Source organism: Hipposideros armiger, unplaced genomic scaffold (genome assembly GCF_001890085.2).
Source record: "Hipposideros armiger isolate ML-2016 unplaced genomic scaffold, ASM189008v1 scaffold_5, whole genome shotgun sequence".
NCBI classification, from domain to species: domain Eukaryota; kingdom Metazoa; phylum Chordata; class Mammalia; order Chiroptera; family Hipposideridae; genus Hipposideros; species Hipposideros armiger.
In genome coordinates, this window is record NW_017731355.1 from 6,719,794 (window position 1) to 6,784,284 (window position 64,491).

General features: G+C 41.1%; 2 protein-coding genes across 5 annotated transcripts in view; both read right to left on the reverse strand.

The window, feature by feature from the left end:
- The window catches only part of SAMD4A (sterile alpha motif domain containing 4A), a 217,033-nt gene extending 203,232 nt beyond the window's left edge, over positions 1 to 13,801 (reverse strand). The window contains exons 1-2 of one of the 4 annotated variants that reach the window (XM_019645265.1): positions 13,467 to 13,801; positions 11,662 to 12,285 (exon numbers count right to left, since the gene is read on the reverse strand). In XM_019645265.1, coding sequence (XP_019500810.1) covers positions 11,662 to 11,857 — 196 coding nt within the window. In that variant the 5' untranslated portion in view covers positions 11,858 to 12,285; positions 13,467 to 13,801. Of the gene's footprint in view, positions 1 to 11,661; positions 12,286 to 12,618; positions 13,160 to 13,466 lie in introns of those variants that run through there. The other 3 variants (XM_019645297.1, XM_019645273.1, XM_019645307.1) reach the window with 3 other exon arrangements.
- Positions 13,802 to 27,385: 13,584 nt separating this feature from the next.
- On the reverse strand, positions 27,386 to 57,511 carry CGRRF1 (cell growth regulator with ring finger domain 1). Its single transcript, XM_019645319.1, has 6 exons — positions 57,273 to 57,511; positions 40,180 to 40,319; positions 34,354 to 34,531; positions 34,049 to 34,196; positions 29,105 to 29,212; positions 27,386 to 28,886 (listed from the first exon to the last, which is right to left on the reverse strand). The coding sequence occupies exons 1-6, from the start codon at positions 57,374 to 57,376 to the stop codon at positions 28,566 to 28,568; spliced, it is 999 nt and encodes a 332-aa protein (XP_019500864.1). The 5' UTR covers positions 57,377 to 57,511; the 3' UTR covers positions 27,386 to 28,565.
- Between the last annotated feature and the right edge of the window lie 6,980 nt (positions 57,512 to 64,491).

A 64,491-nucleotide genomic window follows, 5' to 3' on the forward strand; every position in this document is an offset into this window, starting at 1 on the left:
ACAGGGATATAATGGGCAGCAGGGGAATATAGTCAATAATATTGTGATAACGTGGTACAGTGTTAGATGGTTGCTGGACTTATCATGGTGATCACTTTTTTTGGTATATAAATGTTGAATAACTGTGGTATGTATACACCTGAAACTAATATAATATTGTATATGTCAGCTACATTTTAATAAAAATCTTTTTTAAAAATCAAGCCAAATCTTCCTACACTATACTGCAATTTCAAAATATGAGTGGTAATCATCTTCCAATAAGACAAATCTGTGTTTTACTGTGAGTGAAGAAACAAAAAAAGAAGGGAAGGGGGTGGTCTGGAAACCACTTCAAAGAGACCACCCTGATGAACGTCCTCTGACATTCAGGTAAAGAAAGCATCGCTCAAGCCCAGCACAAATAGTCCTTCAACGTGGTGACCTTGATGACTGAGTCAACCAAGGGAAAGTTGTGAGATACCAGGTCACAGATGGTGGGAAGTGACTGAGTGCAATACCAGCCCTTACCCTACTAACTGCTACCTGACACCTCAGTCTTCTGAAATCTTCAACAGGGGGGCTGGGGTAGATACGGTCTCTTCCACCTCCTTTATTTTACGCTGGTAGAAAATGAAATGAGTAGCATTTACTCTCACACCAGTTGTAACAACATGTTTTCCTACACTAATCTTCAGAAGTTTTGCCCCATTTACAAACAATGGAAAAGCTTGTTTTAATTTACAACCCTCAGTTGGTGCTCTGCCCAATTCCAGATCCTAAGGAGATCCTAACCCAGCTCATCAATTGCGCGTGTGTCAGTGTCGAGGATGCCATGAGCTATTACATAACACATTCCTCATTCTTTCCTCTCTGCAGTTTGTACAGCCTGTTTCCTTCCCCAAGTCCTGCCCATTCGTGCAGAGGCAGGAGAAGCCTCTGTTCCTTGAGTCTCCCTCATAGGAAGGGAAATGTTTGAATCAATGGCTTCACTTACGAGTAATTAAAAAAAAAAATGCCAGTGTAAAAAAGAAGCCAAGCCGTATCAATCTCCATAGGATTAAAAGCTGATAAACAAGAGGTACATTAAAATGGAGAAGCTGAAAATAATTCTTCCAAGATCAAATGTATAAAATGTTAGAGTGAAACAGAGTAAAGCTACCATTAACTATCCTTAAGTACTTTCCTTTTAAATGCCAACATTTTTATTTACCTAAGAACTGGAAGAGATCTGCAGCATTCCTATAGTGGTGATGATTCAACACAGGCTTTTGGATCAGAAACATTTTTGGTGAGTTTAGCACATTTCCTACCACTCTCAACCTAAGTTCTGCTCATCTGTAAAATGGAGATAATATCTACTTTGTGAGATTTACATAATTTAGAAACCAGTTATTAACCATTTGCTATGCGTTAGACTGTGGATAGAAATAAGCATATTATCTAATTATTTCACTATATTGCATTTAATTTTCACAACCATTTGCTCTGCTTCTTTGTATAGTCATCTGTTCAATAACTGGAGATAGTGGTTGTGAGCATGTGTGGGTATCCACACAGTGCCTGACACTTAGAAAGTGCTAAAGGGAAAAAAGGGGAGAAAAAGGAAAAAGAAGGAAAAGGTAGCTACTACTATACAAAGAGTATCCTATGGCCACTTTTAGAACTACATGGAGAGAACAAGAAGATTCAGAGGCAGAGACTGCAATTACGAGTTACCTTTGCTAACAAATGCTTGACACTCGGGGCTTATCACTGCTGTTGGGTGACCCAAAAGAAGCAAGATACTATTCAGTTCATTACATCTTTTCTAAAACGTGGTGGCCCTAGTCATCATAGTGACCTAGCCTCACCTCACTGCCTACTTTCAAAAAAGAACAGAAAATTACTCTATAGGTGTATTTCTTAAACAAAAGCCACGAATCTGTGGCCCAAACAGGCCAAGAAGTACAGGAGGAATACACTGGAAATAATTTGAAGACTTTGAAGACCCTTATTCATTCATTCGCTCATATTTTCTCCCATTTCCTTCTCTGATCCCCACAGTTTTGTTTTCTTATCTTTATTCCTGATTCACAGAAGTCATAGAATCTTAGGGTTAGGAAGTATGTTGGAGGTCATCCAAGGGGTCACAATTTCCTTCCTAAAGAAATTCATACTGAGTTCCACCATTGAAGAGGCATGTGGTATGGTTCTGAAGTGAGATTGCTTCGTTCCTCCCTGACCAACGGAATAATGACAGCTCCTACATTATCTCCTAGGGTGGCTGGGATAAATACTAAATGAGATAATGTATGCAACGAATTTACTAAGGTGCCTGGCACAAAGCAGGCGGTTAATGAATAGGAACCAGTCTTATTTAGAAGTATTATTCTGTGCCCTGCACAATGCAAAACGCTTGTCCACTGCTGGTGAAACCCAGGCCACTGCCTCCAAAACAGTGTGTGCCATTGTCTGGAAGCTCTAATCATTATAGTTTGTCTTTACTTTGGGCTAAATGAACTGCAGCTTCCACACACTGCCCTCTACACAGATACAGAATAGAACCCCTCAACTCCAAGCCAACTTTTCAAAGAACCAATGATAGTTGTCATGTTCTCTGCTCATCTTTTTCTCCAGCCTAAATGTTCCCCTGGTTCTCAAGTGCCCCACCATGCTCTTTCTCTAGCCACAACCTGACTTGTCCATCTCCCTCAAATTATGTACCCAGACTCAAGGGACCATTTGGTCTGGCCAGACCTTATATTGTTATTGTATTCAGAGCAGGTCTTCTTGTATCATATATTGTATCATATATCTAATGTATTATTAAAGGTTTAGTGGCTTTGGGGGCAACCACATTGTGATATTATTCATACTAAGCTCTAAGTCTACCAAAAGCCAATGTTCTTTTAATGCACGCTACTGCTGAACCATGCCTCCTCTAAGTTAGGTCCAGGGTATGCAAATGCCCCTGGAACCCTCTTGACGAAGGTAAGAGGGGAGCCTGTGAATAAATGTCCCTCAATTCCTTCTGAGGCACAGTCCACATAGCTCCTCAGCGGGTCCCCATGGGACAGAGCCTCAGTTGCCCACAGCAAGGAGTAGCTTGGTAACAGGTTTTTGCTGGCTTTCCCTCCTTCCCTGTTTGTCTCCCTCCAGCCTCTTTCCTGTTCCCTGGGATCAGTGCCGAAAATAAGCTACCTGCACACGAGTCCTTGCCTCAGGTTCTACTTTCTTGGAGACCCCAGACTAAGTCACACATCAACATGAGTAATGAAACAGAACATGTGAGCCCCAAGGCACAGCACCAAAGACCTTCCTTGAGGCTGACTGCGGCCAAAGACAGGCCTGTTAGTCACTGAAGCCACTCTAATGCCACACACTAGACTGTCACCCAACTGTCCCATGTCTCCATTTTATTCATCGAGAAATAAGGGGCTTTGTCAAAGGCAATGCTAAATCTTAGATATGGGATGCCTATCAGAATTCCTGTGTCTCCCACAACACAGAAATCTCTCTGTAAATGCTATCTCCCTTCCTTTCCCACTCCCCCATCAAAGAAATGGCATTAGTGTTCCATGACCCGTTCTGAGGAAAACCAGGCTGCTTCCAATCTCCTCATCCAACACTCACAAATCATGTTTTAAATACTCTTCTGGTATTTCACACAGGATCAGTGTAAAACAGATCCCTACAAGGTCCAGAACCTACTTTCACCCTCCTTTTTTCTTTTTCAAACTAAGCCACTGTTATTTATGGAGGCTCAGATGATTCCCCTAGTCCTTTATGACCCCTCAGAATTTCCAAAGTGGTTCAGCATTGCCGTTTGAGCCACACATTCATATCACACATTTGGCACACATACACACACAGATAAAAGTATGGACAATGAAAGTCAATGTCCTATATGCATTTATGCTGCACACACAAAACGCTTGAATTCTACTGAAAGATCAGGAGAAGCCACTTCAGAAATTCCGATGATTGAGCTTTATGGGAGTGCGCTGGGGAAGTCAGAAGAGATCGCTCCCATCCGGTCTCTGGAATTAACATTCCTGCTCTTTTTCCAGCTCAACTTTACAGTCCATAGCATCAGCAAAAAATGAATCTTTCCTGGAGCCTCATTTTCCATGGGATGCTGATCATTAGAATGCCTGGCGATTACAGCCAGGGCACATCCAAAAAGCTCGGGGAAACGCTACAACAGAAGCCAGCTCTGCCTTCCCCAGACTCAATGCGGACTGTGTGAGACAGTTCAAATGTCTCCGAGCCTGGGGAAATATCCCAGTGCTTGGCCCGAGATTTTCAAACTGCTCCCTGTAGAGTTAGGGTTGACGGGGCGGTGAAGATGGAAGGGTGAGAGGTACCATCCGCTTCCCTTAAGCCTTCATGTAAATTTTCACTTGCAAACAAAAATCTTTTGATACACATCCATAAAACTTGAAAGCCAATGCAATTACCTGTAAATTACCTTCCACCTCTAACGGTCTATGATCTTTCTACTCAAAGTGTGGTCCACACCTGCGGCAGCAGCATCACCTGGGAGTTTCTTAGAAATGCAGGAGCTCAGCTGCCCCCACCCCACACACACACCCAGACCTCCTTGATAGGAGTTTTAGGTTTAACAAGATTCCCAAGCAATTTGTATATACATTAAATGTTGAGAACTAATCTATGACACTTTTTATCTTTTCCTGGAAGGGTTCTAAATGTGTCTGCTTAACAGTAATTCTAAATACAAAAGTATTCTACTGGGAGGAGCTAAAAAAACTATTACTAAGTCTCATAACTTTACGGATACTTAAGAGGGATAAAAATGTTGAGTAAACAGGTATTTTGTTTTCCTACCTTTAAATACGTTGGAAATCAGAGGAGTGTTTAAATTGTTCCTTCTTCCATTCAAGAAATCATTCCTGATGGACAAAATGCATCATGCTGCCCTCTTTCGGGCCTCATCCTTCAAAGGCCCAGGAAGCCTTACATGGCCCACGCGGAGTTGCCCTATGTGTGTGGTTTCCTTAATGAAACTCTCATTAAAGGTACTAAAAAGGCAAGATCTCGCGAGCCCTGAAGCACTTGTTTCAAATGGCACACTCAGGTTCACTTCTCCCATTCATTCCTCAACCCAGGCTCTTCTCTCCCCTTCACTCCATTGTATCTTTGTTCTTTCATCAGAACCATAGCATTTAGCAACTATGTATGGTCTAATTATAATATAGATATACACACACACACACACACACACACACACACACATACACACACACATACACAGAGGGTACCAAAAAATGTATACACATTTTAAGAAAGGAAAAAACTGTTATTAAAATTATACTGATGGTAACCACTTTGAGCACCTCTTGTAATTGCAGAAATTAAACGTGACTTGTATTCATCTTTTGTTATCGGTGTATATTGAGTATTACAATTTTAATACAGTTTTTTTTCCGCTCTTGAAATGTGTATACATTTTTTTTGGCACCCTCTGTATATATGGCATATGTTTGTTTTACCTTAAGTGCAAACTCCTCGAGAGGAATCATTACCCCTACTTCACCTTATGACACAGCACCCAGCTCTCTTCGGGGTGTACTTGGTGACTATGTACTGAGGAAATTGGTCCCACGGTTTCTTACTAGATACTGTTTCAGGTACAGTTTAATGGTATGTATTATCTATTGTGTAAAAGAAACCACCAAATCATTTAATTGATTTTTTTCTAGTAAACCAAGACAAGGAACTCTGTATTAAAATGTTGATACGTAGAGTGGAAACAAAACCCTAGAACTAGCTTATGATCCCAAGGGGTGACATGCTCTTACATAAAAGCAGACTGGCTCCCCCAAACTTCGTGCTTGCTCTTGGGGAGCAAACTTCAGGGCAAGGCCCAAGTCTTGACTAGCTAACCGAGAGAGAAAGCGTGGACCCTGTTCGGAAAGTTCTGCTTTCTTTAGGAGATTCTTGCCTCTGCAGGCTTCCTCGGAAGCAGAAAAATAGCTCAGAGGAGACATCTGACTCTGCATCTTAATCTATGTGAATTGGATGAACTCAGGCCTTGGAATGATTAGAAGGGATGGAAAGGAAGGAATAGGCTAAAAACTTAGAGTAGTAATTATATTTTAAGAAGAAAATAAAAAAGATTTATATGAGCACCACATCTTTCCGAGAAAATGAATTACACGAGACACTTCGCTCATGGATGAGAACCTCGCAATTTCTCCTCAGGTCAAGGAGGAACAATATTTTCTCTTCTCTGGTGTCAATTCTCCTTAGAATTACATTTCTGTGAAATACGCTGGGAAGTTTCAGCTATTTCTCAGCCCTTCTGACCCTCATTTCACCCTCATTTGTTTGTTTAAACAAACCAATCTGACTGCTGTTAAAGTTTGTCTGCCTTTTACTTGTTTATAACACTCAAGTTGCTGAAGCTCTTGAGCACCCAAGCTAAACAACCAAATCCAAGTTATTCACAACAAAGAGTACAGATGTGCACGACCAACCCAAAGAAAATTACAGCATCCTACATGAAAAGTGTTTCAGGTATAAAGTTCCTATATATTTCATTCAACGAAATAAGTTGTTTTCACATTCACCAGCTGAAGGACAAAAGTGTTGACAGGTTATTTGGGAAAACTGAGTCAGTGCTGCATTTTTTTAGGACCCAACGTGGTAGAGAACAAGAAAGCTAAAACATAGAAGGTGGAGCAAATTAGGCCCCTATCTTTTCAGAATTCCTAGTCATCTTCAATCTCTTCTATAATCCTTTAAATAAAAAAGATTTCCTGTCATTTAAGCAAACATTATTCATATAAATTCTATACTCATTAGAGGTAAATTTAAACCCGGTGGAGGGGGGGGGGTGCGTAGAATAGGTCCTCACTGGATTATTAACAACTAACTTCTGGACAATAACAAGGTTTTATTAGTTCCATTTTACAGATGAGAAAACTGTGGCTCAGCAATTAATTGACTAAACCATTCTGACTGATTTCAAAATCTATACTCTTAAGTATCTTCTACAATGTATGCCCTCCTGTGGATATAATAAATAAATGGCCACCTGGAAAATATTCTCTTTTCCTCTCCATCTCAGTTCTTTCTTGTCCTCCATATATCAATGCTCGTAGCTGCCCTGAGATGATGATGCCACTAAGTGGCCAAAATGGAAACCGTCTGAACCAAACTTTGCCTTACTTCTCCCATTTGTTGCCTCTCAGAGGATCATGTATATACTGAAAAGCTCTTCCCAAAAGTGTGCGCACACACACACACACACACACACACACACACACACACACCTTTCTTTTTTAACTCCTTTCCTAAAAGTCTTCTTGGGTTTTCTATCATCTCTGCAGGGTTAAGTCCAAATACCTTAGCGGATACAGTCCTGCACACCCATAGCTTCTGGTTTAACTTCTGCCTCTTAGAGCTTGACATGCTACACTCTTCCAGCCACTCTGAACTCACTATTTCCTGCACACAACTAGGCCTTTTCATAAGACAACATTTTTATAAATAGTATCCTTTCTGCTTATAAAACACCTTCATTCTTGTTCTCTACAATCCTGTTTACATATGGAACCAACTCCTATTCACCCTTCAAAACTCCACTCAAACATATCTCTTCTTCAGTGAAGCCTTCCCTGACAATTAGCTACTAGGTTCACAATGCTTCCAGATCCCCTGCCCCGTCCACATCTACACTTGGGCACTCATATATTGTGTTAGTCATTTACTCAACACAGAGTATCTGTGTACCTACCACACACTGGATTATAGTAAGTTATCTTCGCATTCCTACGGCATAACACGGCGCCAGGAAAATAGCAGGAAGTCAGAAAAAGTATGTGGAATAAATGAGTGAAAAAAAGAACTACAAACAAGATCTTATCCAGTATCATCAGGAAAACCTCTATTCTGCTTTCTTTTTATTCCATTTGTGACCTAAAAAAGCAACTCAGGGTATGGCATACCTACACAATGGAAAACAAAAACCATACAAATCATGGGGCCAACATCTTCACCCTCTAATGAAATACCCTTACTAGCCCTTTGCAATTTTCACAGTTAGTTTTGTCTCAAGCACCACTATTTCAGATAATCCTTTCTCATATTTAATTGTAAGTGAAGCAACCATCTTTTTGCCATTTATTTACTACAAACATATGCAATATTCACTGTGAGTTAATAAGTCATTGTGGATTCACTTATGAATCTCCATTTATGACACTGTTTCCATTGGAAAGTATATTTCAAGTCCAAATGACAAAAGTCACAAATAAACAATGCCACAGAAGCTATTTTTTTTTTGGAGGGGGGGGTGACTGCAGATAAAGTCAGTTGGTTTCATTTTTGCCATTTTTAGGTACTGAATGACCTATTAGCCCCAGAAACAGTCATCTACAAACAGACTCTGAGACTGGTCAGAAGTCTCAATGTTAGCCTGGGCTGGTGGCTGAAAAGTACTTATCTAAGGTTACGGGCGACTGGAAACAAGCCTCTACTTAAAGAGCTGATCATGACCAATACCCACTGACCAAATCTGGTCATACTCACACACACACACACACACACACACACATCCATGAGAGCTGACTCAACCATTGTTTTCAGATCTCAGATGACTACAGTCTCAGACTCTGAGACCAAGGAGGAACCAGCGAACCACTAGATTCTTAATAAATGCTAAATTTAAGAGAATGAAAAGTTAGTATCAAAACACATCCCACAGATCCCAGATCAACCAGGTTTAATGTGAAGGATTCTCTCTCTCTCTCAAGTCAGTCCTGGAGGAATCAGAGCCAAGTCATACTATTGTATCACAAACTTATTTGTATTATACTGAGATCAAGCCCCAGATCTGAACTTGGTTCTCATTCACCAAGTTTTAACTTCTCCCAACACCAGAGGAAATATGTGTTTGTTTGATCGATAATTACAAAATAAAGTGATACACAGTGATTTTGGTATAGGAAACTTCAGCCAGCCAATGAATGAGTCATCCTACACAGCCTCGTTTTCTGAATGGGGTAAGAGCTTTACAGACTGAAACAGCTTTGGAGGTCAATTATCTTGAGTGTCAATGTTTCCAAAGTTTATGGCCAACTTCCCTCTCTTCTCAAAGATATGTATTTAAAAATGTATCCTTTTGGGTAGTTCACTCTCCTTAATGGTAAATAGCAATTACTGATTTATGTTATTATAGAGTAATGCCTACAGGACCAATTGAGGATTCCTCCCCTAAATTCCCAGACCTTCAGGGCTTTTGTTCCCAATTCTGTGTCTCAAGTTACCATTTTTCTCTCTTTTTTTGGTTGTCAAGTTGTCCCAGGTCACTTTTCCCTTGGTTACAGCAACCATTCCCCCGTTCTAAATGTGCTACCCATAATATGCAATGGATTATTTTTCAAATAATAATAATAATAAAACAGGACTGTTGTCTAAAATAAGAGTAACTATGCTCCGAGAGAGGGTCTGAAGTATTCTCCTGGACTTTATGACATCTCTTCTGGTGGCTGAGTGGGCATTTTTGCCCCTTTCCTGGTTCTTGGCTAAGTTCCAATTCCATAAGACTCAGGTATGCTATGACACATCTTGATGCTCTTTGTGGTCCCCACGCTACAGTACAGCAAACCATCACATGACCACACTAATGAATTTCCGTCCTGGCCACACAACAAAACAAGTGCAAAGGTTTCCAAGGAAGCTGGTCCAGGTTGAAAGATTAATCCAGAAACTGGAAAATGGTCCCTATCTTACATAATGGTTCTAGATGGCGTACATCTACAGCACGTAGCAGCATGAACAGATAGGTGTCTTACACAAATAAGTAAGGAAAATAATTTTTTGAGGGAAAAAATTATGACATGATTTATAATAACTCACAGAAGTTTAATATCTTCTTGGTTTACTTAGTTACAAGATTTTTAATGAAAGCAACTTCTTTTTAATACCACACATTGAATTACTTCACTTGCTAAACTGCTACTCCATTGGAAAAAGTCTGCTTTACTCAGAGGGAAACAATGTTGTGCTAACATCTGAGTAACCTAAAGATTAATTATCATTATTTTCAACAGTCCCTACAAAGCACTGAAGTCAAGCATTCAACGTAAATGCCTGTACCTAAATCTTTTGCATTCGAAAAAAATGCAAAAGTTTATATAACCTTGTTTGTCAAATCTGAGAAAGCAAAATCAAGCAGGTGAACCAGGCTACCCTGTTATATTAAGGACGGAAATAAAGAGAGTAGGCATCAATTATCCTAGTTATGCTTCCAACTCCCTTATGAAGGAGGCTGGCCCTTCAGCAATTTTAAATGTGGAACTGAAGGAAGGGGGCCCTGCCTCTGCCACCCTTGTGAGGAACTGGGTGGGCGGTAAGGCTCCAGCCAAATCTCAGTGGTGCCTGTGGGATCTCCCTCAATATGACCCTCCATACTTGGCAGCACAGGATCCTCTGGGTGCAGTCCTGCCTGCTCAGGAAAAGGGCTGCGAGGATTTCCAGCGGTCACTTCCAGCCTATGATTCTATATATGGAAACATCCCATCCTGGCGTTTTCAGCATCATGAGCACCACAGCAGGGAGGAGGAGTGGGGAGGAAGCTAGCTCCCCTCTTGCTGCCCTGATGACATACTCACTTTAGTGTCTCCCAGGCCCTGATGTCCTGGACTGGACCGTGTCATCAAATGGCAGCCCAGACCTCTGCTGAGTCTTATAGGCTAAGCTGCTCTAACATGGAACAGCTGGAAGAGGACCCTGCATTCTTTTCTCTGCATAAACACTGGGGGCTCTGTTCACCCTCCTGCTGCAGCATGAACTAAAGAATTTCCCCTATCCAAAATTACAACCAACAGACCTTTTCCCCATCCCCCATTCTCACCCCCCTCACCCCAGGATATATCATTTCAGTCTGTCACCACCCACGCTAGCAAATAGCAAACGGCTGGACCTTCCGCCTATATTCACTTTCTATACTAGCTGAAGTGTCTATAAATACTAGCAAGGTAGTGTGAAACAATTCTGTTCAATTCGGCAAAGTTTCCTTAAAAAAAGGATCACGGACTTGGATTCATGCCTGCTGTCTGTGAGACCCTTTCGATAAGATCCATATCAATGTGAATAACGTCACGATAGGTAAGTACAAACAAATAGTATATGAACTGCAAATATTTTAATAGTCTGTAGCATCACCTACATATTATTCAGAAGACGGAACTCTAAAACTGGAATATCCGTGGGGAAAACCTAATAATAAAATTGGACTTCCATATATTCCTCATACAGCCTAACCAAAGCTTGGTTTCCGAAGGGCAGTCCTGGGCTTCTTCATGTGTTGATGAAATCCAGAGCTACGTTGCCCAAAAGAAGAAGAAGCAAAAAAGCCCAGAAAATCCAGACTCTACGTGACCTGACTTACTTATTTCCCAGGAAGCTGCATGAGAGAAAAATCAATCATTCATGCTACCGTAGCTACCACAACGAATGGACTGAAGGAGTTGACACTGGGCAAAACCCCAAAGCAGCCATGGAGGTAAGTGGGAGGCAGGGGCTGGGGTGGGAAGAGGTTGAGAGGCCAAGAACCCCGGGGGCCGGAGCGATCGGTGTCCCCCGCGGAACAGCGGCCGGAGGCGGAGCCTGGGCCCGAGGCTGGGAATGGGTGTGCGGGGGGAACAGGCGGGACGGCGGCCGTGCACTTACCGGGGGTGTTGGCTTCGCCTTCCAGGAGGTGCAGCTCCGCGCAGTCGGCCAGCGAGTGCTCCAGGCAGAGCTGGAGGAAGCGGGCCTGGGTCTGGCTCACGCGCTTGAGCAGCGACAGCAGCGCAACAGTCTGCTCGCACTCGTTCCAGCCCTTAAACCAGCCCGCCAGCACCCCGACCTGGTCGCGAAACATCATGGTTAGGGGGCGGCCCTCGGTCTACAAAGCCCCTCGGAGCCCCAGCCCGCCCCGCCCGCCCCAAAGTTTGGCGGAGCCGCAGCCCCGCGGCCGCCGGAGACGCGTTCCGGTTCCAAGGTGGCTCTGGTGCCCGGACGCTGCAGGTATTGCCTCGGCTCCTGCCTCTTCTCGTCTGGTTTCAGTTACGTTCCGGTGGTTCTGGCTGATTTCCCCAGAGATGATGACAGACAGTAGCACGGAAATGTTTCTTTTTAAAAAATAACGATTAAAAAAAAATTCCTACAAGGCACACAAACTGAATGAAGAATGCTCTCTTTCCCCACCCTTCTCACAGCTTCGGGATGGTGATTTCCGGCGTCCCGGGGTCTCTTTCTCGCTGGGCGACAGCTCGGACCCTTTACTCCCGCATTCCCGAGCGGCGATCACCACTGGAAGGAGAGAAAGGGCTGCAGTGAGACCTCGGCCAGCGAGGGAGCGCGCCCGGGAAACGAGTGCATCAAAGGGGGCGCGGGGGGGGGCGCCCTGCAGGGGGCTTGGTCCCCCAAATTCTCTCCGGTCCCTCCGCACCCGGATGCCGGAGACCAGCTATTCCTGTTATGGGAATGGCAAAAAGCCTCTACCCAGGTGCGGCAGGAGACCCCAAGGGTTCCTGTTGCTGCCGCTGCGAACTGCTGGTGCTCCCCACACACCCCACCCGGGGTGGCCTCGGGGGCTGTGCCTGCGAACACCAGCAACAGATTTTCCTCGCGCAGAAAACTTACAATGCGGCTGCGAAGGGGCGCGGGGATGGGGGTTGGGGCTAATGCAAAGCAGAGGCGGAGGCGGCAAGAGCCCGCGTTCCTTCCTCCTCCTCCTGCTCCTGCTCCTCCTCCTCCCAGAGAAGCAGCCGAGCGGCTGCAGCTCCATCTACAGCAACAGCCAGCATCTCCACCGCCAGGCGCCCCTCTGGATTTAGGCCGTGAGCAGCCGCGGCAGCAGCTCGAGACAAAAATAAACTCTCCACACCCAAAGCTCCGCGCCCAGCAGGCGGAGGTGCAGACGAGAGCCCCGGATTCCCCGCGCCGCGCCGCTCCAGCCCAGGCGGGAGGTCTCCAAGGGCCTGCGTCGCCCTGAGCGATCAGATGTGTGCGTGCGTGTGCGTGTGTGTGTGTACGCGCGTGTGTGCTTTAGGCATCCTGCCTCCGCTGCCGCCGCCTACGGACGGGTCTGTCCGGCCCAGCGCCTGGTCCGCGCGTCCCAGGCCAAAAGCGGCACGGCCCCAGGCGCACACCGAGCTCGGAGACAGCCCGAACCCGCAATACTACTTCCCCCAGCAGGTAGGGCGGCTCCGCCGGGGCTGCGTTTCCGCGCCGCCGGCACACGCCCCCCAACGACAGCCAAGAAAAAAGTTCAGCTCCGGGGTCTCCCCCAGTCCTATCTCTGTCGGGGTGGCCGCCGCCCGCAAAGCAGGGAGCCCAGCGGGTCAGCCCTCGATGGGGCGGCTCGATCCCAGCATCCCGCCCCCCTGCTCACAGAAGTTCTCCAGCGGAGAGAGAAACACCCCCCCCGGGGAGGGGACCCAGTGGCCAGCGGGGTCCCCTGCCGGGGGCGGAAGGAAAGGGGCGCTCACCTCGGCACGGCTCATACCAGCGGCTCGGGGTCCCACGCGCGGGTCCGGGCCCGCGGCGGCTCTCAGCGAGGTTGGGGGCGCCCGGAGCGCGGGCCGCGGGCCATGCCGTCGGGGCGGGCGGCGCTGGAAGAGTGCGGCGCTGCGGGTCAGGGCCGCCGCCGCCGCCGCTGCTGCTGCCTCCAGTGTCGGCTCGCGGAGGACTGAGCCGCCGGAGCCGGAGCTCCCCACATGCTACTGATTAACATACACCATTACATCATGGGCTTGGCAGGGAGCGCCCGAGCGGGGGGAGAGGAACCCGGGCGGCGGCGGCGGCACGCGGGGGCAGTTGGGGGGAGGATCCCCGGACCCGGCCGATGGCTGGGGGTGGGAGGGAGCGGATTCCTAAGTGGGGACCAGAAAAGGGGAGGGAAGCCGAGAGGGAGGAGCCAGATGGCGCAGAGGGGTCGGGTTGGAGGAACGGCTGGGCGGAGGGAAGAAGTTTAGTTAGAAGGGGAGGGGACTGAGTGAATTCCTCCACGCTGCAGCCTGCAGGTCCTGGAGGGGCCAGGGCGCTCGAGTCGCCCGAGAGCGGGCAGGAGGGGACCGGGAAGGCTCCTGAGCGGGGGCGGTGCTGCCACCGGCTGCAAGTCCTTGAAAATGTGGTTCGCCGACGCGGGTGACCCGTCGGCGTGAACGGGGTCGGACGACGGCGGAGACCTGGGGCCGCTGCCCCTGGGGGCGTGGACGGGTTCGGGGACATCGCGGACGCCAAGGGCGAAGGAGGCCGAGGGGCGGTACGCAGAGCTGGACGTGCCTGGGCGCCGGGCTCTGTGGGGCCCTAGTCCCAGCAGCGCGAGCAGTGCCTGCTCTGATCACCCTTCGCCCGGGTCGGGCCTTGGATGCCCCCTGCTCCTGTCGGCGGCCTCGCGGCCCGCCCCGAGCCCCTTTCCGGCCTTGCTCTCTCCCAGGGAAGCCGCCGACTTCTGAAGCCAGCCTGGGAACTGTGCCTGGGGCGCGGGCTGCGGGCCCGAAGCGGAGGCGAGCGTCGCCCTGGGAGGCAGGGAGGCGGGCAAGGCCACCTGTCAGGGCGTCTGAGTCGCCGGATTGGGCAGCCTTTACCTGGACCTGGATAGTGCGCGAGGCCGAGGCCGGGCTGGGGCGTCAGAGGTCCTCGCGGCGCGGAACGGGGCAGGAGAGCGCGGCGTCGGGGCCCAGCACCACAGGGTGGCCTGGGAAAGTGTCCCCGCCTCGTCTTGAAAATAGAGAATTGGTTAAAAATACCATAAAGCCTAAAAGTCGCGGTATCTTCTAGTGTAAGTTGAATATTCCCAGGTGGACTTGATGACTAAATCTGAACTATCTCATTTACAGTGAAAACACCGAACCCTCGAACATCTTCTCAAACAACTTGAGGCTTTGTTTATGAAAACAAAGTACTTCTGAGACATCAGTGAAACATATGCTTCAGACCCAGCCTTCCCTACTCTCTCTAATACAGTATTTGTGAAGATAAAGTATCTGAGATATTATTACACTAATTAACACTTTCATCTTTCAACTCCAGCACATGTCCCTGGAATTTCAATCCTTTCCTTTCCAAACCTAGTTTCTGCACCGTTTAGTTCACATGAGACATGTGAACGTACCTAACCCATCTGTTGGGTATTGAAAGGTCTTGTGGAGCTGCAAAAATTTAGGTGTTACCATTAAAATAAGGTGCGTGAATAATTTTTTAAAGTTCATTATTAACCAGCTAGGAAAGGTATCTGCATAATGTAATGAATATTTTGCCCTAAAAAATAAAAATTCTAGAGTCAGTGTTTTGTTTTTGTTTTGTTTCATTATTATAGAGACAGAAAATCTTGATATATTTTCTCCAAGACATTGCTATCAATTAGCCAGTCTTTAGTATAACTTCTCTCAGGAAATTGGGAGGAGAATTAGAGCACTGGGTACCTTGCTATCAACTGTAGCCAAAGCAGAAGTTCCCCATCTGGGGCTTTGGGAAGCCCCACGAGTGATTTTTTTAAAAAGAAAGTGAAAGAGACATCAGTTTGATTAACCTGTTTATTGTCACGTGCAGTTTACTAAACGAATAGTAAAGCTAGAGAACAAATATAACAAAACCTTGAGGCAAAGCTTCAAGAATTCTACTTATGCTGAAGAAAGAAAATACTGCCACCTACTGGAAAAGTGTAGTCCTTTCGGCAGCCTTTGACCTAGGAAAAGAACTTGCTTTAGCTAATTTTTGAGCTATTTTTGAGAAATACAAACATGAGGCTGACATGAGTTCCCAGTCGCCCTTGTTTTGTGGGCTCACAACACTCATGATTCCCTTTGTCTCTTGGCCTTCTCCTGATGGGAAAGGGAGTGCAGCTAAAACCCAGTGATGCTCCTTCACTTTTCCTCACAGAGAGTGACGTCAGAAGGAAAGAAATACTATCAGCTAAATACATGTTTTTGTATTAACTGTGGATTTTTCGTATGTGTACCTGTACCCCGTTTTTATGGATAATTAAAAAGTGGCTAACAAGTACTATATATCCATATCAGTTGGAAAAGGAATGAAAATGTGGGATAAAGGAGATTATTAATATGTCTCTCTTCACTATATTCCCATTTACTCATTTAAAAAAATACTATTATTCACTTACTTTGTGCCAGGCACCGCATTAGGCAGTGAATACACTGAGTACAGGTACTGAGTGTAATTCATTGTGGAATGGTGTACCAACCAAAAGATTCTCTGTGTGAATAAAAGATCAGATTATCAAACAAATTAACATTAACATTATTATGCTTTTTCTCCTCTATAGAAACTGGAAAGGAAAAATATTGGTATTTTCTCAGTGAGTAATACATTGGTCAAACAACTCAATAGTCAAATGTTTCAAAGATGACAATCCCAGATAGAGCAGTGCCGCGTTTATAAAGCACAGCTTCAGAAGATGTCTAGGTATTGCTTGTATCAATAAGACATCTCAAGGAGCCCAGGTCTGTTACATTTTAAAATCATATTTCTTCTAGCCATAATAAGATAAAACAAGAAAAAGAAATGCATTGGTTGTAGAGACATTAGAGCAGGTTATCTTTAATTATTTGCTGTATGAATTATCAAAAGTATTAAGCGTATTAAAATCTCCACATAAAGGCAAATGACAATGAATAATTATCATTCATTCAGGCATTCAATAAATATATATTAAGCATTTATTCTGTGCCATGTCCTCAAGATACAATGTTGAAGATGCATGGTGTTTTCTATCTAACATAAAAGCCTATGTGTATTTATATTAAATGTAATATATAAAATAAAAGCTATAAATAAAATTTCATATATTTATTTCATATATATATGCAAAAGTGTGAAAAGATTACACCGAAATGGCGAAACGGTAACTACTAGTGATTTTCCCTGTATGGTAGAATTACTGAAGATTATTGTCTTGTTTCTCTATATTTTCTAATCTTTCTACCAAAATTAAGAAAAGTTAAAACACTGCATGAGCTCAGGACCACTGACTAAAGTTAAATTTAGAAAGTATCCTAAAGAAACTACACTGTAAAACTTAGGTTTTCAACACCCAAGAATTGCTTATGGATCTGTTTTGCTTCCTACCTGGGAGCAACTGCTTATGAGTCTGTTTTGCTTCCTATCTGGGTCTTGTCCTAGCCTCATTATTGTGTCTCCCTGCCTCAGCTCTAGTCTAACCACTCCACAGTTCAGGCACTTTCTGTGGTTTCTGACTGGACATTGAATACATTCCAGGCTCTTTGGCCTGAAATACAAACACTCCAGTATTTGGCCACTGTCTGCTGCCCTGGACTTCTCTCCCACATTTCATTCACTAATTAATTCAACAAGAAGTATCTATTGAACATAAATCACTGTGCTAGGCAAATAGAGTAAACAAAGATAGAAAAGGAGGCATAGTCTCTTTAACCTCTAGTGGAGAGCGCAAGGTATTCTTGTGACACATACACACACACTACTGAAAGGTACAATAAACAGTGGGTCTGGGGGAGGCTACCCACAATGTTGAGAAAGACCAGAGGAGGCAGAAATTTTGCCAGAAAATTCAGAAAGATACTATGCATCTGGTGCCTTTTGTGTTGGTGCTCATTGGATGAATAGTTTCAACAGAGATGAACAAAATTTTAAATGCAGATATAGCATCCAGTGGGGGCCAGGATATATAGATGTTTGTGTCAATCAAGCATCCTGAGAACTCCATGTTTGTATATGTTCAGTCCATATTTCTCCTAACAGTAGTAGGAGAAAACAAGGAGAAGAAATACAGGCCTCCCCAGATTTTGCTGGTGGCAATATACGAGCAGAAAGAGATCCAGCAGTATCTACTAAATTAGACCGGTAAGCTGGCAATCCCATCTTTAGGGATCTATCCTACTGAAGTAAAAGCATCATTACCGTAAAGTCTACTAAAGTATAAACATAAATACAAGAATGTTAATTTCAGCATTGTTTGTAATAGCAAAACACTAGAATACTTATCTGCAGAGGAATGCATGATTGAATTATGAAAGCTCCATACTATAAATCTTACACACCTATTTTTAAAAATGAGTTATTCTTGGAAAAATGCATTAGAAATATGCTAGATTGGTGGATGGATAGAGAGATACATAGGTGAATTAATATGTAATAAAATAAATATGGCAAAATGTTAAGGTAGACTCTAGATGATGAGTATGTAGGTGTTCGCCATTCAAGCCTTCCAAATTTTCTTGAAGTTTATAATATGTTGAAGTTTATAATAAATTGTTAGCAATAAAAAGGATGACTCAAATTTATATGTAAGCCTAGAAATATAACTTTTTTCTAAAAAGTTATAGAATCATGTCTATTCTGTGATTCCGTTTTTGTGGTTAAGAAAGCCAGCTCTAGAGCAAAAGTCCTGAATTTTGGACCCCAGCCCCATCATTTACTAGCCCTTTGACCTTTTGTAAGTCACTTCCCACTTTGTGCCTGAGTTTCCTTGGTAACAAACATACCTCACTGCTCTTATGAGAAGTAAATAAGTTAATACATTTAAACTTCTCAAAAAAGTGCCAAGCATATGGTAAGTGTTCAATAAATGTTATTATTAACTATGATTGTTTGAGAGGGAAAAAGATTATGTGGATTGGAAAGAGCAAACAAACCTGTGTTTCTCTCTATAAATATACTATACATACAAATATATACATATATATATTTGTGTGGGAATGTTTGAATGTTTAGTACAACCCTATCAGAAAACAATGAGACGATTTCAAAAGGGGACATTCTTCAAACCTACTGGCCTAGAAAAAATGATGGAACAACTGTTGTCGATTTAAAAAGACAAAAATGGCACATAACAGCCATATGCAATGTGTTATCCTTGATTGCATCCAGGTTTGAAAAAAATAGCTATAAAAGACATTTGGGGACAATTGGGGAAATTTTGAAAGTAGACTGGGAATTAGCTGACATCAGGCAACATTAGGTAGTAAATAATGAGACAATGAAAGGAGAGCACCCATGCAAGCTCTCTCTAGAAGAAAGACAGCACCTTTCCCTTTGTTTTGGTGCTCAGGTACGTCTCTATGTGTCCTATCCCCACATTCCAAGCCCAAGAATCTGACTGGATGACCTCCTCCCACCTACACTGTACTTACAGATGAAAATGCTCTGACAGGGGTGTGCAAGGTTTCAGTGCCCTGGGAAGTTACAGTTCTCACCGTAAATTAATACTCTTGTCATGCTGGATGTAGGCAACAATCTCACGAGCTTGCTGAATATATGTCAACCCCTGAAAGATGGGCCAAATGTTTTCTTCTTTAGCCTGCAAAAAGGAGAGCCCTGGTGAATGTGCTAAGGGTAAGTATGTCCCTTTGGATGTTTCTGGGGAAATACCCCAGACAACCTCTTTAGATAAAGAGGAGTATCTGTCGCTGAAATAATGTTGCTGTAGCGGAATAGTGGGCTCTCAGCCGGCCATGCTGAACACACGCCCTGCCTGACCTCACCTGGGGCCCCTCCCTGCCTCATTAGCAAGCTGCAGCCCCCTGGGCCTGCAGTGGTCAGTTTCTCAGCTTCGCCAAGCTCATTTCCCTCCTCGAGGCCTTTACACTTACTATTCCTGGAGAATTATCTTTCTGGCTCCTCATCCAGCGCTTCAAAAGGCTGACTCCTCCTTTAGGTCTTAGCTCAAATGTCACCTTCTTAGAGATGCCTTTTTAGACCATGCTATCTAAAGTAATGACCCTTTCCTTATGGTAGCACCATCACAAACAGAAATTGTATTGCTTATTCATTTGTTTACCTCTTTATTATCTCTCTCCCCTCACCAGATTTTAATGGCCACAAGTGAGGGGACCGGGTCTGCCGTATTTACCCTGAGGACCCTCCATATCTTCATAGGACCTCCCACACAGAAATGCACAGTAAACATTTGTGAGTTGATGAATGAGTCTCAGGGTTGGAAGGTACCTCAAGTTCAATGCCTCATCCTGTGTTAAATACCCTCTTTACATTGTTTTGAGACCCAGTCCATTAACTGCTGTCCAGTCCCTGAGTATGTTTTTACCTAAACTGCAACAAAACAAGACTAGCAAAAACAATGGTCTTTTTTTACTGCACTAAACTTATTCAGCTTAAAAGGACTTCACCCTGAAATTATGCTCTTCCTGTTTTGGGGTATTAAAGTATGTCTCTTAAATTACAGTGGTAGTAAGTGCTATTCGGTTATTAATATCCTTATTTGGAAAAATAAAAATAAAAACTTGGCAACTTTAATTGGTCTCCTGGTTTTTCCACCCCATGAAATGCCTAAGTCTAGAAGTCACAGGCCACAGGTTTACATGGTACTACTAGAGTGGCCATTGCATCTCTGGTTGACGTTGCTTATAAAAATGTGCTTTCTTTAAAAAGTCTTTGGTCTATCTCTCTGAAACGTCCACCCATGGCAGCCTTGGAAGTGCACCGATCATCTCTCTTCTAGAATCTACTACGGGGTTTGCCAACTCCAGCTATTGCCTCTTTGCTAGGGATACCTCACCCACTTAGTAGATACTTTCTCCAAACTATGCTGTGGTCTGAGGCTCTTCCTATCCAGTCTTCCTTCCTTCTCTCCTTTCACAGTCCTAGTCTGAAGCCTCCCCCTGCCTGGTTCTACTGCCTTCCTGTCTAACCTTCACAGGCATTTCCCCCAATAAATGGCTTGCACGTCTAATGTCGCATTGGCATCTGTTCTTGGAGGACCTTCCTGAACAGACATACTATCCACTAGCTTAAAGTGACACTGGGAATTGGACAGAGGATTCCAAATGTGTCAGAGCAGCTGTGCAACCATGCATAGGTTATTTAATCTATTTCACCATCTATAAAAAGGAGACAATACTACCCATCTCATAGGGTTGTTATGAGACTTGAGGAAATAACACGTGAAGTGCTTTACAATGCCTGACACTCAATAAGTGGTAATAACCTGTCTCCCATCCATTGCCACAGTGAGAAAGCTGAAACGTCTGCTCAAAAGCGGTTCTGATCTATAAAAAAGTATATGATAGGTTCAAGGAAAAAGTGAACAAAAGCATAAACTTTTTGAAAGTTGCATGTTTTAAACGACCTGAAGTTCTCCTAGGGTTATCAATGTGTAATATCAAACAATCTAATGTCAAACAATTTTCAGTGTAAATTCTAACTTCCAAAGAGCAGATGATTCGATGGTAAGCTGGGAGAAATAGGATTTAGATGAGCAACAAACATGGCTTGCAGGCAGGGAGACCATTTGTTGGTTGAAGGTGACCAGCCCGGGTGGTTGTCTGTACTCTGTACACAGGAAAGACGCAGAACCACCGACATGCACGCAGGCGCGTGCAGGCTCTTCAGGTCAAGTTGTAGAAAAGGAATTGACTATTAAAAACTTAGACTTGGGTGACTGAACAGAAGTGCCCAGGGTTGAAGGAATGTGAAGACTGACTTAAAGTGAGCCAAGTTGGCATCTGCATCAGATAGAACTCTATATTTGCCACTAGGATCTAGTGTGCTTCCTGAAGAGTAGGCACAGCTATGGTAAAGTAGCTTCTGTATTAAAAATACTATTCAAAAATAATTGTAATGCTGGCTCTCATAGCTTGTTAGGAGGTCTGAAAAATAACTGGCACATTTCTTGGCACATAGTAAGAACTCGGTAAATATTAGTTTTCCTTCTTTTCATGCGCAGATTAGCGTGTGTTAATTTGGCTAATTTATATCTTGGGTCTGCCTCACATAGAAACATGCTTTATTCACTCTTCAAAGACATGCTGTCTCCAAAGCCTTGTAATAAGGCCGCGGACAGGATTGCCAGGGCTTGAATCAGGATCTGAGGGGATGAAGAGAGAAATGTGAAGGAAGGAACTGCAGAAATGGTGACAGATGGAATGTGGGAAGGCTAAATTAGGAGGCAGGTCTGCTAAGATAGCAACAGTGAAAGGCAAGCTGGGTAAGGCCCAGGAGCCATGGCTGACGGAGACTAAACTAGAGTTCAGATCTCATTAGAAGCAGCTCAGAAATATCTGTGTTGGCAGGGGTGCACATTCAGAGAGAACGCTGGTGTTCTATTAGCCAGGGCATAGTGGTAATTGCCTGCGCCAATTTCCTCTATCCTTAGCACATTTTTACACTGATGGGATCATGGGGGAACCTAAGCCAAAAGGTGGTTCCGGGTAAGCTGGCCAGGCGAGCTTCAGGTAGAGCAGTAGTAGGACTCTTAAGGAACCTGCTCTCACTTTTCACTAACGTTCTTACCATTCTCAGGATAGTTTCAGATTTCCTTCAGTTCCTCAGTTTAGAGAATTCTTCCAGAAAGAAAGACTTCTTGAACCCAGTTTTAGGTAAATAGAATGCCACTACCCAAATGCCATGAGCTGTTATGATTAGTTATTTTTCAGGAGTCCAACTGGAATGTGAATTGGACAAGTGTGTTGAATCCATGAAGAAAATAGATCTTTTTATTGTGGTAAAATATACATATTAAATTTACCCTTTAACGAAACTTAGTGGCATTAAGTGCATTCGCATGGTACAACCTTCAGCACTACCATTCCCAGGCCTTTCTCATCATCCGTAACTGAAACTCTGTGTCCATTAAGCAATAACTCCCCATCTCCCTCTTTTCACAGTCCCTGCTAACCATTCTTCCCTGTGTCTCTATGAATTTGCCTGTGCTAGGTACCTCATGTAAGTGAAATCATAATATTGTCTGTTTGTGTCTGGCTTCTTTCACTTCGCAGAATGTTTTCAAGGTTCATCCATGTTGTGGCGTGTGTTGGAATTTCCTTCCTTTTTAAGGATGAAGATTTCATGAGGAAAGCTTTAGAGACAGCTTTCTCGAGAGTGGAGTTAGGTAAGAAGGGTTAACTCCAGTTTTTAGAACACTTAGGTACACTGTCTTTCTGACTGATTTCTAAACAGTATATCCCAAACCAATTAACTGGTACAGTTATTTAAATATAATATAAACACAAGCAAATAAACCATATTTTCAAACACAAATGCCGATGGGTTCACACTTCTTAAAAATAAACAATGTGTGAAGTATTAATTATAGTTTTTTACAGTAAAATATCTTATAAGGTGTCATAGATAAATTTTCAAGTAAATCCAGTCAGAAGGTTAAATGTAAGCATTGCAAAACCACTTCTAGTTACACGATTTATATGGGTCAGGATTACAAAAGTGGGACCTTAGGTCTTGTGGAGGATAACTTGACCTAGATTGGCATGAGGGGGAAAAAAGTAATAAATTACTTGTTCTAGAAGTCATCAAATCTTTATTCTGATCTTGGTTATTGATTCAAGAATTGCCAATATTTATTTCAATGGAAGGTCCAATTGAAATGTGTCCACAGATTTAAACAGTTGAAAAAAAAATTTTTTTTAAAGATTTTATTGGGGAATTGGGGAAGGGGAACAGTTAAGTTGTTGTCCTTCAATCTTAGTTGTGGAGGGCGCAGCTAGCTCAGCTTCACCTGTTGGCAGCTCAGTGGCAGCTCAGCTCGGGCGCAGCTCACTGGCCCATGTGGGAATTGAACCAGCAACACTATTGTTCAGAGCTCATGCTCTTAACCAACTGAGCCACTCTGCCAACCCCAACAATTGAACATTTTTAAATGTACAAATCTAAGGTCATATTTCAATAACCTAAACAAAGATCAGAATTGCCTTCCCCAATATTGTTTAAAGCCACCTCTGTATGATGAGATGGCTGGCACCAACAACGTTCTCCTAACCGGGCACTACTCTTGCAAAGGATACGTTAGATTAGACACTGCTTAATTCCACAATCTCTAAATTCTTGGAATGTTCCTAGTCAAAAAATTCATGAGAAGCTGCCTGGTTACATATTTAAATTTTATTGCAAGATTTCTCAGAGCCTTTATTATGCTAATTTTCATTGTGCCTCTTCTGCAGAGTACAGTATATGGCAGGCTCTAAAACTTGAGTCCAGAATCCATTCTTCACAGGCCTTGGAGTATAGTATTGCCTGAGATAGGTTTTGGGAAATGCTGGGTGTGATAATAGGCTCAAGAAAAGCAATACAAATGAAGGAGTTTTAAAACTGTACCTACAGTTTGATGTTGAAAAACCACATGTGTTTTGTAGGAAGGTGACTAGTGATTGAGAGCACAAGCTTCAGCAAAACAAAACAAAGCAAAACTGGATTCAAATCCCAACTCTTCCCCTAGTAGCTGTCTGAAATGGGCTATTTAACTTTAGAAGGCCTCAGTTTTCTGTCTCCCTTAGTAAATCGAGCCAAGTTTATAGGCGGTAATATATACTTGTATCAATTAGGGTAGCCAGGAGACAAAAAAGACAACAATTATTTTATCAGAGATTATTAATATAAAGAGTCATTAACTGAAACGTGGAAAGAAGAACATGAATATATCTGACGTAACAATTGCAGGAAGCAGCTACCAACCACAGGGCTGAGGAAACAAACTGAAGAAGTTGAAATTATAAAGATTTAGAAGTTTGGAGGAGGAGCCCCACAGAGCTGAAACACTCAGACCTCTGAGGAAGGGGTGCTGCTTGGCTGGGGGCTACTGTCCTAAGCAGGAGGTGGGGGAGGGGGCTGAGGAAGCAGGTTCCAATACGTTGCTCTAGGAATCAACTGCCACAGCCAAGGTAAAGGAGCAAGGCTGGGGTGATTCTCACAGGAACAGGAAACCCACAGGAGCCAGTCAGGAAGGAGCAAATCCTCCCCTCTCCCTCTAGTGCTCTGATTTGCTACGCCTCATAGGGAGCATGCTGGCAAAGCATAAATGTGGTTTGCAGAGTCGGACCCCAGCATCAAAAAGCAGGGTACAGAAGGATGGGTTTGGAGCTAAGAGACAATAGCCTAATCACTGGCACACAATCAAACCACTTAGAGCATGGAACGTGTATAATAGCTATTCCTCCGCCTCCTCACCTGACTAAATCGACTTAGTCCTATGCCTGGTACAGATCTGCAGAATTTCTGTAGGACCTTGCTATGAAAAAGACAGAAGAGATTAGATGCCTGGAGTGTCAACTATTAAATAAAACAAGGTAGACTTAACATCACATCTCAAACTTAAAATGCTTATAACTGAACTCTTGTAACCAATGTTCACAGCAGCATTATTCATAATGGCCAAAAAGTGGAAAAATCCAAATGTCCATCACCTGATGAATGTGTAAACACAATGTGGTACATCTACACAAAGGAATATTATTTGGCAATAAAAAGGAATAAAATTCATGCTATAACATGGATGAACCTTAAAAACATTATGCTAAGTGATGTTTGTGGTCAGTCACAAAAGGCCACATATTGTGAGATCCCACTTGTGATTTTTATATGTGATTCCATTTCCATGAAATATGCAGAACAGGCAAATCTATGTAGACTGGTGGTTGCCTAGGGTTGGGGAAACATGCTAATGTGCACAAAGTTTCTTTTTGGGGGGCAATTAAAATATTCTTGACTATAGTGGTGGTTGAAAAACGCTGAGTATATTAAAACTACGGAAAGGTACATTTTGAATGGGAAAATTGTATAGTATGTAAACCATATCTCCATTAAGTTGTTAAAAGGAAAAAAGGCAAAACAAAAAAGGCCATGCAGCCTTTTCCTTGTTCACTAGAAACTTGCTCTTGGAATCCTGAGCTCCTATTGAAGAAACTGATGACCCTGAGACCACCAGCCTATGACAGTGCCCAAGCCACACGGAGAGGCCACGTGTTGTCCTAGCTCACTCAGCCCAGCTCGAGTCATCACAGCCCAGGCACCAAATACATGAGTGAAGAAGCCTTCAGATGATTTTAGCCTTCTCGCCTTTGAGTCACTCCCAGTCCTGAGTCTTCCCATCTAAGGCCCTGGGCAGGCTCCTGCCTGCCATATCCTGTCCCAATGTCCAACCACAGAGTCTGCGAGCATAGTAAACGGTGGTTGTTTTATACCACTCCATCTTGGGATGGTTTGTGAAGCTCATTCTTCTGGTTTTCCTCCTACCTCAGTCTCCTTCTCAGTCCACTGGTTCCTCCTTCATCTCCCTGAATGGTGGAGTCTCCCCTCAGTCCGCGGACCACTTCTATTCCTAGGCTCACTCCCTTGGCGATTTTACACAGACTTACGGCTGCAAACACCACATCGAGGACCTCCAGATTTATAACTTCAGCCAGACCTCTCCCCTGAACTTCAGAGTACTGTATTGACCTGTTCGACATCCCTACTTGGATTTTTGGAAAGTAGCAACTAATCTATGTAAGCTAAATATTTTATCTAATAATCCACTCATATACAATGCTTTTATCGACGTTCTCACAAAACGTCGCTATTCACTATTGGCAAATTCTGACATAAGTCTCTAAGAGTCAGTATACTTATTTTCACTTGATTACCTGGCAAATTCCTCATATTTATTACCACTGAGGGCAGGAAAAACCATTACTTTAATTGCAGCAAGAGGAGCTAAGGGCAAATCATCTTTAAGACTTAAGAAAAATGATGGGTGAGTAGATCTCTCTCTCTCTCTCTCTCTCTCTCTCTCTCTCTCTATATATATATATATATATATATTTATATATATATATATATATACACACACACACAATGGAGTATTTTTCAACCTTAAAAAGGAAGGAAATCTGATACACACTACAACATAGATGAACCTTGAAAATATTATACTCAGCGAAATAAATCAGGCACGAAAGTACGAATACTGTGTGAGTCCACATATGTGAAGTACCTAGAATAGTCAAATTCATAGATACAGAAAGTATAATGGTGGTTACCAGGGCTGAAAGGGAATGGGGAGTTCTTGTTTGACAGATCTAGAGCTTCAGTGTGGGATGATGAAAAGCTCTGTAGATGGGTACTGGTGATGGATGTATAGCATTGTGAATGTACTTAACGCCACTGAATTGCACACTAAAGAATGGTTAAAATGGTAAATTTTATGTTGTGTATATTTTACTACAATAAAAAGTTATGAAAGTGGAGTAAGACTGTAGGTGGAATCTATCTCAGATGAGAAAGCAACTATGTGTTTAGACAGTTTAGGGACAAACAGATCTGTAAATAAAAGGAGGCAGGACAGCTGGAATGGGCGAAAAAGGATCTTATAGTATTCCCCCAATTTACACCACAGAGTGAGTTTCTCAGACGGATTGTTACAATGGTAGCTAAGCCCAGCAGGGACTGTAACTTTTGCCAGCCCGGATCCCAGGGGCAGGATTAGAAAAGGGCCTTAGGAGTGTCTGAGGTAGGATGTGCTTCTAATAAGACGCCAACACTCCTCTGAAGCACAAATACTTAGAGGTCAGGAGCCTTGCCTGATTCTTTGTAGCCCAGACTCCCAAAAGGTATCTGACTCTTAGAACACAGCAGCTGAACACAGATGGAAGTTTGATTCACTTTATAAAATGGAGAATAGATATGGTCTTTTAAGAGTGGTATATTTGATTAGAATTATGTAAAAACACTGATACAGAGATAAGGCATTAGTCTTAATGTAAACAGGACAAAAAAGTCTTGAAAGTCTCCCTGAATGTCACAGTTTATTTGCTGTGATCTAAACTCTTGGTGAATTGAAGGTAATTTCCACTGATGACACAGGAAGCTCTGATGGGCCTTTTTGTTCTTAGCCATCTTGAAAAGAGTGGGGGATAGGGCCATTTTGCCTAGCAGGTTCCTCACTTCTTACAGGGCTATAACAAGGGATGAACAAGTAATCTACTATTCAGAAGGCTATGGGGTTTAGTTGGAATAAAAACACACTACAAAAAAATAATCATTTGTTTCTTTCAGTGATTTTTCTTGCTCCAAACCCCTCCAGTTTTGGATGGATTTGCTGTGCAGGAAGAAATCTAAGATAAGGCATTTTAAGAGTCTCACAGATCTTTCCTGGTAGATCACAGTATGCTAATCTAATAATATTTGATAATAAATTTAATTATCCAAGAAATTGTATTATCCTTGTTTTATATATGTTTCCTATAAATGAGTATCATTTAAATCTATGATACACTGAGAACAGTTAAGAATTATATCTTGCATTTATGATTTAAGAAGCTATATTTAAAAATGAAGATGTGTTTATGTGACTATAATTATAAGGAAATTAGAAACCAAACAGGTGGATATTTATAAAAACTGATATTTCAGGAAAGGACTCAAAGTCCAACTCCTTTGTAAACTGGGGAACATACAATTATTTTAAGAAGAATTTAATTTTTTCCCAACTGGACTCCAGATTATGTCAAAGGAGAAACATTCAGAAATCTTAAGACTTTTGCTTCCTCAAATTTTAGATGGATTGCTTTTCGGAATTTTTCTAATCGACATTATATGAAATCCTCTAGCTGACAAAAGGCCAAAGGTTTACATTCCTCTCAAGACCTGAATGAATTTTTATGTATTAACATGATGGTATTCCAGTATTTACCACACTGAACAGGAAGAAAGAAATAATTAATTTCATCATCCAGGAACCATACAAATATGAAGTTAAAATACAATTTTCATTGATGGTCAACACTGTAGATTCCATGTTATGATTAATTCCAAGAACACAAATTTTTGCATCTTCAGTGGAATTTTCAGTTGTAACAACATCCTCAAAGAGTTTTCAGTTTGTCTTTATCTTGCTCCTTTTGACTGCAAAGTGCAAAAGATTCCTGAACAAACTGCCTGCACATTGGGCACTGCTGAAAATACTTCACACAGCCATCACACAAGCACGTGTGTCTACATGGCAGTAGCACCCAGTTCACAGTCCCGTTCTGGCAAACAACACAGTCTTTGCTAGTCTCCTCTGGAGGGTCTACTTCACTTTCAGAGAGTCCGGCTTTTTCCAACAAACTTCGGTCTGTGCTTTTTTCTTCTGGAGAGGAATTGCTGGTGGGAGTGGAATTATTATTTGCAGACATGAAAAGTTGCTGCAAATCAAAGAAACAAGTTTAAAGATAATTACAAATGACAACTACTCTTTAAACTGGGGGTCATAAAAGCTGCTCAAAATTTAAGAGCTAACAAATCCAATAATGAATAATAACTAAGTCCTATAAAAACTAACTGAAAAATATTATCGATTTATAAGTGGTCATTCTTTGAAATTCTGCAAAGAAAAGAGACAAGACCATAGGGTATAACTTACCTTAAGATCATGAAATTGACCTTGAGCCAGGAGTAAATATTGATATAATATTCTACAGGAAAGTTTATAATTCTTATCAGGAATATGAATTACTGACACCATGGAAATCTAAAATAAAAAATGAACACTAGTCAGTACCTAACCTCTTTATATCATTTCACAGATATGTGAAAAATGTGTCTCAAATAAAAATAAGAAGTTGATAAATTAGAAAACTTACAATAATTTATTTAAATCACAGTCATTACAGAGGAATCAGTTATTGACATATTTTTGTTAGCGTTATTTAATTATACTCAAATTTACAAATTGATTGTGATCCCAACAAAAACACCATTAAGCTTTTTATAGCACAGTTGACTCTAAAATTCTCATGTGGAAAAATAACACATAAGAATAGCTAGGAAAATACTGAAGAGAAAACTATGAGAGGACTAAGTCCAGTCAGATATTAAAACATACTACAAAGCCTCTAAAATTAGAACAGCGGTGCTGGTGCATAAATAGACAGATGGCTAGAACTGAATAAACAGTCCAGAAACAGACCCAATTATATATACAAATATGATAAAGGTGGCATCTCAAATCACTGGGCGAAAAGAGTCTTTTTAATAAAAAGTATTGTGACAACTGGATAGCTACTTGGAAACATAAAGTTAGATGCATTCCTCATACCATACATAAGAATAAACTCCAAAAGCATGACAGATCTAATTGTAAAATATAAAATATATATACAAGTACTAGAAGAAAACGTGTGAATTCCTTTCTAGTCTCAGTGTAGGGGAAGACTTTCTAACTATAACTCAAACCCAGAGGCAGATAAATTCGACAAATTTGATTACATAAAAATTAAAAACCTGCACAGCAAAAAGCATCACAGGCAAAGTTAAAGACATATGACAAACTGGAATAAAATATTTACAATGCATATCACAGACTAAGGATTACTAGCCCTAATTTATGGAAACCTTTTGAAAATTGAGGGCTAGCCGAGTGGCTCAGTTGGTTAAGAGCGTGAGCTCTGAGCAACAGGGTCGCCAGTTCGATTCCCACATGGGCTGTGCCCGAGCTGAGCTGTCGCTGAGCTGGTGAGAGTACGTGCTCTTAGCAGTAAGGTTGCCAGTTTGACACCCATATGGGATGGTGGGCTGCTGTGCACTCCCACCTCCCCCCACCCCCCAACAATTAGGTTGAAAGTGGCGACTAGACTTGGAGTCCTCCACAACTAAGATTAAAGAACTTGACTTGGAGCTGATAGGTCCTGGAAAAACACAATGTTCCCCTTCCCCAATTCCCCAACACTGTTTCCCTCCTCAATTCCCCAATAAAAATCTTAAAAAAAAAAACCAAAAAAATACGAGTATATTATCACCTGTGCAGTATACTGGCTGAAAATGCGTAATTTCAATCTAATCATGATGAAACATCAGAAAAACAAAATGAGGAATGTTCTGTTTTACAAAAGGGTGTTTGTATGTGACTGCATTTTTCAAAAATCCTGTCATAAAAGACAAAGAAAGGCTATGAAAATATTCCAGATTAAAGGAGGCTAATGATACATGACAAATACAGTATCTGACTCTAGACTAGAATTTGTACTGCAGGAGAAAATATGTTATGAAGAATACTGTTAGATCAACTGACAATTGGAATATACGTAATAGATTAGATAAAATATTATATTGATGCTAGATTTATAAAGTTGATAACTATACTGTGGTTAAATAAGAGACCATCACCATTATTAAGAAATACACACTGAAGTATTTAGGGGTAAAGAATCATCATGTATACATGATTACTCTCAAATCATTCATTAAAAAATACATACACACACACACACACACACACACACACACACATATATGGGCAAATAATAATGTAAATATGAATGCTAACAATTAACAATAAAGAGACCTGGGTAAAGGACATATGAGTATTCTTTCACTGTTTTATTTTTGCAAGTTTTTGATATTATGTCCAAATAAAAAGTTTTTTTAAAACCCTATTATGGTTATAAACATACAATATTATTTACAGCTTTATAAGGATTTATTAATTTGGCAATGGCTTTAAAGGCTTTTAATACTAAATCAATTTTGTATTCATGATTGGTAGAAGGTAGTAATGTTATCATCTCACTAACAATCCTGTCATTTGATTTAATATTAAACGCCTCTGAAGCTACTATAATGCTAGTTTTAAATGTATATATAGTTGTATAGATATATATTATATGGAAAAGATGTTAAAATATACTATTAAATGAAAGAAGGTCACAAAATAATCTGTACAAGTAGATCCAATTTTCATTTAAAAATTACATATATAAAGGTCTGGGAAGATACAAATATTCACAGTGGTTATTTTTGGATGATAGAATAAAAGTGATTATACGTTTTTCCTTTTGGCTTATCTAGATTTTCTAATTTTATTTCCTGCCATAAACATGTACTGTTTGAGTAATACAGAAAACTAATGTAATTAAGTAAAAATAAAATTTTAAAGGCAAAATCTTGCAATAACAATCCCTATTTTCCTTTGTCTACCTAAAATAATAAATTAGTTCCTAACTACACCATCGAAATGTAATTTTTTACTGTTACAATAGGAAAAGGAGCGTTTACTTCTTTTAGATATGGAGTCTCCGACTCCCAGATAAAATACTGAAAAACCACATATGAAAAAGTAATTATTAAAAGCTCAGTTTGCTTTTAAAATTAAGAGCAGGGAACATTAATATAAAATATACTAACAAATATGCTTTAGTTCTAATGTTAGGCCCAATCTGAGAGATAAAAGATGGAGAAGCAAGGATTAACAGGAAGAAAAAAGGGAGCCCGCTGATAAGAATAAAAGACTTCAGGCAGGGAGACATATACACAAAGGAAATGACTGGTAACCCTGGGAGCCAGGCACTGCTTCCCTGTGGGAAGAAACCTCCCACACTACCACAGGGCCATGGAGTCTTCTTTATTCCAGGTGGATCAGGGACCTGACAGCAAATTTTCCCTGTTTAATGTCATTGCAAAGTGGTTAAAATGGTAAATTTTATTTTATATATATATATATATATATATATATTTTACCATGCACACACCAAATCCTCCTGTTTAGATAGAAGGAGAAAATGAGAAAACAAAGATGACTGTGAGTACCTCAAGTAGACAGACAGCACCAGCAGTGAGGGGAAAAGGAAGCAAAAGGGGGCACTAGGAGGAAGGTGACTGAGAGCTGACTTGTTTTGTTTGAAATAAAGGGAAAGTAGGGGAGCTAAGAAGAGGTGGAGGACACGGTGATGAGAGAAGGGTTACCTTGCCCAGGTAGGCAGGGTTATGAAACACCGAACCTAACAGGTCTTATTTATCTTCAATTGAAAACGAAGGGAGGGAAGCAGAAACCAGCTCTCTCATATACACTATCTCGTACACGCAAGTAAGGAGTTTTCCTGTCAAGCTCTATGGGGCTCACTAACATTGCTTGGTATGACTTTTTTTACTTACCAAATTTATTGAGCACCTACTGTGTTCCAGGCACTGTGCTAGATTCTGAATATACACTGCTGTTGGTATGTCTTTTATTTGGAAAAAACAAGCTGACTTCAGCTCAGTGGAACTTGAATTTAATTAGATTAAAAAACCCAAAACCTAGAGAAGCTTAACTGCATATGTTCAGGGTCTAGATTTCCCAATAAGGGTCTACACCTTCCAAAGTTCAATGCACACTTGTTTCAGAAAGATAGTCCTGTTAAAAAAAAAAAAAGGGTGGGGTGGGATGGGGAGAATGGGCACGGACTACAAAGGCTTGGGGTCAAGCCCATCTTTATTTCCTGAAGGACTGGGATGTTTCTTTGGACTCTGTTTCAGTCTTTGTAAGGATTTTGCTCTAACACACAAGGTTTTTGGAAGGAATAGATAAGTTAATGTTAGTGAATGTACTTTGTATATTACAAAGTATCATAAAAATGTTACCATATCTTTATTAATGAACGTGTCTATATCATGCACTTCAGAAAAGCAGTAAATGGTGTAGAAGGGGCATTCTTACCATGATATGATTTCACCAAAAGTTTATTTCATATATAAGCTTCTATCATACTTAGAGGATTGTCATGGCTCAGGTCCTCTTAGATCTCTAAGATGCTTTTATCTTCCTAATAGGGATAAACTATCAGACTAAAGAAATAATTAGCATATAATGAGAAAAATAATTATCACTGTAATTACAGAAAATATAGGGACCAAACATATATAAGAAGTAGGTGCAGCAGGGACTATGATGGAAAAAAGATGACTATAAACATGCAAAGAAAAGAGTGGATACTGTCTGAAAATTGAGCACTTTAGATCATTACAATGCCTATTTATTCAGCACTAAAAATGTTAAGAATAAACATGCTTCCCAACAGATTTTTTCTATGTAGGAAACATGACAGAATACACAATGATGAAATCAACCTAATTCAAATATATCCTTTATTTTTAAAATAAAATCATATTCTTACAACCCATATGGGGAAAAAAAGTCACACTCTGAAGGTGCTGCTAAAACATACGGAGGGTGCCAAAAAAATATGTACCCATTTTAAGAAAGGAAAAAATTGTATTAAAGTTAGGCTGATGTAACCACTTTGAACACCTCTTGTAATTGCAGAAGGCAAACGTGACTTGTACTCATCTTTTGTTATTGGTATAAATTAAGTAGTATAATTTTAATACAGTTTTTTCCTTTCTTGAAATGTATAAACATTTTTTTGGTGCCCTCTGTATAAAACATCATACAAGTGTATTTTCTATGTATTCATTTTTTAAGAAAAATGTTTCTAGGCCAAATGTATATCCTCAGAAATTAAAATAAAACTTATTCTATGTCACCAAATAATTAAGACCCATTATCCAAATCACTTCAAAGTAATGCTTCCAGAACTTTAAAATTACTTACAATATCATAAATTTCTCGGTCATTCTCCTCAGCTAGGGTCAACAGTGCTACCAGTGGATAGCGAGATCTGGGCACTATACCAAAGTCTTCAATTTTAGTATCTTTTGGTAACTGGCAATATATTTCTTCTTTGCTCTCCTTTTTAATACTTGTTGAAGATGTAAAGGTAAATTGCCACTATAACCAAAAATATAATAATATACCAAAGGCGATCAACAGTACTTTAGTAACATTTTATTTTATCCATAACAAGTCTGATGTCTCAAGTTTTCATGTGCTAATGGCTATATCAGATAAAAGGATACAAATATTGTTTTTGATAGAGATATTCGCTGTACAGAGCATCTTCCAAGGCTTGGGGAGTGCTTATTCGGAAGCAATAAAAGTGCTTCTGCAGAGCCTCGTATAATTTCTGAACACTGCACCCCCAGTAACATGTAAGGAGGCTATCTTCAAGGCAATCTGTTGTCAAAGTTATACCAGCTGTGGAACACAAAGAAGACAAAGAGAAGAAAATTACCTAATGTCATTTCTGATATGATACAATTATACATAGTAACAAAAGCTTTCTTTTGGATGCTGGCCAGGCTGCTGGCAGTTAAAGGAACTCATTAAAGGGTGGTACACGCCTATAACTGAACTGATCTCTAAAACAAGACATATAAAAACCTCAATGTCTACACAATTTTGAAGTGCTATCAGGAAACATTATTTATACCTCTATGCTTGGAAATTATCAATTTCTTTTTTTTTTTTTTTTTGGTGACTCCAAGACTTTCCTCACATAGATTTTAAAAACTGAAATACAGTTTCCTGTTGTTAACCTACCCCTCTAGTAGTGTCTATAATCTTAACTACAAGCAGAGCAGACTGTCTCTGAAAGTGAATACACCTCACCCACGGGTCCACAAGATGATCACTGGAGTAGGAAAAATATTAAAAAGAAATTGAGCTTTACTAATATTAACATACACATGGACATTAATACACGTTCTTGTCACACAGTTAATGTCCCATGTAATGTGCAAAATATCCTGAGGAAAGAGTGGGGATTCCATAAGATGGAGGGCTTAATAGTGATGTCCTCATTTGTTTGTTTATTTTCAGCATAATAAAAGATATTATAATTTGAGAAGACGTGATTAAGTGAACATACAAATTATATTATATAGTTTTACCTACTTACTTAACACTCAGGATTTACTATGTGCCACCTATATGATTGTTTTTCCCTTGCTTGTGGCTGTCGTAGCAATATCAAGAGCAGCAACATCCAGTGTCTCACGCCGCTGGCAGTGGAAGCTGCAACATGTAGTGCTCAGAGACAGTGATGTGCTTACTAAACCAACAGGGCATGGTTTTGGTCATTGTTCCTGGCTGAAGTGCCTTGGTCTCTCATTCTGGCTCCCCAAACCTTCTGGCAAGCCTGTAAGCTATCCAGTATCCTTTCATTGGAGTCATTTCTATTGCTTGCTAATAGGAATTCTGATTGATACATTACCTATTTTGTTTAAAGGTGATCAACAGTGTGTGTTGGAGGGAGACACATGAACACAACCAGATGATCCACAGGATACCAAATACTGATTAATTTTTTTCCACTTTTCTTCTCAGTATTTAGTAGTATGTACACAGTCTCAGCTTCTGAGTATATATAGCGGCAGTGCCATAGAGCAATTTCTAATCATAGTTACATAAAAGTTGTAATTGGCAGGAACTTCAGGTATATAATTAAAACAGAATTTGATTTCAAATTTTTATGATTCCAATCATCAGGTATTAATTCAAGAGTGGAAAGTTCAATTAGCTATTTTTTTCAATTAGTTTTTAAATAGCTGAAGAAAAACACTCCATTAATACAAATTTAATATATATACATACTTATTTAAAATCACACATAATTTTCTGTCACTTTAGAACAACACAACATGAGGCAAGAAAAAAAGTTGGAAGTTGATAAGGGAAAAAAATTTAAAGCATACAAAAAAGTGGAAAAAGAAAAAAAGGAACACAGAAAATGAATACTTAATATTACTGTATTACTGGCAAAAAATGAAAAAAAAATGTATGTATAAGGATATTCATTGTAGGACTAGTTATATTAAAATGCTGGAATCTACCCCAATGTCCATCATAGGGGATTAAATGAGTAAAATATAGAATACTCTCCAATGAAGAAGTACTATTCAGCTCTTAAAAAAGAATTGAGGCATATCAAAATATCTCTATATAGTACTACTGTGGAGTGAGCTTTAGAATATACTGCTAAACAAAAAAAGGTGGAGAAAAGTATGATACTGTTTATCTCATAGCAGAGGATATCCACATATATGTATTTGTTTACACTAAAAAATAACAATGGAAGGATAAACCTTAAAATAAAAAGTCAACTTACAGAACATACAAAACTACCAGTTTATTTGCTTTGTAAAAAGAAATCAGGTTCCAGAGGTTCAGAGCTGCATAAAACTTGTTTACAGACTTGGCATACTTGACTAAAATGAGGGGCGTGTCAGAGACTCCTGATAACTAGATGTTAATCAGGCTTTAATATAATGTCTCTGAAATCAATATTTTAAATAATGAGGCAGAACTACAGAATCTATAAAACTCTCCAGTCTTCCATAAACTTGTGCACTACATAGACTGAGAGGAAAATATACTGATTTACACCAACTGACAAATACCCCTATGCAAAAACTATCCTCCCTTTAGTTTTTATCACTTCTGCAAAGATCCTTATATTCAATTCTCATTCTTATATTTTCTTAGTCTTCTAAAATTCAGTGCACACACAATGCCATTTTAGATCAATACAACAGAATTAAGATATAGACATAAACCAGGCAATTCAGAATCCAAATGAAGTGAAGCAGCATGGGTGTGATCTCTCGCAACCTGCCCTTACCTGCCTGGCTGTAACAGCCAAAAAGGGTAGGAGACAACGTAAGAGACAGTCTTGCAAAACACTGAAAAAAACAGGGACTATATTCAAATGAGTTGAGCCATTAGAAAAGGAGAAACAATGGGGGAGGGAAGCCACAAACCATCTTGCAGAAGGCCTGTGAGGAAAGAATCAATACACAAGGAGACCACCACGCGTGAGGGTAATGAAACCAGAATACTGGGAGATGAAAACTATAGGTTGTAAGGACCAGAGGTTCACAAATCCTCCAAAAATGCTGTCTGTATCATTTTGATTAACCCTTTTGCTTTATGTTAGTTCTTATCAGGGAGACTAAGTCAAAATACTAGACGCGGTTTACAAAAGGACAGCAGAATCCCCGAACCAAATTAATACCACTCAACTAATATATCCTGAGTACCTACTTTCAATTTCAGTAAAGCCTCTACATTGGGGACATGGAAACATCATAAATCCAAATATAGTATCGTGACACAACAACAAAAAATCCCCTCCCCCAAGCCCACCCCTAGTACAGAGATCTAAATGAGTAAGATTCCCTGGTGTATTTTCAAGTATATCAGGTCTCCCTCCTCTCTGTGCCTGCCAGGCATCTTAGATACAGTGGTAAAAAAAGACCTGGGTTTTTAAACTATCTACACATCAAATGAAATAACCTTTTAAAATGTCACAATCATTGCTTAGAATATTATTTCAATATCCTGGGTAGGCATCTCTAATGATACCAACTGTTCCACAATTTTAACAAATGAATTTTATTCTGCTGAGTACAATTCCTACCCAAATCCTTCTTATTTCCCCACAGCAGACAATGAAGGATACACATTGCTATTTAAAAAAAAAAAATTTTCAGTAAACACGCTATAAGCCCACACTTTAAAAATTGTTTTCATGTACTTCAGTAATGCTACTTTACTGTTGGTTAGCATCTAGTGTGTTGGACATGAGAGGCATTCTACTTAGCGGATATCTTTTCATTTGCTTCTAACATTTACAGGGCAGGCTCTGTTTGAGACTGTTTCTGTGTTAAAGGCAGATTGATGGATTTCCTGACACCTTCTAGCTCACAAGTGTCCTGTGTTTGTTTGCTCACAATGTATCAGTTCTTATTTTTTCAGTGTTTCCAGCCTTGTGGAACTGCGCTGCAGGAAGGACCGTTTAGTAATGGTAGATATTTTTTACTGGCAGTTCTGCTTAAGAGCCAGATGTGACATTATAGCAGGCCCCAGTGCATGGCCACAAAGGTCAGAGATCACCAAACCCCCACTATTCTGCACAATTTATTCAAGCATATTTTCTAAATGTTAGTTTTCTCTGTCATATCTTGAAATTTGGTTTTCCCAAGTGAAAAATGTCAGAATGAACCACTTATCTACCATTAGAGGGGGGAAAAAAAGGCCCTTAGTTCCCTTCAATTCATAAGGGTTATACTACACCTATCTATCAATTGGTCAATAGATATACTATATACAGCTAAGGAAGAAGAATAAGAAATTTTGTACCTTTTCATTGTAAATCAAGATTTTACTTAAGGTTGATAATCCCTATTGACTAATTTTTGACAAGTAATTCTGGAAGTTACAGGCAGGAAGATGACTAGACAAGAATGTTCATAGAAGACAAGGGAGCAGGGTGTCAGGGAGGAAGGACTAGCCAACTCTGGGAAACACTGCAGAGAGAGCACTAACTCAGTCAGGCCTGAAATCATCCACTGGGTTTTATGACTGCTGGGGGTCAGAGGTGGGGCACTGTGGTAATTATTGACCTTGGGGAAAGCCATTTCAGTGGAGGGATGGATATAGGTAGAAATCAAACTACATTGCTCTAAGGAGTAAAAGAGAAGCAGGCTAAGAGGAGAAGGCAAATGCTTTTAAGAAGCCTGGCTTGAAGGGAAGAAGAGAAATGGGACAATAGCTAGAATAAGATGAAAAGCTGAGAAAGTTTTGGGTTGTTTGGGGTTTTTTTTTGTTTTTTGTTTAAAGATTTTTATTGGGGAATTAGGGGAAGGGGAGCAGACAAGTTGCTGTCATTTTGTTCTTCAGTCTAGTTGTGGAGGACGATGCTTCACTGGACCAAGTTGGCACCATCATTGCGCTCTTCCCGGGCGAGGCAGATCAGTTGCTGGCTTCTGGATGGCCGCTCACGCTGGCTGCTGGCTACACACGGTAGCCCATGGCAACCCACTGCCACAGGGGCTGCAGCCTACGCTGTCGCCTCACGTCAGCCCAGCTCCAGGTTGAGCTGTTGTTCGGCATCTTAGCTGTGGAGGGCAGTGTCACTGGCCTTCATATGTGGGATCTGAACCAGGGCCCTCTGGCGTCCCAAGCCAACTCTTAACCAACGTGCCAGCACTCAGCCGGCCCTGGGTTGTTTGGTTTTAAGATACCAGAAATGTGAGCAAGTGTAGAAGGGGATAGGGTCTCAGACCAGAAATCTTTGCAGAGCTACAGAATTGTCTCTGGAACTGCCTACTCTATAGCTCTACTTAACTGTCACAAAAGCATTTCAAAGTCCAGAAGTTCAAGAAGTTCAAAACTGAATTCATTACCTTTCTTCCGAAACCTGTTGTTCCTCCCTTATTATTCCTCATCTCAGTAAAAGGACCTGCCAACGGAGGACCCGAGCGAAGAATCTGAGCCTTCCTCAACTCTTCTCTCTTATCTGTCCCCAGTCCCCTCCCTTCTCTTTCATTCCACTGGTTCCTAGATATTCTCGCAGGCAACTTTCCCCCCAAGTTAAGTATGGAAACAAACAACTACCATCTATTATTACCATCTACCAAAATAACATTTTATACCAACATAAATTATACCAAAATACCATCATTTCCAATGAAAAGACAGCTGCTCTTCAGAAAGTTAGCAACTTCACATTAACTGTGCTTATACTACACCATTCTTACATTTCTCACTGCACTGAAGACCAATGAAGGGGCTCAGTGTCCTAACAGATTTCTCTTAGGAATACCTGTGACACTTCTTTTTCTCAGACAAATGCCTGTTTACTGGTTGATAAATTCCTTTGGAGCAAGGTTTGTGAATTATTAGTCTTTGTATCTGTAGTATGTAATACAGCTCCTAGAACAAAACGGGTGCTCAATACATGTTTGTCAAATCTAATGAAGAGAAAGCAATAAAGAAAGAAAATTAAAGGACTAAAAAAAGGGGTATAGAAAGAGAAAAATCTTTGGAAAACAACTACCAACTTGTAATTGAAGCTGAAGATGGGTTAGCGATCTCTAAGCCAAAAGGATTCTTGACTTGTCTCATTTGCTTTTTGAAAACTCTTGTGTGGAACTGGGTCTCTTCTGAATTTCTCAAAATTACTGGAACATCCCAACCAAACCTGAAGGAACGTAAAAATAAAATAATACATAATTTTAACAAATGAAATTTTATATGTAGAGTGTGTTATGTCTCATTAGTTATTCTTTTTGACATAAGTATCAGTAAAAGAGATAAAGTTATTCAGTTTACATAATATTGTAATTATATAATTAAGAGAGATTAGAGGTCCCATAAAATTACAATATATTGTTCAGCTGGCTGAATCAACATACTCTTGAAAATAAAGAGTTCTATTGTTAATAGTATTGTTGACAACAAAGGAGTATAGTGATTATAAATTGTATCTAATTTAACAGCAAAAACATGATAATTTTTTAATGATATGAAAAACAAATACATACTTAATATACAGACTATTGTATATTATTTACAACACTTTTAAACACCAAATATAGTCCTTCATTTATGTGACATATTTTCTCCTTTTAAATTTCATGTAAAAATGTGATAATGCATACTGAACAGACCTAGAAGGAAAATGAAAGGGACTAAATTCAATTCTTTATAAAATTAGAAAGCAGCTAAATGTACTCAATTTAAATAAAATAACTTAAGATGAGTACACATTAGTTAAACCAGTGAACTTAGGTTAAGCTGGCAGTTAGGTTCATACTTTGATGCACACTCTTCTCTTCAAACACTTAGTAGTGATAAAAAATAAAAAGAGAAATAAAAAAAGACCCCGCTGAAATGAGTAAACAAACTATGGTGTGTTTAAACTAAGGAACAGAAGTACTCAGCAATGGAAAGGAATAAATTATTGCTACAACCACGTGGATAAATCTCAAAAACAACATGCCGTGCAAAAGAAGCCTAACACAAAAGAGTACATGCTATATGATTCCATAATATGAAATTCTACAGCAGGCAAAAGTAATCTATGGTAGAAATGGAAAACAGAACAATGGTTGCTTCTGGGGGTGTAGGAGTATGAACTGACTAGGAAAGGGCATAAGGAAACTTTCTCTGGTAATACTCTGTATCTTGATAGAGGTTTGAGTTGTATAGATGATGTGCTTAATAATGCTTAAGATTTGTACATTTCATTGTATGTAAATATTACTTCAAAGGAAAAAAAGCTATAAACAAAAACAAGTACTGTACTCTAGCAAATAATATGCAGTGCTTTAGTACTTACGGGTGAAAGGTACAAGTTACTTTGAAGTGATCAAGAAATAAGATGGATTGATGAGTGGAAAGAGGGACGGATGGGTCAGGACAGATATGTAATAAAACATTACAGCAAAATGTTCATTTAGAACCTAAGTGATGAGCATATGTGTGTCTGCTCTATGATTCTTTCAAGATTTCTGTATGTTTGAAAATTTTAATAATAAAATGTTGGGAAAAGAGACATAGCTGGGTTCAAAGACAAGTCTTTATGGATCTGAAAAAGGAAAAAACATAAAGTAATGGAAGGTTGATGCCATGGCTTGTTGGGTTCTGAGTCTGGCAGCAGGCAGTGGCAATAAGCCTTCACATAGGAAGAGGGCCTTATAGGTTGTCTACTCAAGACAAGGGCCAGAGCCAGGTTCACAATTGGGATCTAGGAGCTGGGTTAGGCCAATATCAATATGGGACAGAACTGTCATTATAAGACCTGGTCCTTTATTGTGGGGGGAGGCGGAGACGGTCTACAAATCTGGGTGGAAGCAACTGTAAAATGGCTAAACAGAAAGGATGAAGAGAAAGCGGGGGCAAGGGAAAGATTCCACTAAAATTTAAGTTGCAAACTAAAATTTAAAAACACAATGATAAATCTAATGCCAAGAGAAAGACAGTAAAATTAACAAATGGAATAAAATTTCACTCTAGATAAATTTAATTTTATAAAGCAGTTGGATAACGCTGTTCTTGTCCTGCCTAAAAAAGCTGAAAAGCAAGCCTCTAACAAATCAAGTGTTAACTGTTTCCAAGTAAGTTAACTGCATTCCAAAACAAAGTTCAAGTATATTTATATGAATATAAAAACACCCAGCACCAGATAGGTAAAATTCACAATGTTTAGCATTTAATAAAAATATAACAGGCACGCAAAGATTCCTGGGAAATATGACCTGCAATGAGAAGAGAAACTAAACAATAGAAACAGACCCCAGGAGTGATATAGGTACTAGAATTAGTAGGTAAGTAATCAAAATAATTGTTATAACTATACTTTTTCAAGAAGGTAAGTAAAGATTGAGGATATTATACAGAGACATAGAAGATATAAAAAAAGACCCAAATCCATTTCTGTAGATGAAAAATACAATGTTTAAGATGAAAAATACAAAGAATGGGATTACCAGCAAATCAGACATTACAGAACAAAAAACTAGTAAATTTGAAGATTTACCAACAGAAAGTATCAATATGAAACACAGAGATGAAAAAAAAAAGGCTGAACAAAACAAAACAAACAAAACACCAGTGAGCTGAAGGACAACTTCAAGCAGTCTAATGTGTCACAGAAGCCTGCAGAGGAGAGGCAGACAGTACAAGAAAACTACAAACATCACTCAGGAACATACATGCAAAAATTCTTAACAAGTTTAGGAAATTAAATTCAACAATATATAAGGAGATTCATACATCATGACCTAGTGAGGTTTATCTCAGGAATGCAAGGTTGGCTTAACATAATATTAAAATTTTAAAATAATTCACCATATTAACAGACTTAAAAAAAACATATTATCTCAATATATGAAGAAAAAGCACTAGCTACAATCCAAAGTCTATTCCTGATAAAAACTGTCGGCAAACTAGAAATGTAAAGGAACTTACTCAACCTAATAAAGGACAGCAAAAAAAAATTTTTTTTTAATGTACAGCTAACATCAACTTGAAAAACTGCTTTACTCCTAAAATCAGGAACAAGCCATGTAATAGCCATGTGTCCTTAAGCAATCACTCAACCTCTGTGTACTGTTCCTCCACCTGCAAATGTTTGTAAGAGGGCTTGGCCCTATGTAAGGGAAGCAATGATAGTGTTGATGATGGAGTAGACAGGAGGTGGCCCGAGGGCCAGAATAAAAGCAAATCCAGTAACTTCCCCTCTTCCCGCCTCAGAAGCAATTACCCACAGGTTCTGTCTCCACTGCTCACCCCTGCCCCCAGTGCCTTTTAGAGGTTCAGTCAGGAATGTGGAGTGGAGGACACAAGATAGAACCTTCCTGTGACAACCATAAGATAACACCTTCCCCTTCTTTCTTTCATCCCTTGAAGTGAAAAAATGTTCAAGAAGAAAACCACTCTACACTCGCACATACTGATTATATTCCTCTGGCCCTTTCCTCATCATTTTTTCCCTCCCACCTTTTTTTTTTTCCTTTACTTCCACCGCCTGGCTCCTTATACCCACACTACCAGCAGTAAAAGCTAGCATTCAGATCTCATAGTGTTCATTTCTACTGTAAGTTCAAGCACTGTATTTCAGGTACTTTATCATGTTGTACCTAGAAATTTCAATTAAAGAATCTTTAGAGATATAAGAGCCAGAAACCACAAAAGGCAAGGCTTTGGGGAGGTACCTGGAAGCAGCACACTGTGAACATGAAATTCCTTTGCAGTGTGCTTTATAGTCTCCACGACACATCATGGTTTTAATACAAAAAATATTTCTCCAACTCTGTACATAAAATCAGTGTTGTAGGAACCATATCTGGTCCCTGGCTTTGTATATGCCTCAGAATGAAACAAGTAATTTCAGATGGAAAGTGTTGCTTCTCTTTAAGCATAGATTATCCAAGGCTGCTTGGCCCAGCATCACATCAAGAGCTGACAAAACACACTTATTATTATAAGAAATCCACCTCTCCAGGTTTTTTATTTCTCTGTCTCATGCTTAATCATGGGGTCTACATTTTCTAATATCCTAACGTCCTTGATTTGATTTATATACATCTTTTTAAATTGGTAAGATGAATCATGCTCAATCTTTGGCCTTTATATCTGTGAAGGTAACCTTTTTAAAAAATATATAACCTTTTTACTGTGAAGGATAACATATGTATAGGAAAGTAAATAAAAGATAGTGAATTACAAGGTAATTGTTATTCAGGCGAAGAACTAAAACGAGGTCCTCAGAAACTCTCATGTCACCTCCCACGCAGTACCCCTTCCCTCTCCACTATCTTGACTTCAATTACTATAATTTAGTACGCCTGTTTTTGAATTTTTATAAAAGTGGAACTATGCTTTGGATACTTTTATTTCCTACTTTACAACATTATGCTTAAAGATTCATCCATGTAGCTATACTCAGTGCATTTTTGGCGGCTGTGTAGTATTCTACTGCATAAACATGCCATAATTTGCTTACTCACTCTATTCTTCATGGACATTTAAGGTGTCCTCACATTTTGGCCATAATGAATAATGCATATGTGAACATTTTCATACAAGGCTCTCAGTGCACATACATGCATTTGTCAGGTATACACTGGGAATGGAATTTCTCAGCCATAAGACTGTGCTTCTTCATCTTCAGTGGAAAATGCTAACAACTGTTCTGTGTGGTAGTATCAATTCACATTCCCATCAGCAATGAATGAATTCTCCCGGTTCTATATCCTTGCCAACACATGATTAGTCATCCTGTTAGGTGTGGTTGCACTGCATTGATTTTAATTTCCCTGATGACTAATGAGGTTGAGCACTTTTTCTTATGTTTATTGCTACTGAATATCTTCTTTTGTGAATGCCCTTGTCAAGGCCTTTCCCTGTTTTTCTACTGGTCTTTTCTTATTCATAGAAATTTTTTATATGTTCTGAATAGGAGCCCTTTGTTGGATTTATCTTCAGCCCTTTTACATCTTGCCTTTTCAAGTTCATAATGGTATCTTTTGACGAACATAGCTCTCAATTTTAACACAAAGTTATTAACCTCTTCTTTTAAGGTTAATGCTTTTGCTCCTTGGCTTTTCATTACAGCCTTATCTGAATTATGTTCTAACACTGCTACATTCTGAATTGTAATCTAAGCCATTTTGTATTCCCATCCTCTTAAAGGAGTGAGTCAGCACGGCTAGAGCAGTCAACACTTTGGTGTGACTTTGCCAGCCCTGTGCCTCTGACATCCTCATGTTTTGGAGGGAAGAGGAGGGAAGGGGGTAGAATTCACAGTGTAATAGAGTGACATCATAGTCTGAACACACCTCTTGTCCTAAACATTATGCTTAATGTGCTCTAAGATCATGCACGCTGTTTTTTGGGCAGCTGACACACTGATGACTCATGTTGAGCTTTCAGCCTAGTATAATTCTAAACCTTTTCACATACTTGATCCAGCATGAACTTGCTCATTTTTGCACAAAAATCCACAACTTTCACAGTTTGATGTGGGCCAATATTTCTATCTTTAATGTATTATTCAAAAGCAAATGTGCAGAAATGCTTTGGAATAAGGTTAGAATTTGGAGACTAGTTAAATAGCAATCCATAATAGGTGCTGAGAAATGGTTCTGGAAAACACTGGTAAGTAGACCCAGTGACATGTTTCTGGCCACCATCCTCACATCTGGCCTTTTCCACAATTTTAAAAACCTTTTTATAAAAAAATACAGCTAATATACAATATTATATTAGTTTCAGGTGTACACTATAGTTATTCAACATTTGTATACCTAAAGAAGTGATCACCATATGACCATCTGACACCATACCATGCTATCATGATATTATTGACTATATTTCCTATGCTGTACATTACATCCCCGTGACTTGTTTCATACCTGGAAATTTGGACCTCTTATTCCCCTTCACCATCCCCCCCTTTTTAATTTTTCAATTACAGTTAACATTCAATATTATTTTATATTAATTTCAGGTGTACAGCATAGTGGCTAGACATTTATATAATAAGAAGTGATCTCCTTGACTAGTCTACTACCCACCTAGCAATATACAATTATTACTATATTATTAACTATATTCCCTATGCTGTACTTTACATCCCCATGTCTATCTTTGTAACTATCAATTTGTACTTCTTAATCCCTTTACCTTTTCCACCCTGCCTCCCAACTTGCTTCTCATCTATCACCCCGATAAATCTAGTACCCATCCAACACCACAGTCATTACATTATTGACCATACTCCTATGCTATACCTTACATCCCCATGACTACCTGCAACAACCAGTTTATACTGCTTAATCCTCTCCCCCATCCTCCAACCCCCCTCCCAACAACCAGCAAAATGTTCTCTGCATCCATGAGTTTGCTTCTCTCCTGTTTGTTTCTTTTGTTCTTTAGATTCCACATGTAAGCAAAATCACATTGCATCTGTCGTTCTCTGTCTGACATACTCCACTCAGCACAATACCCTCCAGGTCCATCCATGCTGCCACAGATGGCAAGAACCCATTCCCTGCCATGGCCAAGTAATATTCCACTGTATAGATGTACCACCTCCTCTCTATCCATTCATTCACTGACAAACACCCAGGCTGCTTCCACATCTTGGCCATTGTAAGCAATGCTGCAATGCTATATATGGATGCACATGTCCACTTGAAGTAGCGTTTTGTGTTTCTTCGGATAAATACCCAGAAGTGGGATTACTAGGTCCTTCTTTGTCTCTTGTTATAGCCTTTGTTTTAAAGTCTATTTTGTCTGGTATAAGTATTGCTACCTCAGCTTTTGTTTGTTTGTTTGTTTCCATGTTCATCAAATAACTTTTTCCATCCTTTACTTTCAGTCTGTGTATATCTTCTGATCTAAACTGGGTTTCTTGTAGAAAGCATATGTAAGGATTTTCTTTTCTTATTCACTCAGTCACCCTATGTCTTTTGATTGGAGCACTTAATCTATTTACATTGAAAGTAATTATTGATAGATATGAAGTTATTGCCATTTTATTATTCATATTTTTTGTCTTCCGCCCTCCCACACCCCCCATCTTAAAGAAGTCCCTCTTAAGATTCCCTGTAATACTGTTTTGATGGTGATAAATTCCTTTAGCTTTTTCTTGTCTGGAAAGCTCGTATTCTAAATCTGTCCTTTGACTCTAAATGATAACTTTGCTGGGTAGAGTACTCTTTCTTGGTCCTTACTTTTCATCACTGAATATTTTGTGCCAATCTCTTCTGGCCTGCAAACTTTCTGTTGAGAAATCAGCTGGCAATCTTATGGGAGCTCCCTTATAAGTTGCTAGTTGCCTTTTTCTTATTTCTTTTAGGACTCTCTTTGTCTTTAACCTTTGGTGTTTTAATTATGATGTGTCTTGGTGTGGGCCTGTTTGCGTTCATCTTGGTTTGGGACTCTCTGCACTTCCTGGGCTTGTATGTCTACTTCCTTCAACAGGTTAGGAAACTTTTCAGTCATTATTTCTTCAAATAGGTTGTCAATCCCTTGCTTTCTCTCTTCTCCTTTTGGTACCCCTATGATGTGAATGTTGTTACACTTGATGTTGTCCCAGAGGTCTCTTAAACTATCCTCATTTTTTTTTTTGGATTATTTTTTCATTTTGATGCTGCATTGGATGTTTCTGTTACTTTGTCTTCCAAATCACTGATTCGATCCTCTGGTTCATCTAGTCTGTTGGTGATTCCTTCTAGTGCATTCTTCATTTCAGTAATTGTCTTCTTCACTTCTGGCTGGTCCTTTTTAATGGTTTCTGTGTATTTTTTAATGCTTGCTATATCTTTGTTTGAGTTCTCACTAAGTTCCTTGAGCATCCTTATAACCATTGTTTTGAACTCTGGATCTGGTAGGTTGCTTGCCTCCATTCTGTTTAGTTGTTTTTCTGGAGTTTTCTCCTGTTCTTCCATTTAGGACATATTTCTTTGTTTCCTCATTTTGGCTGCCTTTTTTTTTTTTGGAAACAAATTTGTGTTTGTTTTTATGTATTAGGTAGACCTGCTACGTCTCCTATTCTTGGTAGTACATGTTCTGTGGGGCCCAGTGGCACAGTCTCCTTGGTCACCTGGACCAGGTGCTCCAGGAATGTCCCTTGTATGGGTTGTGTGTGCCTTCCCATTATAGCTGAGCTTTAATTACTATTGGATGTCAGTGGTGGGACTGACCCTCAGGCTAACTGGCTGTGTGCTTTGGCCACATCCACAGTTTACAGGCCCAGGGACTTACCTCACTGAGTGGGATTTGCCCCATCAGGCTCTGGTGCCTGTTGAGACTGCCCTTTGTGTGTGTCACTTGTGAAGCTAACTGACCAGTGCTCTGCTGTGGTCTGAAGCTGACCTCCAGGTATACTGGTTTTGGAGCCTCTTGTGAGGGGCTCCGGTACAGGCCCAGGTCACCCACTGCCTGTGACCAGCCAGAGACAACCTGGTAGGAACTACAAAGCGATCCACAATTGGTTGCTACCTGTGATAAACCTGAAAGTATGTGGGAGAGACCATACTGTGAACTGAGAATGGCGGCCACCAGTACTGTGCCTGGGGTAGCTCCACAAAAAGCCAGGACACCCCAAGGCCTGCTGCCACCTGCAGGCTCCTGTAAGGTTCAGGCACTGATAAAGCCTCGTGCAGTATGCGAGATGGGTGAGGCAGGGTCTCAGGGAGTCACCAAGGTGGGACAAGCTGTGTTCACCAGGTTAATATACAATAGATTCTGGTTTGGTGCCAGTGCTGAGCCTGGAGCTATTCAGAAAAAGTCTCAGAGACCACAGAAGTCAGTCACCTCCCACCTGGGGCCCAAAGACCCCCATTAGTTGCCCAAGAAAGTGTGCAATATGGGCAGGTATGGCTGCTCACTAAGAAAGTGCCTCCAATGTTGGGCGAGTTTGGTGGGGCGGGATCCCAGGGAGTTACCAGGGTAGAGCAAGCAGAGCTCACCATACCAATTCAGATTTAGGTTTGGCGATGAGTATAGGGGGAGAGCCTCAACACAGGAAAGATGGTGCCCGCCTGCCAGCTGAATAGGAGGAGAATCCCACACAGGGAAAATGGCAACTGTCCCTCCAGTCATTGCTCCAAAGCTACACAACATAGTCTCTCCCCATATGTCTCCAATACCCCAAATCACTGTCCCTCCACCAGAGCCCAGGGTGAGTCTGCAGGTGAGTCTGCGTGTGGGCCCTTTAAGAGCATGTCTGGGTTTTCCACAGCTTTTTGTCCCAGCTAGATATTGTGGGAGCTCCTTTTCCCAACACCAGTACTCTGGGCTGGGGAGCCGAGTGTGGGGGTGGGGTCCCTTGCTCCTCCAGGAGACACCTCTGAGGCTGAGAATCCCTCCCGATTCTCAACTGCCACTTGGAGGTCTGGGGCTGGTCTGTTCTGCATCTCCGCCCCTCATACCAGTCTTGATGTGGCTTCTTTTTTATATCCTTAGTATGAAACTTCTGTTCAGCTAGACTTCAGATGGTTCTATAATTTAGATGCATTTTTAATGGTAGAAGGCAAGCGCAGTATTTATCTACTCCACCATCTTAGATCTCTCTAGCCTTTTTCATTTTAATAAAAAACTTGAATAATGATGCCCTGTGTATCAGATCATGGCCAATATGACATTAGAAGGAATAGTAAAAGAGAAAGTTGACCAATTTTCTTTTCAATCAAATTCCATCTTTACCTTTTTCCACTCAGTCATTTTGGCAACTGTTAGTCATGGAATGCCAATTAAATAAATGCTTCTTAACATTCATTACTTTCTCTTTTATATAAACTAATCCTCCTTTTTTTTTTCCATAAAGAAAATTTTCCATTCTCTTTTCTTTACTGTTATAATTTTATACTTAATCCTCCTGGATTTTTCTATAATTCTGTTTTTTTCCACTTGTATACTTTGTTGCACTTGTTCATAATACTTAATACTTCCAGCACAGCAATAACCTGTGGATTTCCAATTCTGTCCACATTTTTTCATATTGCCTGTACCATATCTTACCCTGCACACATACTTCCTAAGCATCTTATCAGTAGCTAAAGCAGTAGAACTGACCTCCTTTCCTTGTCCCTGAAGTATCATGGAGTCCCTCATGAATAAAGGTAACTTTGAGGCTAAAGTTTCAAGCTCAGCAGTAAACAATTTTTATCACCCCTTTGGCCTTGAGTTCCAAAGCCAATCAGAAAACACAGGCAGTTTGTGGAGCACCCTCTCCTGTGCAACCTCCTGAAAATGGTCTCACGTGGCTAGTTGGATACTGAGACTGGATTAGCATATAAATACTATGGTAGAGCAGGAAAGCTGTCTCTGAGGGAACTGCTGTGCTAAAGATATGACTTTTGAGAAAATGACCGAATCTCTCAAATTCTGTGCCTTTAATTATAAAAAGAAGCATTAGAAGGAGTCATCTTAAGGCCCTACTAAGGTTTGAAATGCCATTTCTTTTTTTTTCTTTTTTTAAAGATTTTTATTGGGGGAATTGGGGGATGGGAACAGCTCTGGGGAATTGGGGAAGGGGAACAGACAAGTTGCTGTCGTTTTGTTCTTCAGTCTAGTTGTGGAGGATGTTGCTTCACTGGCCCAAGTTGGCACCATCATTGCGCTCTTCCCGGGGGAGGCAGATCAGTCGCCGGCTTCTGGACGGCCGCTCACTGCGGCTGCTGGCCACTCACGCTGGCTGCTGGCTATACACGGTAGCCCATGGCAACCCACTGCAGCAGAAGCTGCAGCCCACACTATCGCCGGCGACTCACGGCAGCCCAGCTCCAGTTTGAGCTGTTGTTCAGCATCTTAGCTGTAGAGGGCAGTGTCACTGGCCCTCATATGTGGGATCTGAACCGGGGCCCTCTGGCATCCCAAGCGAGTTCTTAACCATCGCACCACTCGGCCGGCCCTGAAATGCCATTTCTAACAATTTTGTGTTTTCTTTTAAAATGTTCCAAGAAAATTCTTGCCAAAGCATCATATATTTTGTACCCAAAGCAAATACAAACTAAAGTCATATTCTTTTCCTAAGAAGGAATCTGTACCTCATCACCAACTTTGTCACATACAAACAACCTACTGCATTCGACAAGTGAGACAAGAAATAGTCAAGGTCAGTGTATCTGGCAGAGTTGGCAGGAGACAAACACCATATCAGTTATTTAAACATAAAGAATTTAATATAAAGAGCTGTTAACCAAGTACTGGAGGACCAAAAAGGCAAAAAGAGGACACTAAGGTGTCCTAGCAAGAAGCAGTTATCACTCCTAGGACTGGGGAAACAAAGGAGAGAGTGTGGATTATTATAAGTTAGAAACTTGGATAAGAGGCCCCCCAGGGCTAGGCCCCAGATCTTTTAGGTAGGAGTGCTGGCCAGCTGGTGCTGAGATCTCTGAACCACCATCAGCTGGTGGTTCTAGTGAGGAAAATTTATTTGTTTATTTATTTATTTATTTATTATTTATTTTTAGTGGGATTACTGGATCCTTCTTTGTCTCTCTTTTTTTTTTTAAGATTTTTTATTGGGGAATTGGGGGATGGGAACAGCTCTGGGGAATTGGGGAAGGGGAACAGACAAGTTGCTGTCGTTTTGTTCTTCAGTCTAGTTGTGGAGGATGTTGCTTCACTGGCCCAAGTTGGCACCATCATTGCGCTCTTCCCGGGCGAGGCAGATCAGTCGCCGGCTTCTGGACGGCCGCTCACTGCGGCTGCTGGCCACTCACGCTGGCTGCTGGCTACACACGGTAGCCCATGGCAACCCACTGCAGCATACATCGCCGGCGACTCACGGCAGCCCAGCTCCAGTTTGAGCTGTTGTTCAGCATCTTAGCTGTAGAGGGCAGTGTCACTGGCCCTCATATGTGGGATCTGAACCAGGCATCCCAAGCCAGCTCTTAACCAACGCGCCACTTGGCCGGCCCAAGGAAAATTTATAAACTAAAGCTGCTGAAACTTGAGCCAACAGTCACTGCCAGGGTGAAGATCAATGTTGCAGAAATGGAGACCAGGAAAGGAAGCAAACTGTTAAGAGGAAGTTCCTTCTTCCTCCTCTAGCCTTCCAGTCTCAATCTAGCAACTCCTACTGGCAAAGCCTTATATGGAACAAACTAGCACAAGACAAATGTGGTTCGCAAAGTCCCAGCCTCAGTATCACAAAGCACAGTACAGAGAAGAGCATGTTTGTAGCTGAGAAAATAGCCTTTGAGAAAGATCTGGAGAATGATTTACAGTATATCCTTGTGGCAATATTGCAGGATATAGGGTCCTTCTCCAGGGGACCTGATCTCCCCTTCAATCAGAGGTTCCCTGTCTATGGATTGGCTTAGATCTGGAAACTGGGTGAAAGGGCATAACTCTCCACTGTTATGACTCTTGTCATGTTTCTGGCTCCAGACATGGAATATTTCCTTATATGCAGTTCATGCAGCATTTAGTAGGCCACCCATCTATTTTATTACTAGGGACATTGTAATCCATTAGCCATCATCAAAGATCCCTTTCTCTGCAGGCCAAAACTTTCTCTGCTTTGTCCTCCACTGCCCATTACATAACATATATCCACATTGACTCCTGTGATTATGTGTTGCTACTGGACTTCAAGTTGGGGAACTCTACCCTAGTGGAAGCATCTCCCACCATCATAAATAGCCTATAGAAGACAGGCTCCAGAGATTTTCAAAGTTATCAGTCTCCTCTCAGTAATATATTTCTAAGTGCCTTCATGAAAAGTGTGTCTTCTGTATCCTCTTGAAGGATGCTAGAGGGATGGGTGTGCAAATTGCACATAATAAATCCAGTCCAATATTCCTGTTTTCCTAAGGCTTTAAATTCCTTCCTCATTACGTGAGGAAAATTCTAATTCTAGCATCTCAACTTTATTAAACTCAGGCCATATCTGAGTCCAAGTTTCAGTCAACCAAGTATGAGTTTAACACTTTAGATTCAGAATTTCTTGAGAATAGACCCAGATCAATAAATCTGATCTGATCTAGTGTTATACGCTATCCTCCTTGGCCTAACCTACTTACAATCCATTCTTAACACATATTCCCTAAATTCGCAATGATACAAATTTGCAAAATTTTGCAATTCTTTTAGAGGCTAGGCTATTTCTAACCAGGTCAGATTTTTGTCACTGTCCTATGGAGCATGAAGAGATCTGGGCCTCGTGGTAAAACTTAATAGAGGTAGACCTTAAGTATAGACACCCTTCAAAGCAACTGGCCTTGGTGAGGTTATTACAAAATCTTTAAGCAAGGGAAGGCTGGTGTTCTCAGACATGGAAACTGGCTGCTTCCATCAAAAAGGGAGGCTGAGAGTGACTGGGCTTTCAAGATTCTCAGCTTTGTCCAAGTCTGTTTAGATGTTCCCATCCCAAGTCTCAGGGCTCCACTTCTTTCCAATCAATGTACTAAATGAGACATCTAGGCTGTGTAATTCTAGTACCAGCACAATTAAAGGTCTGTTCAATTTTCAGCTCTGTGGCTACATGAAATAAAGGGCTTCAGAATCACAGAAACTCTCTGGTTCTCTAAGACTTGATCTGAGAGTTAAAAGACTTGAGCTTGTCATTTTCGTTCTTTAAGTGCTCCAGTGATCTCAGAAGCAACCATGACACCATCCCTTAGTCCTTGTAGTCATCATTACTGCATAATGGTCAAGTGCTTTAGCCACTTGGTCCCTTAAGGCACTTGCTTCAGAAATCATTTTATTACAATCAACCAAAGGTAGTGATTGGATTAACTGTGATGCCAACGCATGCCATGGATTATTAGAATCATATTTCCCCTTGGCAAGGAGCTGAAGAAATGACCAAACCAATCCCCAAATCTTATCTTTGAGAGGCCCTCCACCCCCCCGGATTTCATGCTTAGTAACAATTTCTTTCTCCTTATCTTTGTCATTCCAGTCAGGAGACCAAAACCACACCAGTTATTTTAACAGAGATAATTTAATATAAAAAATGTTAACCAGATGTCAAAGAACTGAAAAGGCAAAAGGGAGACACTAAGTATCAAAAAAATAGTAACAGGGCCGGCCAAGTGGCGCGATGGTTAAGAACTGGCTTGGGATGCCAGAGGGCCCCGGTTCGGATCCCACATATGAGGGCCAGTGACACTGCCCTCCACAGCTAAGATGCTGAACAACAGCTCAACCTGGAGCTGGGCTGCTGTGGGTCCCCTGCGACAGCGTTGGCTGCAGCCCCTGTGGCAGTGGGTTGCCATGGGCTACCGTGTGTAGCCAGCAGCCAGCGTGAGCGGCCAGCAGCCGCCGTGAGCAGCAGTCCAGAAGCCGGCGACTGATCTGCCTCACCCGGGAAGAGTGCAATGATGGTGCCAACTTGGGCCAGTGAAGGAACGTCCTCCACAACTAGACTGAAGAACAAAAGGACAGCAACTTGTCTGTTCCCCTTCCCCCAATTCCCCAGCATTGTTCCCATCCCCTCAATTCCCCAATAAAAATCTTTAAAAAAAAATATTAACAGTAGGAAGCAACTATCATTCCTAGGACAAGGAAAGAGAGTCACTACAGCTTAGAAATTTGAAGGAAGGACCCCCACGGAGCTGGGACTAATGTCTGAGGAAAGGGTATTAATGTCTTTGAAGGGGTGCAATGAAGCTGGTTCTAAGAGGGTGGAAAACTATAAACTGGGACCAACTATTAACACCAGAGTGAGGCACTATTGCTGTGTGTGGTGAGACAGACAAAAGAATCAAACAGGAAGCAGTAAGTCCTGTTGTCCTCCTCTAGCTTTACCCTCTCCCTCCCCTATTAGCAAAGCCTCATGGGCAGCCAGCTAGCAAAGAAATATGGTTTGGAGCTTCTGCCCCAGATTCACAAAGCAGAGTATATAATGGTGCTACAAAGCTGAGCGACAATAGCTTAATAACCTGTCGTCAAGAAGAAACAGGGAGTAGCTGCAGAGTCGGGATTCCTGATTATTCTTTTTTTTTTTTTTTTTAGCTGAGCCTTCCTGCCACCTGTTGGCAGCTCAGCGGCAGCTCAGCTCGGGCTGAGAATCGAACCGGTGACCCTGTTGCTCAGAGCTCGCACTCTTGAGCCAGCTCTTAACCAGCTGAGCCACTCAGCCGGCCTGATTATTCAAAACTGTTAAAATATATGGCTTTTTGGTCTCCTTTCTTCACAAATAGCAAGAGTTCAATAAATGTGAGCTCCCGGGGCTCCCAGAAACCATCACGTAGTTACACAGAAATACCATACTTCTAGTGGCATGGTTCTTTGCTATTGCTATTGGAACCCCAATAATCAGACATTCTTCTTTCTCCACTCCCACGCAGTGCAGCTAGACAAGGAAAACAGTGGAAAGAAGCAATGGGAGAGAAACTTGGAGCAGTACTGAGGTTAAGAACCATGAGAGCGAAGACAGATGATCAATGGGAATTATATTTTGGGAGGTTAAAAAAAAATTACAAGAATGAAGAACAGATTGAATTAATAGGTTTACCTTCTGCCTGGGTTACAATTAGAAAGACATTTTCATGAGATCTAGATGACTTTCACTGTTTGTACTCAATGAATCTGCGACGTTGGATTAGGTTAGCAAATAAACATTAGTAAAAAGTTTATCTACATGAGCAAAGCTAACACAGATGGAGAGAATAATTGGGTTAGGCTCAAGATGACTGGTTAGACCAAATCAAGATGGAAGTAACTGGCACTGATACGGTCTTCGGGCCTCAGCAGTGCTTAACACAGAGTTCCAAAAGTGCTACAATTACCTAGGCTTCCACCCTTGTACAAGCCATACCTAAATGGAGTGGTTAGGCAACCATGAAGTTTTCAAACCAAGTCTTAAACCTGGCTGAGCCAGTATTTGAACCTAGGTCTGTTTGATACCAAAGTCTGTCTCTTCCCCACTATAAACATGAGGTTCCTGACTACCCTTCACACACAGATGTGGCCATCATTATCAATACAGCCTTCACTCATTTTCCTCTTCTCAATACTAAAGATAGATATCTAAGCTATCTAATTAGTTGGCCTACTGAAATTAAAATTTAAGGATATAACGCAATTATCAACTAGTTACCTATTTTCCTTAGAGGAAAACAATCACATTTCTTTAAGATAATAACACTAATATTACAGTTATTTAACCTGTGCTAAGACTGCTTTTCTCACTTGGGCAACAGCCTCCTAATTCCAATTACAAACTTTCTTGAAGAACAATAACAATAAAATCTGATGTATCAAGATTTTATTGTAACACAACAAATTGTGTAAAATTGGTCTTAATCTTCCCCCTCCCCGCCCCCTGTCCCACATAAGGAATTTTATATTCTACTGCTTACAGTGTGGGGAGTAGTGCAAAACTGTTAAAACTTTACTTTGTTCCTAAAGATGGCTTATATTTTCAGAAAATAACAAGGCTTTATGTCCTTTCTTTAAAGTAATCACATATACGTGATCAAAGATTATTTTTAAACTCATTTTCCACAGCCTGCTATATTCACAAACATGTCCCCTCTGCCCTCTGCTCATATTGTATTCTCTGAAATGCCTTCTATTCTCTACTATACACATTTCACTCCATCTATCTTTCAAAATCTAGCTCATGTCTCCTCAATGGATGGACTAGTAAGATAGTTTTTAACTAGCTGGATTTATAAGGCTTCTCTAAACATGATACAATGGAGTTCAGTTACAAATTATGCTGAAAGATCTGAAGCCAAGTGCTCGATTCAGAAGTACAACAATCACCCTTGTTAACTGTCCATGTCTGTGCACTGTACCCCAGGTGACTGGGCGCCCTGAGCACACAGTAGGCCCCAATCCGGGTCAGAAGAAGCCTGTTGGACAAGCATTTTATTCCAACATCAAGGCCAGGCCCTTACTGGATGCTTTATTACCTAGAAACAAAGCTGGGTAAAATACTTCAATCCGACACCACCTCCGTATGCCCACAGGGACGGGGACCGGGGGTAAGGCGCGGCAGTGATGCAGGTGCGGTGTCTCCCTAGTTTTCCTCGCGCAGTCAGTTGAAGCCCTCGGCACCGGCTCCCCGACATTCCCAGGCGCTCCAGCCCGCAGCTACCATGTCCCCTGCCCCTCGCTGGGACCCCACTCCCCGGCTGTCCGCGCCTCAGTCCCTTGTCCCTAGCTCTGGGGCACTTACCATCCCAATACCAGGCCGGTGGTCACGATGAAGCAGGTAAAGACCACCGCGATGTAGAATAGAGGCGAGTACTCATAGAGGGTTACTAGAAACACCGCAGCCATCAGGGTCCCCTAAACTGCAGCCCAGCTGGGCTCCAGCCGCCAGGCCAGTCCAGCCCCCTGGTTGGGGGAAAAAGCCTCTACGGTGCCCCGCAGTGGACAAACCACATAGATCCGCACTCGCATAGGTTGTAAACTGGACGTCGGGGCAGCCTCCGGGCGGCAGGAGCCGGAGTGCCAATCACGACGTCGCCTGCAGGGCTCGCCCCGCCCCTCCTGCTTCCGTCTCGAGCTATTGGCTTCGCGGAGAGGCGGGGCCCTGACTCGCACGGCCTAGACTCAGGGGATTGGTACCCAGCGAGCGTCTTCTCGGTCCATCTGTCCTAGCGGTTCCCGCTTTTACGCGGCAAATTCTAAATCGATATTGGGGTCAACTCTGTCCAAGATTCAGGTAACGTATTCTGAGGCCAGAGAGAAGATTCACACGAAATCCACGTCACAGAGCCTAAACCCTGAACCCCTGCATATTAGATCGGAGGCAAATTTGGGAGGAGAAGGAAGGGCGGCAAAGTGAAATAACCCCATACTTGCTCTTGTTTTATCCAGAAAACTTACAATTAGGCACTGTACGAAACACCAAAGGGAGTCTCACAAGGCAGTTTATACGAGCCTTGTCAGTCTTTTCAAGTTGGATTGAATGATACAAGAGAATTAGCATTGCTTATCGAGGTGCTCACAGAAATAAATCAACTGTCTTCTCATATCCCCTGTTTTCTCCTCCCCCTACAGTCCTCAAATTAGATTAAGATATTTGAATTTTTTGTATTAATTTTCATCTTAATAATAATTTAAAATATGTATCATGTGTATGTTTGTGTGTGTATATATATATACATATATATACTTTTTTTAAAAAACGAGCAGAAGCTTTTAAGTGCAAGAAAGCGGGATGCTCACCCCCTTTCTCTTCATTCCTGCTCAGTCAGTCAACTCCATCAAGTTAGCCTCCCTGGAAGTCTCTCACACTTCCGCTGACATCTCATTGATTTGTGGTTAGTCCTAAAGCGACACCTAGCTACCACGGAGATGGGGAAATGTAGTCTTTTATTCTGAGCAGCAACATTCTGCTACTAATGGGGAAGAGGGACAAAGGACCTGGGGATGGATAACTAGTGGTCCCTCCACACTCCCAAACCACCAATAAAATTAGTGCTAGAGGAAGATGAGCTAATTTTGTTCTATGGCTTCACATATCCCTTGGCAAATGACCATGTCTTGCATATTCTCTGGAGTAGTGCTGTGTGAGAAGCTTGAACCAACATAATTTTTAGTGGCTGCATATATGATTTGTAAAAGTATATAGCTTATTTAATCAGCCCTCAATTGTTGGATAATTTTTTTATTGTAAATAATACTGCAATGAACATTCTTAAACTAAATTGTTTCTTTGGCATAAATTCCTAGAGGTGGGACTTTGAGTTAAAAAAGTATGTACATTTTAAGCCTTTGGGGAAACACTGCTCTCCAGAAATTTTGTACTAATTTACGCTCCCACTCTTTCATCCTCAGTTTTGACATCATTTGATAGCGCCTCTTAACAAAAATCTTGGCCAATGTGAAAGGCAATTTTCTTACAATAAAGAATTTTCATAATGAAAACAAAAATGTGAGAGTTCCAAGTTAAAGAGGTATATTAAACACGCCTATAATTTTGCTGTCTTCCAAAACTCCACTAAGACTACAGTAAAGTAATTTTAAAAATAAGTCAATAAAAACAAGAAGAACAGGAAATAAAACAACAGCAGCCACATATTGGAAGATGGAAAACAGATGAACAAGGATGGTTCACTAACCAGGCCATGAAAGCCAAATTCCAAACCAGCAGCAGGGAAAACCGAGACCCAACCTGATTTACACTGAAGAACTCGGAAAAGGAACAGGAACTAACACAAATTTAAGTCTAGCCCTTATTTCCCACTTCGATATTTGCTACAACCATTGAAACCTGTCACTTTACTTCCAACATAGATTCTTTTAAACACATATCTTATATCACTCCACCACTGAAAATCCTTGATATATATATGCTTGTGGTGACGTCCCAAGTTCCTCATCTGGCACACCCACCTCTACATTACCTGACTCTAACTTACCTCTTACTTATTCAGAAACTGTTTCTTGCGTGTCAGATATGTTCCAGACACTGTAGAAGGCATTAGGGCTACACCAATAAGCCAGAAATGACATACCTCTGTTCTCCTGGGGTTTATCATGGAATGGAAAAGACAAACATTAGCCAAAGAATATTGAACAAAATATAAAGGCAAGATTATGATCAATGCTTTTAAAAGAGGTGCGTGAAACACACAATGGGAGAATGGGAAAATTCAAGGAAGACCAGAGAAGGCCTTCCTGAAGAATGGATGGTGATCTGAAAGCTGATGGAGAGAGGTTTACCAGGCAAAGGGACATGAGGGGAGAAAGAACATTTAGGACAGAAGCTACAGCACGTGCAAAGCCTCCGAGGTGGGAGAAATCACAGCATACCTGAGAAAATGAAAGGCCAGTGTTACTACAACATGGCCAGTGAGGAAGAGCATGCTGAGATGAAAATGAAGAGATAGGTAAGGCCCAGACCACATAGGAGTCTTGGGCTACTCAACTTTACCCTAAGAGCAATGAGAAGCCATGGGTATGACTGAAGGAAGGGGGTGTTATGAACCGATTGTGTCCCCCAAAATTTATATGTTGAAACTCTAACTCCCAATATGTGTCTGTATTTGGAGATGGAACCTTTAAGTGAAGTCATAAGGGTGAGATCCTAATCCAGTAGGATTGGTGTCCTTATTTTAAAAAAATAAAAGGAAGAGACATTACTCTCTGTACATACAGAGAGAAAGACCATGTGAGGACACAGTGATAAGGTGGCTGTCTGCAAACCAAGGAAGCCTGCTGTCACCTTGATTTGGACTTCTAGCCTCCAGAACTGAGAAAATGAATTCATTTTGTTCTAGCCTCCCAGTTTGTGGTATTCTATTATTGGCAGCCCAGGGAGACTAATACAGGGGGTGACATTCTGTTTGCATTTTGAATCAGCCACTTTGGCTATTATGTAGAAAACTCATTGGAAGGAGGCTGGGATGGATATGAGTAAATATGGGGACATCAATTAATAGATTCTTATAAAATTCCAGGCAAGAAATATTGGTAACTGTGATTAGGATAGTGTGAGGACTTGCAGTAAAATGGAATACTTGGAAATTATTTTAATTGTCAGTGACAAAAAATAATAATAACAGTATCTTACATGAGATAGTTTATTTCTCTCTCTAGTGAAAGTCCAGAGGCAGGTAATGCAGGGCTGATATACAGCTCTACAGTACAAGGGTTCCAGGCTTCTATTTTGCTCCACCATGAGTAGCCCCATTTCCTAAAGTCATCTCGTGGTCCAAGATGCCTGCTGCAGCTCCAGCCATCATGTCCATATTCCTGCTAGCAGGAGGGAAGAAAGAGAGGGAGAATGAGACACCACTTCAATTTAAGGAAACCCTTAGGATACAGCACACATTCTATTGACCAACACTCAGCCTCACGTCCACATTTAACCAGAAGGGAGGCTGGAGTCTTTGTTCAGAGTGGCCATGTGTCCGGCTAAAACTAGAGAGTTCTATTACTTATAGAAGGAGAAACCAGAGTTTGAAAAAGAACTAGGAGCCTCTGTCACAGGAGAAGTATAATGGACCTAATGATGGATTGAACATGGGGCATGAGAGAGAGGCAGGAGCTGGTTTCTGGCTTCTTCTAGCAGATGAATGGATGTAGCTGTCACTCACTGAAATTAGATCCTAAGTCTCCAATCTCTCACCACTCATCTTTGTTCCCTTTCCTTCATCCTTTCTCCCTCCCCTATAAATACTAATCATAGAGCTACTGAATTACCAATCTTCTAAAATACATTAAAGATGGATGCAGGTATGTGAGGCCTGAAGCTCATAACATTTGGGGGACCTATTCTAAGAGAGTGAACACAAAATTACAAATACAAATTAAATATTAGGGCTTGGAAGGGGCCCATGCCAATGAGGGTCCCCAAAACACAAACTTCATTCACTTTAGGGTGCTCTAACCTTTATCCATCATAAAGAACAAAATGGTAAGATACCCTGGGTTGTTAGGTGCCTCCTGATTTTAGAGAAGTTAAAATTGGGTGGGGGAGGTAAGGGGAGAACGAATCTTAAAATCAGTGAAATAAGCTGTTTGCAGATCTCAGAACTGGCCATTGTATTAGGGTTCTCCAGAGAGGGTGGGGGAGTGAGAGACTGGATAAGAGAGTTTGATTTATTCTGAGGAATTGGCTCACATGATAATGGGGGCTGAGAAGTCTCAGTCTCCCATCTACAAGCTGGAGATCCAGGAAAGTGGTGGTGTCATTCCAGTCCAAGTCTAAAGGCCTGAGAACCAGGGGAGGCAATGGTGTAAATCCCAGTCCAAGGACAGAAGAAGACCAATGTTCCAGCTCAAATAAGCAAGCAGGAAGAAAAAAGGTGGGGGGGGGGAGGCAAATTCCCCCTACTTCTGCCTTCTGTTCTATTCAGGCCCTCATTGGATTGGACAATGCCCACCCACATTGGGGAGGGCAATTTAGTTTGCCAAGTGCACTGATTCAATGCTAATCTCATCCAGAAATACCCTCACAGGCACACTCTGAAATAATGTTTCATCTGAGCACCCCATGGAGAAGTCAAGTTGACATAAAACTAATCATCACGGCTATGTTCATATGCTCTTCCCTTCACCTGAAAAGCCCTTCTTTCCTCCTCTGTCTCCTGGCAAACTTACAGTTATCCTTAAGACTCAGCTCTGAAGCTCTCTTCTCCAGAAGTTCCCTAGACACTTTCTAACCCTTGGGGAGATGCTTCTCCCATAGCACCCAATGTGGATCTATATGGAGCCCTCTGACCCCGGTGAAAACATCAGCTCACTAGCCAGCTAGGTCCCCAGCTCCCTAAGTGCAGGAATGACACCTAATTCATGTGTGTGCCATGAATTAACATGTCTTGTAGCAATTCAACAGGTGTTTATGGAAGGAAAGGAGGGAAGGGAGCAGTTCTCTATAAGTTAACTTGGCAGCACAAAGTATATATTAGGCCAAAATATGTATAAGTCTCAGATAAACAGAAAGAATGGCTCTTCTTTATTATCTATAGTTGATTTCGTTTTGCGCTTGAATCCTCACTCCACTGAGTAAGTAGAAGGGAGAAAAGAGGCCAATGGGAGCTTAAATGTATCAATTAAAGGTATCTTAGTCTCTTCCAGTTTAACTGCCCCTTTGGGTAGCTGGTCTTTTTCTGGAAAAGTCTTACTCTCTCTTCTCACTCTTCCCCCTTCTCTTGCTTCTCTCTAAGATGGTATCCTAGGGATACCATCTGTACTGGGTATTCACATGATTGCACAGTAGGGTTGGGAAAATGAGGCCTCAGCTCTGCAGGACACTTGTGAGTCCTCAATAAGGTAACGCAGGTTTCACCTGGATTTTTGTGGCAGCTGCTGGCAACCACTCCTCAGATCCAGGGTTCCAGCCATTTACCTCTGGTTGTAAAGCCCTCATGCACTATGACCTCTTAGCTCCGCTAGTTCACCTTATTGCTCGCCATCTCCAATTTTACTTCCTGAGGGAACGTATGAACATGTGTTTTCTCCCATGTGTCACCTGCAGGCCGCTGAGAGCCAGCTGTTATCTGAGGATACCAAACTAGGCCACCTCTGCCATTGAACACTGTTGTTCCTGAGTTATGTTCAAAGGAGCAGAGCCAAATGCAAGGCCCCTCCTCCTTTCTTAGAAGAGTGGACTACCAATTCCTATCTCTTCTGGTTCTCCAATACCACATCCATTTGGATGCTTTAACATTTTTGCTGCGATGGTCGTCTATAGTCGAATGATATTTCCACACCGCTGACTGTGGCATTCGACTTTACCCCACAAGCTCAGTGTTCCTGAAAGGACGTTTAGGACAGCCGATGTACATTTTCTATATTTTTGTGTTTTTCAAGAATGAATAACAATAGGAAATTTTATACTTTAAAGTAATCATTTATTTTAATAAAATGTGGCACCTTAACTGTATTTACTTAAAAATATAAATGCTGTAATTATTTTCTGTGGATTTTTGACACATTTTGGAGAACAAACTTGAAATCAATGCAATGAAAAGGTTAATACAAACCCTCCCTGCTCTCCCCTCCTCTCCCCCATGTTCTGAGACTTCAGCCAGAACAAGTTGGGTATGACTGCTTGCTGTCAAGCCCTGTCTCCATCCCACCCTCCACCAGACCAGCACTGAAAGGCTTTCCCTCCTTCCCACCCAGCAGGCACTTTTCCTATGTCATAGCCTCTGTTTTCTCTCCTATATGGTATATACTAAATGCCACTTTTAATTTTGCCAAGGTCTGGGATTTGAAATTTTAATGGGGCTTTCAAATTTTATAAAACCTTTCTCTCATAGTAAGGTCTGGCTTTTTCCAGACTACTGTGTTCCTTGGGACTCAAAAACCTTATTTTAGTAGTTAAAGCTGCTTTTTTTTCTTCAGCATTCCCAACATCACAGCTCTATTTCTCCTTTGAGGCTGATAGATGCTTCTGGCCAACCAAGGAGAGGGGCTCATAAGAGAAATGCAAACATTATTACTATGTTTTCAAAATTTATTATCTCCATTATATATTTTTCTTGGAGCTGCCAACCCTTTCATTCATTTTATATGGCCTCTATAGCCCACGTTATTTCCTATAAGGGCAAATTTATTTCTGTTTGGGAGACACCAATAGGAATACAATAACTTTGAGTTTCAAAATTTGAGGCAGTCACTGCACAACAGACCTGAATGAATGTGCAATTTGAGTATGCTCCCATAAATGACAGGAATTGTGAAAAATCTTGTAGTACCTAAGCAGAACCTAACCCTTTGAACCTGTTGAACTTCTAAGTCCCTGTAGTAAAAAGCTCTTGTGGCCTTAGGTGTTGGGCTTCTGTCATCTGTATACACTAAGTGACTTGAGGATACCTGAAGCCTGCTCCAACTAAGCTGACACTAGTGATTAATATGGTAGTCTGTGGCCCAAAGCTTAGGACATTCATCTTTAACAGTGGTTCTCAACTGGGGGTTGATTTCCCACCCTACCC

Excerpts from the sequence above, each read along its gene's own strand:
- CGRRF1 (XM_019645319.1), bottom strand. The coding sequence starts at position 57,376 with ATGGCTGCGGTGTTTCTAGTAACCCTCTATGAGTACTCGCCTCTATTC. Across the intron at positions 40,320-57,272 it reads ACCGGCCTGGTATTGGGATG|GTTTGGTTGGGATGTTCCAG; the intron begins GTAAGTGCCCCA and ends ACGTTCCTTCAG. Across the intron at positions 34,197-34,353 it reads CTCTATCAAAAACAATATTT|TATTAAAAAGGAGAGCAAAG; the intron begins GTATCCTTTTAT and ends ATCTTCAACAAG.